Below are 72,089 nucleotides of genomic sequence, written 5' to 3' on the forward strand. Positions count from 1 at the left end.
TTGTACGGCGCAAATCGAAATTTCAATGTGTGTGCACGCAAGAATTGAAAGCTACCGCGGCCGTGATTGCAACCTCAGTATTGTCGAGGATTGACAATATTTGTAATTTCAGGGGAGGTGGTCGAAAGTCATTAGCGGCATTAAGGGGTGGATGAGAAGGAAGGGTGGAGGGGACACCTGACGTCTGCAGTGGTCCACGCTTTCCGAAAGGCGCCAAGGGGGCCGCAGTTTTACAATCCAAACGACGCAAGGTGTACTCACTCAAAGCACTCTCCAAAAAGCACCTTTATCATAGGAATCGCGATTTCACTGAAAAATACCTGCCGCCTCTAGATTTGAAACTGGTCCCTCTGGGTGGGAAGCCAGTACATTCCCCGCAGCACCATCCCTATTCCCTGTGATGCCAATGACAGGGCCATCATTAATACGAGGGTCATCCGGAAAGTAGTACCCGTTCGTGCCGCATGAAGTGCCGACGACGCGAGTAGCCGCTGGACGAGGTCAGATAGCTTCAGTGGCTTGTCTGCCTTCTCTGAGCCAAGTTGCGTGACGCTAGCATTGCCTGTGTTGTTTCTGTGATTGTTTACAATGTTTAAAAAAATTGAGAACGCCGCCAGTTGTGAAGTGAGGGCAGTGATTAAATTCCTCAATGCAAGAAACGTTCGCCCATGTGATATTCATCGCCAATTAAAGGAGGTGTATGGAGACAATGTAATGGACGAGTCGTCTGTTCGGCGGTGGTGTCGCAACTTCAACATGGGGAGGGGGAACACACACGACGATGAGCGTTCGGAGAGACCGTCTGTCATTACAGACCAACTGGTGAGCTCAGTTGACGAATTCGTGAGGAACGATCGGCGCGTCACAATTGATGACATCTGTGAGCATTTTCCCAATGTTTCTCGAACAATTGTTCATGAAATTGTTAAACACCATCTGCATTATGCAAAAATTTGTGCAAGATGGGTCCCTCGCGTATCTCAATGAGCTGGCGGCGAAGGACTATGCAGCAGGAATACAGAAACTTGTCACACGTTATGACAAATGCCTTAATTTGCTTGGAGATTATGTTGAGAAGTAGTTTAAAGTATCCTCTTTCAAATAAAATTTTTTATGTTTGTTAATATTTACTTTTGTGTCTTTATTTCACGAACGGGTACTACTTTCCGGATGACCCTCGTACATCCCCAGGATTAACCAACGACCCAAGGAGCCAAGCTGAAGATAGGATTTACCGCATTATTTCATCCCTTTGCTCAGTATATGTATACAATATACGGATGCCAGTAAGAGAAAGTACATTTCCAAATAGGTTTTGTTGGGTGACTACATACGAACCAACATACAACTTTCAATTTTGGAAAGTTTTCTAGATAATCGAAACCTAACAATTAGAAACTTGATACACTGAACACGGTTATGAAGAAGCCTAATCTACTATCACTGTATGTTTACAAGTGGGCTTGTATCAAATCGCCACTCACCAGTGGCCCGTGATTTCGACCACTTAGTCTTGTCCATAGTAGCTCGACGATATGCCCTCGCGGGTCCCATGAAATCCTGGATAGCGATGAGTCCACCCGCTTCGTCCGACTGGCTGATCCCCGCACTCAAAGCGAACTGGCGTGACCTAATGCCCGTTGGGAATTAAGGGGGGACTTTGAGGGGAAGTCAGGGGAGGCTAGGGGAGTTATTGAGTGGGAGTCTTCACGCAAGAGAGAGTGAAATCGAATTGGGATGATGGAAAAGGAGGCGGAGGGAATTGCTAGCCCATTTTAATTACGAAAGTGCGCATTTCGCGTAACTGCGCAGGGCTTTGCACTGGAGCGAACTTGAGTGACGAGTGTACATCTGCCTCCAAGGCCACCAGCCAACAGTGCAATAACGTGCCCCTCAGAAATGCGCGCGCTTCATTAAACGAGCCATCGTGTGACCATTCTTGAATCTAGACTTGGGTCTCATTATTAGTTCATGACTAAACCAATGTAAATGAATCCAATGACGATGCTAATGCCTTGCGACCAGGAAAATAATGTGCAAGTTCCAATTAAATATGCGATAATTTGCTGAAAGGAAAATTTCATCAGGAACTCGGAAAAATAAACGTGTTGGCAATTACTATTCCTCAGTAGGGAGGGTGGGTTAAATTGAGATGTCGGAGGAGAGGGGGAGGGAGGGTTGAGGCAGAGGTGAAGCAGCATTGCCAATTTCGCCTCGGATATGCGACGAGTCAACTGCGTCCGATATCCCCTATTCTCAATCCCCCTACCCTCAAGCGGGTAGGGAGGATTGAGAATTCTCCCGCAGTATCCCTACCTGCCTTAAAAGGGCGACTAAAAAGGCGGGGAGACACCCGAAAACTAACCCCCATTATGAAAGGGGTACTTCCAAAGAATATATTGTATTTACTGTCAGCGTACGGCCATAGTATCCGACCTGCGATCCATATGAGTACAGGTATGAGTACAGGTACCTGTATTTGCCGCGCCTGGAGACCCGCTAGTGAGAGAAGGGGATCCCGGAGGGTGAGCGCTCTGGTTCCCGACCCGGTTTTAGAAACCCGCTACGGACCAGGGAGTTCTATTCCTCTTCGGCCCTGGGTTTCGTGAAAACGGGTGTCATCCACTCCCAACCAATTGGCATTCGTCACGTTAATATATTTTCAAAGAAGATTGGAGGTGGGACTTCTTTTTTCCGAAATTATTTCCTCCAAGGTCCTCCAAAGTCATCACTTTAAAAACTGACCATATCCTTCGTAAGAGGTGACTAAAAAGGCGGGAATACATACCCGAAAACTAACTTGACATGCGCAATGAAGACACAAGGGAAAACTTGCCAGAAACCGATTATTCAGGGTATTGAATTGACACAAAGGTAAGTTTCTACAGAGTAAGACCTGAACCTGAAGAAACTAGAGGTGAAAAAAGAAAGACAGGTAGGTGGAGCCTCAGCTCTCGGGGATACAAAAAATGCACTTTAAATTGTGACAAATGCAGAAGTTTTGAATTCAAGAACCACACAATGAAAGAGACTTGAGTTATGTGAATCAAACTAACTGATATTTTTTTTCTAAAATATTTTTCGTTTTTTTCCCCATTTACTTTCCTTAAAAAATTTCATTTTTAATTCCATGCAAAATTATTTCATTTTTGGAACATAGAACCGTTTTTAAACTTTTTTGTAGTTTGAGCCCACCAGATCCGTTCTTGGCATGAAGTATGGAGGTCCATGGTTGTGACTCTTCTTAGTGTACAGGATGTATGCACAGTGATTATCTCTTCAAGAGTGATGCTGGCTTGATTTACCTCATCTGCTTTGGTGTGAGTTTCCAAGAAGTTAACAATGGATGAGAGCTTTGGCTCTTGGTTGCCCTCTGCTGCATTTCCTGGCTTGTCGGCTACACCCTGGGCCAAACGAAGAAACTTGAAGAGGTCTATTGCCACCTCAGAGGGGTTGAGAGACAACAATGTAATGGTGTTATGAATTTTATTCCCATGTTGAATTTGGAGATGGAAATAGATTAATGTTATAGCTAGGTTTTGCATTTGTTGTGGTTGTTATTGCTATGATATCTTTGAGAAGAAGGGGCGGCAGTTATATTACATTCCACTGCACTGTTACTGCAGTGACACTTGTTGAAATGACATGCTTCTCTCACTGGGCTCATCTGTAATGTTTTTAACAGCTGTTGTAAAAATTAACATATCACCCATGCCATCATGTGTTTATTGAGATGAAGTACAGAGTTATTTTCCAGACTGGCAAAATTGTTGCTGCGTTAAGTTAGCACTTCATCTAAACTTCCCTTCCAATGATACTCATCCATTCAAGAATGCTCAGTAAACTAATATATTTTTATGTAGAAAGAAGAAAATAAAGGTATTTTTACTAAAGTAATAATTTTTCCCATTTGATAATTACCCTGCAATTGATTTTAATCGTTTCATAATTCACTGCCCATCGTATCCTCTTTGCTTTTTGAATATTTGACTAAAAAGCATTTTGAGATAGTTTATCATGTGCTCTGCATCTTTGCGATCCACAATGACTTGGATCTGTAATTTATCCTTCGCTCCATGAGTAATTCCCAGCATAGCTGCTCTAATATTTTGGATACGCTACTAATTTTATCATAACAATGTTTTATGCATTTAGCTCTTTTACGCTGTACGCCATCCAATTCGGCAATTATTCCATTTCTGGGTGAGTTTATCAGAAGAGTATCGCAATTTATCAAAACAAGTTTTTTTCCTTCACTTCCATTTTCTAAAACCTATTCATGCGGAGCGGGATTTTCTTATTATGCTACGAGGGTTGGTATTTATATTTTGACAACCTTGACAACACTAAATACTTTAGGCGCCATCTGAAGTTTCCATCTGAAAGTAATTTTTACTTTCCTTTTAACGCAAACTGTCGTCAGAGCATTTTGTCTTTTGATCACAACTTGTGTTGTTTACAGTGACTCGAAAATTTTATCTCAGCGAAAAAATGGAGTTGACTCGTAATCACTTTTGTGTGATGATTTTTGAAGACTTTCGACGTGGATTATCAAGACAGGAGTAAATTGATCAAATTATTTCCACTTTAACGATGGAGCCCCATCCTTTGTCACTGTGAAACACTAGTATAACTGATTCCATCATGGCTAACGTTTAATCATCGACGAAAGTCGTGAAGGTCGTCCGAAATCAGTTGTTGTGCCAGAAAATATTGATTCTGCGCAAGAACTAGTTAAGGAAGATCGTCATGTGACTTATCGTGAGATTGAAGTATCATTGGGAATTAGTAAATAGAGCATCAATAAGATATTGCATGAATTATTCACAGTTTTTCGAAGCCAAATCAGATATTAAAATACAAATTACCAATATTGTGCCTGATATTAATAAGATATTTAATTAAAAAATTCAAAATCATAGAAGTTATAAAAATGCTTTATTTATTCATATGTTTATGTATTTAGAGGAAGGGTGAAATTGGTGCGCTGTATAGCAAAGTTAAATCTTTATCGGGAAGTAAGAAAGTGAGATCTATGCTAACAGTTAGAGATAAGGCATGTTAGATAATAGTTGACACAGGAAAGATCCAAGGAATATATACGATAGAAGGGATATATAGAAGAACTGTTTAGTAAAAAACTTAGACCAACAAAGTTAGACATAGAAAAAGAACATGACATAGAGGAAGATACCTTAGGTCCGGGCATACTCGACGATGAGATAGAAAGGGCATTAAGGGAGATGAAGCTAAATAAGGTCGTGAGAGTGGATAACATTCCCGCGGAACTATTGAAATGTTTAGGAAAATGTGGGAGGAAGAGGCTATATGGGCTGATCCGTAGTATTTATGAGGAGGGAATCTGGCCGGAAGACTTTGTGAGATCAGTTTTAGTTCCTATTCCGAAAAAGGTAAAGGCCACGTCATGTGAGGACTATAGGACAATTAGTTTGATATCCTACGCAGCTAAAGTTGTTCTCAGGATCATAAACAAAAAGGATACAGAGTAGGGCAAATGATTACTAATGGGATGACCAGTTTGGGTTTAGGAATGGGAGAGGTACGCGTGATGCCATTGCAGTAATGAGATTATTAATCGAGAGGAATATAGAATACAACCAGGAGGTATTTGCCTGTTTCGTAGATTTCGAAAAAGCGTTTGATAGAGTGAATTGGGAAAAACTAATGAGTATATTGCAGAAAATAGGAATAGATTGGAGGGAAAGGAGGCTAATCCGCAACCGGTACATGTCTCAGACGGCACAGGTGCGAGTGGGGAACGGGGAGTCGTAATGTTAGGAAGAGGTGTAAGGCAGGGTAGCCCATTATCACCGTTGCTGTTCAACCTGTATGCAGAGGAAATGATTAAAGAAGCATGGGAAGAACTGGAGGTAGGAATGAAAGTCGGCGGGGAATTCGTTGAATCAGTTAGGTTCGCTGATGACCAAGCTTTAGTTTGTCAGTCAGCCAAGGGGTTGCAAGCATTGCTGAGTGAATTGGAAATTCAGTGCGAAAGGTATGGGATGAAAATCAATATTAATAAAACAAAGGTTATGCGATTTTCTAGACAGAAAAAGGCTACGCTAAACATTAAAATAGGAGGGCAAAAACTAGAGCAGGTAGAACAGTTTACGTATCTCGGAAGTGTTTTGGAACAACACTGTCAAAGTAGTGGAGACGTAAGGAGAAGAATTGCGCTAAGCAAAGAGGCTTTCACAAGGAGGAGGGAGTTGACGACAGGGACGTTGAGCAAGGATATTAAGAAAAGACTGGTAAAAACATTGATATGGAGCGTAGCTATGTACGGCGCGGAAACGTGGTCATTGAAGCAGGAGGATAGACGTAGATTGGAGGCTTTTGAAATGTGGGTGTGGAGAAGAAAGGAGAAGGTGAAATGGACAGAGAAGAAAACAAATTAGGCAGTACTTGGTATGGTGGGTGAAGAGAGGGGTTTTTTGGGAGAAAACCTATGGAGGCAGGAAAAGTGGATGAAGGGGGTGTTGACCGGCAGGACCGGCAGGCGGGATGTTGAAGACTGTAATAGATGGGAGAATGTTAGGCAAACGAGGAAAGGAAAGGAACTCGATAGGGATGTTGGATGAGATGAAGGGAGGAAGAAAGTACTCAGAGATGAAGAGGGATCTGATATAGATTAGGATTCTGGATTTTTTGTTTTTTTTAGGAGTCACAAAATGTTTTATTTAGTAGCTTTGCCCATCCAAAAACCTACCTTAACCGGTAGATTACCTAATAATAATAATATTTTTATAGTTTTACGTTATTATCATAGTTTTATATTTAAAAATAATCACCAAAAATAATTTGTTTCAATTAAAACATCTTTCAAATTAAAAAAAAGCAGAATTATCCAGCCTAAAATAAAGCCAAGTTTTTGGTAAATCCTCCCAGGTTTGCTAAGTGATCCATTGAAGAAATAGTTTGGGAAACCCTGATTTAAAACATCCGCTTATTTGGTATTATCTGCAAATATTTAAGAGACTATGTTTGGACGTTTTCGCTGTAATTCCGTAAGGGGCAGCTTTTTATAATCAGAAAACCTTAGGGTCATCTTCCAGGTAAAAAAGGTGGCAGCTTGAAAATACATCTACGGACGGCTAAACAATGTTTTAACATGCAATACCTTAAATGCATTTTAGTTCTACTCGGTCATGCGGGAACAGATTTTCCAACAAAGCGTACGAGATGAGTATTAAATCCATGCATACACGTAAATTTATTTATTCCCAAGACGTTGCGGGTGGCAAGTGGTATTCTTGTTAGTTGCAACCCTATAGTTACTATTCCGTATTGCCAGTAGGAAGGGCTTGCTGAGTGCGCTGGTTCCGACCTCTTTCTCGAATTTTATTATCATAATCCAAATCACCTAAGTACAGGGTACGTTCCAAAAGCAATGCTATTTTTCAAAGAAATTTATTGGACAGATTTGCATAAACACTTAAAGGTCTTCAAAAAACTGTCCTTCGGCCTCTAAACATTTTTTCCAGTGACTCTACCATGACCGGTTCGCGCCCTGGAAGGCGTCGTCGAGGACCTCTCGTAAGGTCTTCGTCGCGGCTGATTGGATCTCTTCTATGGACGAATAACGGGTTCCTTTCAGTGCTGCCTTAATCTGAGGGAACAAAAAGAAATCTACAGGAGCGACGTCAGGACTATAGCGGGGGTGGGGCAGCGTTGGCACCTGATGCTTGGCCAGGAACTCGCGGACTCGTAGCACGTTGTGGTTATGGAGTTGGCAGGTAGTGGAGATGTACTTTCTCGTCCCGATGACCCTTTTCGGAGTCTTTCCAGCACATCCACGCAGTAGGCAGCGTTAACTGTCTGTCCTTGAGGAAAAAACGCATTATGGACCACTAATTTACTGACGGAAAAGAAAATGAGCATTATTTGCACTTTTGATTTGCTCATTCTTGCTTTTTTGGGCATGGGGGACTGGTCGGTGTGCCACTCAGAGTTTTGGCGTTTTGTTTCTGGATGGTATTAAAAAACCCAGGTTTCATCACCAGTGATGACGTTGTCCAAATAATCATGTTCATTTTCAATACGCTGCAAAAGTTCACTTGAAATTCCCGCTCGGTTGGTCTTTCGTGACACGGTCGGCTCGAAGAGATTTACAATAACGAACATCCTGCCGCTTCCACAGCTTGGAGAACACTGAGACCGGTTTCACGGCAAAACTTAGTGTCCCCCCCCCCACCTACTCCACGTTTTAATTCCACTCTGACCAATAGGAGCGGCGCGGAAAATTCAATTGCATTACTTTGTTGGAGTACGAATAATTGACGAGAATTTTGTGTGGAACCAAGCGGTCTTGCGTTTATTAAATAACTTTAATCTAGCGTTAATTCGTCTTTGGTCTGATGATTCCAATCCCAACTATGGAAGCATTTCAGTGCCGCTTTTCGTATTGCCATAACAATTTTCAACGAATCGGAATACATCAAACCTTTTCAATTACCCGAATTAGATATTTTTCCAGCGTACCCAAAACACTACACGCATATTCTATATGGGGCATCACGAGAAAATGGTAGCCACGCTTTTTAACCTTATATTCACTTCTACCAACAATGTGTCGAATGCATCCCAATTTGTTGCTTGATTTCCCGCAGGTTTCGCCTACGTGGTGTCCCAAGATACCTGTAAATCGTCAGTGAAAGGTAAACCCAGCCATTTCACCGTATCGACATACTTCCTGTCCTCGCCAAATCTTTCCACTTTCCATTTTTCCTTCCACATAGTCAATATGGAAACGCCATTGGAGACAAGTTCTGTCGTGTAATCCTTTTTCCGACGTTATCTTTTGGGAATGTTTTTAGACAAAGTGATTAACCGCATTTTATAGGCTTTATTCATTGCCTGATAATGGAACAGGTTTGTCAAAGAGTTGGATGACCCCCACCTCAGTGTCGAATACCCCTCGTATTGTAAGTAACCTTAGGGCTTCCGCGACGTCTACATGATGGATGTCCCATTCTGATTCCGGGGGTTACCGTGTTACTGTAAGCTGCTGCCGGGAATCTTATATCGGCATAACAGGAAGGTCCATTAAACGCAGGATTAAGGAGCACCAACGGGCATTACAAAGGAAATTGTTCCGACTCTAGGAAATCGCCGAATATGCGTGTTCGGGATCTGGACACATAATTGAATCCGACCGAATATATGTGCTGACAGTGGAAAAACGCTAATTTCCGACTTTAAGAGAAGTGGTAGAAATATTGAAAAATCCGAAGAATTTCAACCGCGGGGACGGCTACTCCCTGACTTCGGCGTGGATAAATTCGATCTTACCGCTAAGAAACAGCCAATCAGAGCGCTCCGGGCTAGCCAGCTTCTCCTGTAAACAGTGGCCAAATTCATTTCGACCTGAAGACGCCTCCAGGACTGGGGGCGAAACTTGTCCAACAAGTCAACCTCTCGTTTAGTGCTGACAGAGGTCGCGAAGGAGTACGACGAACTCGTCACCACGAGAGGGAACCAGCGCGGATTGGCGATCAACGGTGCTGTTCCACCGCTGCCATCGACGCCCCAGTGAGGTGCGATGCCCGCGAGTGCGACGCCACTCACACATGTGCCACTCGACCGATCTCCCCTTCCTCTTTGCCCACGACCCCCTTGAGGATCATTTAGCCGTTGAGTGTTTGATTCCTTCCTTTACTATGGATAGAAGGGCCATAGAAGCATATGACGCATAGCTATTGTTCTATAGTTCAAGAGTTGGTTTCCTCTGATTGTGGTATCAAAAATCGGTAGATTGGACCAATGTGAAGAAGATGTGAGTGAGAATTGGAAGAAAAACAGATGTCCAGTCTTCGTCTCTTTCACTTACAAATTCTCTTCTTTTGTTTTGGACCAATTTGACCAATTGTTCCCTGGGTCCACTTTTTATTTTACTTCACAGTACATTGGGAATTTCTTTGAATCTTAGTTCCCCTTTTCCCAAAACATATTAGTTCACTAACAAAGAATTTTCCGTGCACAGTGAGTACAGTATGCTTTGGATTTTAAGATAAAAACATCATGCTTAGTCTTTAAAAATGTTCCGAATATATGTCTCTTTGCCAATAAGTGTGCTAAAATATCACAAATACATACATGCAATGGGTAATCACAAACACTTAAAACATTCAGTCAATCAGTGCGATATAATAGCACCATTAATTCCCAGACATTATGTTCATCACAACTACTAACGTTTAATACATGGCACTTCCGTTATCCAAGCAACATAAATAATAAATATATAGAATAAACATTAGATATTCAAAAATTTTACATATATCTCGCCCTCCACATTAGTGCCGCAGCTTGTGTACATCTTACGAGAAATTCAGATTCCTTCAGGAGGGAGCAGGGTTCCTTAACAAACCCTGGCGTGCCCCTTCTCTTGCCGCCCCTGAAGATTGACGGAATGCGTACATTAGGACGCCTGGGAGGAGAGGAGTGGGTGGAAGGTGCTTGGTAGGGAAAAGCAAAAAGGGGTGAAGAGAGAGGGCTATCGTTCCTACTGTCTTGAGGGGCCAGGGGCCGTTGATTCCGCTCGAATTGAGTTTTTTGTCTACTTGTCAGAAACTTATTCTATTCCAGCTTCTTCCAGGAAGCTAGAGTAAATTCCAAAAGGCCTGTCATTTATTAGGAAGAATACGCTGGAGTTTGACCCTTTGAGTTAAAAAAATGTTTGTTTTACCACGCGAAACTCGTGCGAATTTGCAAATGCAATATAAATTGGTTTTTAATAAATTTAAACAGGAATTGTGATAGGTTATAGGTGCAGATTTATAAGGATATTATTATCATATGCATTGTATTGTATCGACCAAAAAAGCATATTTATCAAACCGAAATTTGGTTTGATATGTGAAGATATAGATAGTCACCTAGGACTAAGCCCAATTGCTTGTGACACTCACACATAAGGGTAATGGGTCTAGTTCCTTTCACTGAGCTGTCTATAGTTTCTCGGGAAGATCTCGGGGTACCCGAAAAATCACGTTGCTTGGTTGAAGCTGATGGTGCCCAGAGGCGTCCTCGGTAATCGAAGCCTGGTCTCCCTGTCAGTAGCTTCAGCGTTCTACCTACTAGTATACCATGTCCCTTATATTTTATTTTTCATAAAAACCATGTAAGCCAACGCTAGTGCGTGCGGTAGGGGGTGGATACACAACAGAATAATTTTACTCTAACATGACCCTACCGCGCTCGAATAATGTTATATAAGATCCCCTATCGTTCGTGGAAAAAATGAAATCCTTTATCTATCTGTTCAACACTTAATCTCTCTAATTTTACTAACATAATCTCTCTTACCATATTTCGATGGGGTAATAACATATGTTGAATATCACTGCTAAAGAGACCTCCTTCCAATGTATGCAAGGGCTTCAATCTGTAATTAAACCTTAGCTCCATTAGTGATGCCTAGCCTAGCTGCTCTAATATTTTGGATACGCCTCTAAGTTTATCATAACTACGTTTTACGAATCTAGCTCCTCTACACTACACGCCATTCAATTCGGCAATTAATCCAATTTCGTGAGGATCCCATATGCAAGTACTAGAGCATCTTCTAAATGAGGCCTAACCAACGACAGATAACATTTCTCTTTAATCTTTTCATCACATTTACCAAGTACTCTTCTAATAAATCCTAATTTTGCTTAGTTTGTCAACACATGCCCCGTATGTATTCACCCAGGAGAGATCGTGAGTGAGGGTAACGCCTAGGTATTTAATTGAATCTACAATTCCATTTCGGTGTTCCCGATGTAGTAGACATCCGGAAGGGAATTGTTCTTCTTCCAAAACTTTATGACTACGCAATTTTTTAAGCTTTACTCTAATTGCCAAGTGTCGCACTGGCGTTGTATAGCATTTAGGATCATCTGATAAAGCTGCTGTGTCTTCAAGATCACGAATATCACGGTAAGCCACTGCATCGTTGGCAAATGAACGTATCTTACTGGTGACTATGGATTAAATGTCGTTAACGTAAAGTAGGAATAAAAGAGGTCCGATGACACTTCCCTGGAGAAGACCTGAAGTAACTTCTACTGCATTTGAGCTAACTTCATCTATCAATACTCTTTGTACCCGACCATTCAATAAGTCTTTAATGCAACCCTGGATATTTTTATCTATACCATATGCTTCTAGCTTTGCGAGTAGTTTACTATGAGGTACTTTGTCGAAGACTTTCTTAAAATCTAGAAAAATCGCGTCCACTGGAACATTGCTCTCTCCCGAAATAAGAATATCATAAACAAAAAACGCGAGTGTTGTGTCTCGGTGGATCTACCTTTTCAGAAACCGTGCTGATTTTTCATTAATAACTTCTGATTATCGAGGTGCCTCACGATCGAACTAGCAACTATATGTCCCATAACCTAACAAGAAATGGATGCGAGGGAAATAGGTCTGTAATCACCCGATTCCTCCTTGAATCTGTTTTAAAATATTGGTGTAACGTTAGCCGTTTCCCAATCCTTGGGAACCTTGTGATCTACAAGCGACTTCTGAAATGTTATTTCTAGATACGGCGCAATTTCCGAAGCTAGATCCTTAAATATGCGAGCGGGCATTTCATCGGGCCCAGAGGATTTATTAGGCTTAATGTTTTTCAGCAAATGTTCCATTCCATTACATGATATTTCAATGTTGGGCATCGATTGACCGGCACGATTTGGTAAACTATCGGGGAGTATTCTGTGAAATATTAGTAAATACGCTTTGGAAGAAGGAACTTAATAAGTTAGCCTTTTCTAAACTACTGGTTAATCTTTCGCCTTTATCATTTTTGAGTGAATTAACCATTGACTCATTTCCCTGGACTTCTGTGACGTACGACAAAAATGCTTTCGGTCGTATCTCAGTACGTCGCACGTCATATCCTCAGTATTTCGGTGATTACTATCTTTCTTAAAACCAACAAATTTATTTTTTAGCACGCACTTTAAGCGATTGTAGTCCCCTTCTTTAAAGAGGTACATTTTCCTTTCAGGCTTCTTATTTTGGGCCCAATGAAGCGAAAACTTGGCAGTTACCGCCCAGTGGTCACTAATTCCATTTATAGTTTCTATATTTCAGACTTTTTCGGGAATATTCGTCGCTAACAAATCAAGAATATTACTGCCCCCGGTTGGTGAAGTGACAAGTTAATTCAATTAATTATAAATTATTGCAATCAATTACAAGTTATTACAATTAATTCAAAGTAAAAGAATTCAAAGCGATTCGTAAATATCTTTGTCTTTATCGCCCGTTTTAAAAATATATGTGCTCTAGTCAACAGATGGGACATTGAGATCTCCATCGATTATAATGTCGCGATCATTGTGTTGGGATAAAAAACCTTTGATTTGCTGGTCTAATTCTAGTATTGAATTGCCTCTGTCGACTTGCGGTCAGTAAAATACGCGAGCATAAATTCTTTTGGATTGAGGACTTTTAATTGAGCACCAAACGATTTCCAAACCATTACCCGGAACGACTTCAGCCTTGCCGACGGAAGAATTTTTAACCGCAATAAAGACATCACCCGATTCTATTTGTTCTGTCATTTCTGTAAATGGAAAAGGATTTTAGAAAAATTTCACCGTCGACAATAGCAGTGGATATCCAGCTTTCTGTAATTATATCTGTGCCTGTGATTTGAATAAGGTGATGATATCCTGCGACTTTGTTTTTTCAACTTCGGCAATTTTCTACCAATGCAGATTATGTTCCCTTGACATTACGGTTTTTTTGAATTTCAATGGGGATCGTCCTCTTATTAATTTTGAACCCCTTGCAAAATTTTCCGTTTGATGCTATCTGATTAATGTTAAATTGACTATTACTGAGCCTCATTTCATTCAAAGCTACGTAATTTGGCAAAGAAGAAGACTTTAGAGACCCACTAATTAACCTACACGCTGACCTACGCTTCAATCTAAAAAATAGCTCTGCACTGTTTGAATATCCTACCCGCTACCCAGCTGGCGACCTCAGACGTGTAGTGAACGCCAGAACGGTTCAGGGGGTTCCTAAATGTTTGGATCGCCGGGTGAAGGTCGACGAAAGACGCCTCGATAGCCCTGCAGAAAGCAGCAACCTCTGATGTATACCTTCCACTCAGCTTCAAATCATATGGTATCATCAAGTCTAATTTTTTGGAAAAAAACAGCCAAATATGGTAAATCTGTAAGTCCACACATGTCCAAAAATTATCGGAGTAATTAAAAGTTTAAGATTTAAAAATTTTAACATGAGAGAGATATCCTTGTTAGCTAAACGTGGCCTGTAATTAGATAATTAGTAATATGTCATTGTGATTATACAGTTATTAGTTTAAAAAGGAATATTTGAGAATAATGAATAAGATTAGATACTGAAGCGCCATTTATATTCGAAAGAATAATGAGTACTAACATTATTATTAGTGTCAGGATTGGTATGAGACAAGCGATTATATTTAAAAATGATACCAGATTATTTTGACCGTTCAGAAATCGTTATTGATTATTTCTCAACAGCTCCTCATACGAATAAAGTCAAAAATGTTTGAAAATAAAATGAAATACATTTCTAAGAAGCACCGTCTCATTTTCGTACTCCGGCTCGTACAATAAATGGCTTCTTCACGCCGGGGCGGTCGCCTTTCATGTGGGGAAATCAAGAGCAATGCCCGTAATTGATCAATTTCTCCAAAATATCGCAAAATGAATTGTTTTTGTTTGAGTACGAGACTATTATATGCGAATCGAGAATCCTTAATCAGGTCGATGTCCGCTTTACTACATGAGAAACAAGTTCATGTTTGGTGTAACGCCAAATAACCGGTATGCACGAAAATGAAAGTAGAGGACAGATACCAAGGCCCCGCGAAGCGATGAGTGATAATTCACAGAATAGCCCGAATGGACTTCGAGCACTCGGGAGAAAAATTATGCGAGTTCATCGGAAAAATTCAGCAATGGGAGAGCGGGTAATGATGGTGATGAGTGAGACCAGTGACACAACCACTATATTGATAACAATATCTGTTGCATAACTTATTGTAATTCAACAAAAATATAGTGGCTTTATAATTAATTTTGAATAATTTTTGGTGCGTTCAACACCTAATCTTTTAAGCCTACAACAATTATATTAACAGAAATGTCGATCCAAAGTAATGAGGTATTGTCAAGACTCACATAGGCACAACGTTATGTAGAGGATTAAGTACCAGAAGAACAAATGAAATAAAATAGGCAGGTCTAAATTGCTAGGAGGTTTTTGAATCATCTGTGGAAAGGAACGATCACTCAAGCATACACACCCTTTAAGCCGTTCTCTGGCTCGTTTCCCCACTCTGACGTCGTCGGCGTCTAGATCAGCGTGCTCAGTTAAATATTTAGACATCCCACCTACCTACTATGAGTCCCAATCTGATATTTATCAATAAAGGAATTGGACTGCAATCGTGACAGGAAATAAAAAGAGACGTTTCAGGCGTGATACGGTGGAATATCATGATTAATTAAAAATAGCAATTTTCCACAAAAATAAAGTTTAATGCGACCGGTTTCAATGTTACTACATCATCATCAGGTGACAGTTAAACCTCAGAATCCAGTATATATATAATTGAAGGCAAGTAAGGGGAGGGTGGAGGAAAAGAGGGGAAGAGGGGGGAAGGTGGAAGGCAGCATGGGTGACTAAGTGAGTGGGGGAGGAGAAAGGGTTGGGGAAGACAAGGTGCAAAGACCCTAGGAGTCCGGAGAGCGCGTCGTGGCCGAATGGAGGGGGGTGTCTCGTTGAGGGTGTCCCACGGTGCGGCGCCATGCTCTTCGGGCCGCGGAGGAAGGGAACGAGATCGGGGGTTTTTCCCCCATGGTCGTGGTCTGGGAGCAAGGTATCAATACACAAAGAAGCACTGAGTTAAAGGGTAAAGATTGGGATCACTGTATAGTTTAAAGGGGGCGCCCTAGCGAGGTTTTAGGGAAGGGTGTAGGAGGGAATGTTATCACTTGCACATGTCGAATAGGGGGGGGGTTTGGTTTGTCCCGCAGCGGTGAACCTTCCCTCATCGTCCGTGAGGAAAGAGGGTGGGGACTCGGGGTTTCCCACTTTGTTCGGGAAAGAATGGTCTACGTGTGCACAGGGGGGGAAAGGAAGGAAATATCCAATGAGTAGGGGACAAGGGATCACTGGTCGCATGTACGTCGTGGGAAGGTGATGGAGAGGAGGGGGGAGGGTGAAGATAAAAATTGGACTTCGTTGATCAGCTCCAAGTCCTTGCGATGTAAGATTTCGAGCTGTTCCATGGCATCCAGCATCCTTCCTTTTTCCAAGTTGTGAAGCACTTTGAATTCGAAATTGCAGAAATGGTTAGAATCAAGTAGATGTTTGGCAAATAAAGAGTTGGTATGACCTCTAATGTAGCCTTTCCTATGTTCCCCCATACGTGTCGAAAAACTCCTGCCTGTCTGACCAATGTAAATGGCCCCAGACTCACACCGAATTTCATATACACCACTTTTGGTGTTACAGTCTATAGGATCTTTGTTTGAGCATAGGGCTTTGTATAGAGTATAGGGGGTATAAAATGAAATGCGAAATTTATCTTTGGGAAACCTGCTAGCGATTTTGTATGACACAGAGTAATGGAACGGAAGTTTGCACCATTTGCGCTCTGAGACAGTAGTGACTGCAAGGGAGATGTTTAATTTCAGGGCCTGTTTCTTAAGTTTTTTCTTCAGTAGATTATCTATTATGCGGACATGATAACCGTTCTTAAAGGCTATGTGCTTGATCGTATTGAACTCTCGTTCGAAGTTGGATTTGGACAAGGATCCTTTAAGTAGGACGCGGTGCTCGACTTCGACGAGCTCCCGGCCTTCTTTAAACATTTTGTGCCACTCAAAAACTCTTGTGCGGCTGTTAGCATCATCCCCATAAGCCTATTTTATGAGTTCAAGGGTCTCCGACGCGGATATCCCGAGTTTAACGCAAAACTTCACAGCGTAGCGTTGCTCGACGGTGCGCTCCATGCTGGCGCGACGACACCACAAACAATCACACGTCACTAAAATCCACCTCCTGTCTCAACGCCTACCCGGAGGCAACTGAACTAAAGAGCGCCTAATTGGTGGGGGACCCCTCTACCGAGCCGACCCGTCGGACCCATCCACCGCTCTGTTGAGGCTACAGCGAACCAGTCACAATTATTATTATACGGACCCTGTAAAACCATGGGGTCCCACTGTGAGGCTTCATGGACTTCAAGTCCAATCAAATTTTTGAAACTTGATTGTTGCCGAATTGCCGTTAAAGGGGTGAAAGAAACCCAATTTTCACAAGCTACGTTAAACGTTGCTCGTGTAAAGTGGATGTAAGGAAGCTCAATATACTCTCCGCTCTTCAAACCATAGTCCTATACCTGAACTTCGAGTATTTTCAATTGCAATGAGTGAAAGAAAGCATTAAGACACTGAATTTTCTTTTCCCCACGCTCTTCATTTGGAACCAATATCGTTCCACGTTCGACCCGCGTCGTTTTTTAATTTATGTTTTACTACAGGTATTATTAATTGTTTCCTGAAGCAAGTAAACTCAATCTATTTCTTTGGAAAGAGCTTTATGCACATCTTTCTTTGGAGGGAGATTCTCTAAATGTTTGACAGTAGTCCAAGCATATGCATTCGTTGGGATATCGTAATCGCCGAAATAATACATGGTTTGTATAAAAGGTATCGGGAAAATTCTCAGAAAAATAGATTAATTTCATAAAATTGCTGCAATACCTCAAAATTCTTCAAATTTCATCCCTTGAGCGTCAATAAATATTTTTTGCCAGTGGCCTGTCCATGACCCGACGGCTCCCTGGAAGGCGGATTCCGGGAGGTTCTTAAGGATACACATACAAGCTTCTTTGGCAGCATTGGGAGATGAGGGAAGGGACCAATGGGAATCTCATTGTCGTGTCTTTTGAGGGAGGATTTCACTTTATGGGATTAGGAAATAGTCTGCTGGTGCCAAGTCGGGAGTGTAACAGGTTTGGGGAATCGTCGTGATGCCGTTGCAGAAGGTCTTCGCAGACACTCGACTCTGCTCTTGGTTGTCCGTCATCACCAAATTTTCAGTGCTAATGGTACGGACTCTGATCTTATCATTTTCAATACGATCTGCGATCATGCGTACACTTAACCGACGGTCTAAATTCAGCACTTCACGCACACGTCAGGATAAAATTGTTACCGATACATGTTATACAAACCTTATACATAGCTAAAATAAAAAATTAATGGAAGCCTTTAGGAGGAAATTTTTCCTCCCTCCCACTAAGATTTCTTAACTCCCATGCACTTTAATGTGCTTGAATAAGTCCTGTTTGGCTCTACTAACTTTTCCTTTAACACCTCTCCTCTGACGGCGCATAGGACATGCGGCCGGGTCCCATGATGGCGCCCACTGAGCCGGCCAAGCGGAGCGGGGTCGTCTTCTGCGGCATTAGCAGGCGGCGCGTGGAGTGTCTGGCGGTTTTCGTCTTCGCCTTGCCCCTCATCATCATTACCTCCAACCTGAGGAGCGACTTTTTCGCCAAGGGCCCCGCCGCCGCGCGTCTCGAAGACGATGCGCGGCCGACGACGCTGGGAGCTGAGGGAGGCAAGACTGCCGCATTCGGGGATTATCCGTCTTCCTCCATGGCCTCCACGGTAATTGCCCGTGTGGGTTCCCTCTGCAGCGGGAGACTTATATCATCGCGCATACACGAATGTAGGCCTGAGAGCAGGATTTGGTACTTAGCCAGAGTTCAAAGTCTCCACGGTCTTTCCACTTCACTAGGTCGCAGACCTTGGAGTGTGGCAGTGAAGTGTCAGCAGCCAATTTCCGACATCGGTGAAATGACCAAGATGAAGCATAGGCTAAAGATAAGAAACGATTTTACTGCGTCAAAAAATGCGAGGAAAAAAAGAAATACGCTTTTATTCATAAACCTAAGCTGGTGACTGTTGATGCTGGGTCATGAGGTCACTTTATTTTAGTATTTTATCTGATTAGCATGGACTCCCCGGCTCCCTGCATATTCCTCTAGAGTTTCACACGATGCAAACAGCTATTTCTAGAGCATGTAGCTTGGGATGTGAACATAAGTGAAATGTTAACATTATGGGTTACTCCATCTTGGATTCAAGGCATTCCATTTGCTGAAAGTATCTTTCTCCTAATGAGAACAATTTTCTGACCAACAATGATCTTTCATTTCAAAGTGGAATGGCCAACATATGGCAGAAGAGTAGAATTGCATGGAAGAAATCAGTCCAAGAAAATTTTCTTCCCTTTTAAAACTGTACATGAATCAGAAATCCAACCAAAAAAGTGATCATAGTGATATAATTTCAAATGCATATTCGTTCTTCAGTTAACCATTAGGTAGTCACATAGTATTGATCATTTTTATAGCACAATGGAATTGCTAATATGTGTTTCTATAGGCTTTAAATATATGAATAGTTTAAAGCAGCAGAATGAATTTTAAAATATTAAATTAAATGAAGTAGATAATGTGGCCTTATATCTGGCTTGTATCATAGATTTCATTGAATTCCTAAGGTTAGCGGATAAAGAGGTAATTGGAACACATTCATTCCACTTCATTAATGAAACTATGTAGAAATGACATAAATCAACATGTGAAGAATTTTAATTTTTCCTCCAGCCAGAATTATGATCAACACTTTTGCATTAAAAATGTTGCTGTAGAAGAACCCTCCATATGTCACTCCCTTTGATTTTTTTAACATTTTCCTTCAGATTCTCAATTGGGGACTTGACAAAAGCACTGTCAGAGATGCCATTTTATATACATTAAGAGGTCACGTCTACAATTTTACATGGGATTCGAGCCATCAGATATTCATGTAGGGCTACAAAAATCAGGATTTCAATCTCTGCTCTACAAATTCTTATTTTGGGCAGGTTTTGCCATTATGCAGATAGCTTGTTACTTTGAGAGGATGCGCTCCATTTCCATCTTCACCATTATCATCAATCATTGTTCCCATCAACCATGATTAAGTAATAGCAAGGAATCAATGAAAGCTAAGATGCATGTATTATTCCTTTGTAAGTGATCATATTCATACGCTTGCACTTTGCTGGCAAAAAAATAATCTCACTAATATTTAGCAAAAGAAGAAAGTCTCTCACTAAAATATAATAATCAATTAATGCTTCATTGTCAAAAATCATCCACTCTCTTCTCCAGATATGGCTTCCCAATGATATGATATCAGAGTTATTACTGGAAGAACAAAGACAAATAGTTGCTGAAGAAATGGCTGATTATATTTTCCCCACTGGTAAATACAACACATCTGCCAGGTAAGACATTAATGCTTCCATGGGTCAGCTTTCCTCATAGTCAGTGTTTGATTGACCAGGTTTAATATGTGAGGCATGGCAAAGGATATTTCTCAAACTCCAAAATCATCCAAAAAAAAACTGAAAGCCAATTGAAACAATAATGTTTCACTATGAGATTCATATGAAAAGTATAGTTATTTATTTTTCTCAATTGGAGCATTCATGTTTGTTTTCAAGTACATACCAGCCTGTGAAGTCAACATCTTACTGTTTCCCGTTGAATTTTATATTTACATGCTCAGAAAAAAATTATCTAATAAATAATAAAGAATACATTACATAGACGATTATAGAATTGGAAAAATTTTTATGTAATTTTTCCTAGGGAAGCTTCTGTGTTGGATATCTGACAACCGTTCTGAGTTTTTAATCAAGCCATAATTTTGCATCTACATATGCCTCCCTCCACTGAAAACTCACTTTATTCATCGCAGTTTTATTCGAATCAAAGAATAATTCATATAGGTTATGATGATGATTACTATTTACATGCACAGGCTCTATTCCAATTTTTTGGAGTAAATTTTTATACACAAGGCGTTGACTGAAGTTATATTGGAAAAACAGAAATATGGTTTTTAGATTTTTTCTGTGGCAATACATAGAGATCAATAGCAGAATTACAGTTATCACAAATATTTCAATCTTACAGAGGTATATCCCAGCAAAAAAACCATAGTAATCTACCGGAAATTTAATTTTATAAGTGAGAGAAGATCTCACTTTAGACTAAGGGCTTATTGTGCATGTGGACTTCATGCATGAAAATGTTAGATGGAGCAGTTCTCTTCCCTGTTCCTCCTATGGTTTCTCAAATGGACCTAATATCCAAAGAATCAAACAGCTTGGGTGATGCTGTGGGTGTCCCTGCAATCAGTGACCCAGTGCTGGACCAATTGGACTACCAAGCCACTAAGTTATCAAAATTTTCTGACACTTCATGTTCTGTCATAATTTTTACAATAAAATATTTTCAAAATTTACATTTCTTTCCTTGAACCTGGAAAATTAAAATCTAGCTGTCAGATATTTGAAAAATCAATTAATTAGTTTTATTTCATTTTTAAATCACATCTATAATCCTTGGTTGTTGCTAACTCAAAGAGAAAATAGTGGAGGGATGGAGGATACAGCTTGATTAATTCAATTTTGACAAGGTGAAGAAGAGGACCTTTTTTGTACCATCAGAAATTCATGCTTCTGATCTGCTTTCTGTTTCCCAGTACCCTGAAAGATCTCATTCCTGAGGAAGGAGGGGAGCCATTGAGGAGTGTGGTGATAACAACATGGCGTTCGGGTTCCACTTTCCTGGGTGATATCCTTAACAACCAACCAGGCAATTTCTACCACTATGAGCCCCTGCTGCCCCAGGGTGTATTTCAAGTGGGGGATGAGTCTCCTTTAGCAAACAGCTCGTTATCCTCTTTGCGTGAGCTGCTTCATTGCAACTACACAAACATGGGTATGTCCACTGCATACTTCGCCCTTAATCCCCATCCTACTTGAAGATTGATCCATGAATTCTGAAAAACGAAGGCACAACAAAATGGCAGCTCTGGATCTTGTAGTTAAATGTCTTTCCTTGTATTCAATGTGTCTTTTAACCACCAATGAGGAAACTGTGAAGTTAAAGAGAAAATGTGCTCATGGCAGAGGCAATTTCCATCATTGTCTACACTAAAATGTAGCATGCCCAACCAAGCATTTTGTAGTTGTTTGCCTTGCTTGATTGTTTTAGTTGTCTCACTCATCTGAGGTGGACTATTTGCTTGTCTAGATGAATAGCAATGCCATAAAAAAATGTGCTGTATTGCAGGTTTTGGGGGATATGACTGCCTTGTCAAAGGAGCAGCATAAAATCCATTTTCTCTTATTCTTGAGTGAGGGAGCATGGTAAATATATTACTTGCTTTAGATAGGCTGTCCATTTTTCATCTGATTAGCTATTTAATCCTTTTTTCAGCTGTACACTTCCATTCACCATATTTAGCACTTCTCCTATATCTCTTATTTTCCTTTCACTTAAATTCTGTGATGCATCAAATTTGAAGCTCTTTTTCCTTATGATGGGCTTTCGATCTTTTTTTCTTCATTGTCACAAGTAAGCACATGTGGATTAACATTTTTTTTAGCTATTAGTCAGTTTTGATTCCAATTGAAGTAAGTATGTGCTTTGTTTTTGCCATTTTTACAGATATCAATTAATACATTTAAATTAATTCAAAGAATAATCAAATAAAATCCTACATAATCTATGTATCTAAGAGCATTTTGTTGTACATGATTGAATGTGAGATTGTGCTGCTAAGCAAGTAATTCTTTTTCTCAAGTATTCATGTCATGTCTGGAATACTGTGGTAGATAGTGTGTGTTTTTGCATTTTGTTTCCAATGTGACAAAGCAGTTAAAATCTACTCTATAATCTGCTATTTTGTTCTTCCAAATTTAGAAGCCTACCTGACATATGACCGTTATTACTACTGGCATCTGAGTCACAACAGCAGACTCTGGAAAGCCTGTAAATCCCATGGGCTATGCTGGGACCCCTCATTCTTAGCACACTTCTGCAAACTCTTTCCATTTCAAAGTATGAAAGTGGTGAGATTGAAACTTAATCTCGCTTCTAGACTTTTGGAGGATGACAGGTACTTTTATATTCCTTTTTCGGTTGAAAATCTGGTTGAAATACTGTGCATGTTTGAATTATGTGAAACCATTGAGTAACCAGCTATTGAGTTCTCATGCAATGATTTCCATGAGAAGCCTATAAAAGTAGAAAAAATTACTAAAGATTTCTGAATACATATTGATGCTTGCTTGTCCTGAAAATATTTTTTTTTCTTTTTCTAATGAGCCCCTTTTTCTGTTAACATCCACACAATAGTTAAATCAAAAGATTCTTTAAAGGATGTATGGTGAAAAAATCCTCCCACATATTTATTACTTAGAAATCGCAGATACACTTTTAAATGATTAAATGCATAATTCATGAAAACTATTAAAAAAATAGCAACAGGAAATAGCGGTATTCTACTTTTAATATTGCATAGAAATGGATCAAAGTACATGACAAAAATGACAGTAAACAGTACCATGATGTTTTTGTATTTTATTATGTTTAATTTATGTTGCTTTGTTTAATATTGCATTATTATAATTTTCATATGAGAATTTTATTGAGATCTACTAGTATATTGTTTACTGGTGTAAAGTATTGATTCATAGTCATGAATTATGTTGTCATATTTGGCCTTTATAATATGCACACACATTGAATTGTTTGGCACTTCTGTGAAGCTATGGTTGCCATTTTCTCCGAGTTAAGCTTATAAACAACAAACCCTCAAAAGGAAAATAATCATCACGATTGCCACCAATCTCTTTGATGGCTTAAACACATCAATTGTTTGCATATTTTATTAGGAATTTACTTCACATCTTTTAATTTATTTTTTAATATTTCCTCACCTTTCAACTTTTCCTGAGTATCATATCTTGGGTTTCCTCAGGGCATTTATCGCTCATTATGTTGATTAAATGATTTTTTTTTCAAAAGAGCCTCGGGTTTCAAATTCATGTTCAGGCATTAATTATTATCTTTTTTTCCCAAATGTATCAGTGTTTCAGATTGTTTCAAGGCAATTTTTGTTGGCATTGAAGCCACTTTTTGGTCTTTCCTGTGGTACATCTTCAGGTTCAAAATATATGAGGGTAGTCTGAAATGTTTCTGACCTAACAAACTTTTCTTCAAATTTATTTTTCAATACAGTGTCCTTTTCAGTTTATATGCTTTTTCCAGCGATGCTCTAAGCTTCTTAACTCTTCCAAAGAGTAGTTGAAGTCTTTCTATCCAAAAAAGCATTAACATATGTGGTAGCCTACTCTTCCGATGAAAATTTCTTTCTTCCGAGTGAAACTTTAAGGTAGGAAAACAGGGAAAAGTCACTGGGGGTCACCTATGATAATTAATCAATGAATTCAAAGAGTAATTCATGAATTTAGCCATGGTGACCACCAAGTTGTGGACAGGTGTATTAACCTGATGTAAAAGCACTTCCCTCTTCTTCCAATGCAGTTGTTATTTGGCTATTTCTGCCTTCAGTTTGTCAAGTAATTGTGCGTATGTATCTCCAGTTATATTTTTACTTTTATTAAGATAATTGATGGACACAATGCTGTGAATATCCCAGAAAAAAGTCGCCATCACCTTCTTGGCTGATGGAACCATCTTTGCCTTTTTTGGAGCAGGTAAAACCTTTGCAGCCACTATTTCGACTGCTCTTTTGTCAAAGGAGTGCAGTGGTTGATCCAAGATTCAGCTTTAGTTATGAATTGATACAAATGATTTGACTCAATGAGCCAAGCTGGTAGGGCTCCGTTTAAATTGAGCTGCCATAAATTTTAATTTCAATTTCATGGTCATAAATGATTCTGCGGAGTCCCTACACACAGCATCCAACTTACCTTTGATTTCTGTAGGCATATTGTCTTTTAAAAGCATATATTTAATGACAGCTTGATACTTAATTCTTTCCATTTTCACAGAAACCATCACAGTAAATTACTCTAAAAATTCTCCAGCAACAACTGAAGGTCCAAAATGGCTAAAACTTTGGTGAGCACATTTCAACACAGGCACAAACACATTCCCAAACCTTTGTTAAAGATGTTGCCATCTTCATTATGAGGTGGAAAACATTTCAGAGAACCCTTGTATGTTTCCTTTATGCAAATAAAATTAAATATTTTATTCAAAATGTGTTCAATTAGCTAACAATTTTGCAGATTTTATTTATTGTGATTGTCATTTCAAGATGATCTTTCAAAGAAACTAAGTTCCTTCCCAACCAAATGTTTCACCATTCCAGACATTTCATGATTAGAAAATCTAGAGTGATGAACCCTCTCTCCCAATCCAGAGTATGAGTAAAAATTTACAGAAGAGATTCAGGTGCGATGCGGTGGAATTATTCCACATTGATACTAACAGAGAAAAACTCTTGCAATTTTCCACAGCGGAATACCGCTGTCTTTATGAGTACAAATTGGTTACAGCTCATGGTGATGAAAGCATGCTGACACTAAATTGTCCTTTTTTGCATCAGTGCTGACAAATTTCTGGCATTCAATAATGCTCACATATCAGCAATACCCATATGATCTGTTTATTTTAAAATTAGTAATGAGGATAGCTATTTGCAATGCTTTGGCACTAAAAAACTTAGAATGATTCAGAATTTGGAAGCTCTGTTCTTTTCCACCAGACAACTCCGACTGGCTGCCCCATGCATTGGGTGACCATTTACCTTGATTGGAGAGCGTGGCGCATGTGCTTCTATCTTCCCCATTCAAACACTTCCTCATCTTTGCAGCCTGAATATGCGTATAGTATTTCTGGTGAGAGACCCAAGGGGGACACTGCAGAGTAGGCGCCTTCAGGATTGGTGCCTTCCTTATCCAGATTGCTCAGACACCCAGCGCCATTGTTCAAACCTAGTAGATGACTATCGGGCAGCAGTTGAACTCGTGAAAGTATACCCGCACAAATTTCGGTAGGTTGTTGCCTTAAGTATCCTTAAAAATAGATCAATACATATCTACGTGATGTAGGGGAGGAACTTATGTCACCTGTAAGCAATCAAACTTACATGTAACTCTCCCCTTCCTGTCCACAAACTGTTTATCCCCAAAACAATCATCAGCCCGCCTCTCCATCCTTTTACATACTGAATTTCCCTAGCACAAACCGCTTTTGCAACCTGTGAAATCAAGCCATTTTTTCTATAGTCCTCCTGTGCGATTGCTTTACCCTTAATTGGTATGGGATCCAACAAATATTCAGCCAAATTCACCCTTAATAAATGCTACAAATTAAGCAATAAAGACTTCTTCTCATGTTTTCCTAAACCCTTCAGCAATTCTGTCAGAATATCAGTTTCATCTTAATGGATTTCAATTTCTTAAATTTCCTTTTTGCCTCAGAATGAATTAAGCCTGGAATTCAACTATCTCCATCATATCTTCTTTCTATGACTGTAGTTACTATGTATTTTAACCATATAGACCCTCCATGTATACTTTACATCTCACTTGAATCTTTGTAGGTTCAATGAGTTCTATCTTCAATATTTTGAGTGGACTCGTCCTTCTTTATAGTTCTTTCACCTTCTATTTAGTACTTCAATTTCTCCCTTCTGTTGTGAACATTTCTCCTTATCCTCACACTGCATTCACTGTTGTCCTTCTTTTGACTTATTAGTTTCCCTCCTCAGATTATAAAAGGAAATGCAAAAATATAAACAGAATTAAGCAGAAGGAAGTACTAGGAGATGAATAATAAACTATCTTTGTAATCATTTTGTCAGTAATTCATGATTTTCTTTACCAATTAACTGATCCTGTAGTTTCTTTTGGACTTTTGATATTCCATTCTTTATATGTTTTCATATTATGCTAGTATACCCATAAAATTATTTTCACTCATAATTTTTTCTTTTACTTCCTGGGCCTATTTCTTTTCATCTTGGTTCATGGTACTGACATTCTTCTACATTCTATTTCTCCACACATTTTCCTTGTTTCATCCTCTTCAGCATGATTTTTGACTTTGATGGTATTGAATTATAATTTGAATTTTTATTCACCCCTGGGAAACTATGGGAAATTAATTATGTTAGTCATAAAAATTTGTTTCTATTTATAATATAGTCCAATTCTTATTTCTCCAAATCCCTGGCAATTTTCCACCAACAAATTATTCTGGGTCTATTATGAATTTTTATCATGGCTGAAGGAAAATAGTATTAATTTTTTTATTGTGACTATATTCAACATTTTAAGGAGATTCTGGCATTTCCTATACTGCACATAAGACTCTTAGGTGTTGATTGAGGAATACGTCTTGGTATGATTGGCTAATACATCACCACTCTTTCCATGTGTATCCAAAATCACTATTATTCCAAAAAATCTCCCACATTCCTTAGATAAGCCAGTAGGTGTTAGTAAAATAATTTTCTCTGATTAAACTCATACAACTGGGAACGTGGTCAAGTTGTCAATAGATGCATCATAGTGCATTTTATCAGATATCCTAGCCCCTGTATTACCTTCTGTGGGCACAGTATTTGATAATGAATGTTCTTCGACAGGGTGGTTCGGTATGAGGATCTGTCTCTCAACCCTTTCGAGGTGACAACAGACCTCTTTGAGTTTCTTGGCTTGGCCCAGGGTGTAGGTGACAAGCCAGGAGGAACAGCAGAGGGCAGCAAGGAGCCACGGCTCTACTCATCCATTGTTAACTTCTTGGAAACTCACACCAAAGCAGATGAGGTAACTTAACTCAGTCAGCATCACTCTTGAAAAGATAATCATTGTGCATACATCCTGTACACTAAGAAATGTCACAACTATGGACCTCCATACTTCATCCCAAGGACGAATCTGGAGGACCCAGACTTTGAAAATCGATTTCTAAGAACAATATTCACTGCCAAGCAAGAAATGAATGAATTCAGATTAGGACTAAGAGAATAAGGATAATCATTGATACAAAAGAGTTTTAAAACAGTTTTATGCTCCAAAAATTAATAATTTTACATTGAATTAAAAATGAATTTTTTTGAGGAAAATTAATGGATAAAACAAAAAAATATTTTAATTAACAAATGTCAGTTAGTTTGATTCACATTACTTGAGTTGGAAATGCAATTAATTTTACATTACTTGAGTCTCTTTCGTAGTGTGGTTCTTGAATAAAAAACTTCTGCATTTGTCATGTGTTTAAGTACATTTTTTGTATCCCCAAGAGCTGAGTTTGCCTCTACCTCTCTTTATTTTTTCACCTCTAGTTTCTTCAGGTTTCTGTCTTACTGTAGAAACTTTCCTGTCAGTCAGATGAATGCTCTGAATAATTGTTTTCTGGTAATTTTTCCCTAGTGTCTTCATTACTCCTGTCTCGTCTGTCAAGGTTTTCTTTGATAAATGCTATTTCTAAGGAAGGATCTCAGGTTTTCCCGGCATATGGTATTCAAGAAGTTCTCTAAGGTTTCCAAAAACAGTTTTCCGAGCTAACACAAATTTGCCTTGGAAAAATTATTATATTTCATTCAAATAATTAAGTCATTATATGCTGCTATATGAAGGATGTTGAAAAATCATTAGGACCATCATCTTACTGGTCTGGCGCAGGAATTCCCATGAATGACCTCACCTGAAATATCATCTCCAATTTTTTAAATATTGTGCAACAAATTTATTAAAGGCTTGAAACTAGTTTCCTTACCCGAAATATTATGCCCATGGTATATGGATGGCAACAGTATAACACACTTCTACGGTTTCGGCACACATATATGAAACTAAGGTGAGGTCTTCAGCAAACAAGAGCATATAAGAATTCAATTCTCTGCCACAAGTTGAAGTCAATGATGGGGCAGGTTTATCCTATTCTTTCTAACAGTTCCAACCATTTTTATTTTCTTTATCAAAAGTTCATCTCATGGAAGCAAGTTGGTAAAGTAATTATCAGTGTTGACACTAAGGCCACTTCCATACCAAAACTCATACAGTCCCGTCACTACCCACTGTGACTGTTGCTTTTCCACCACATTGCCAACCTATCCAAGGTAATCGTAAAAATTACAACACTAAAAATTTTCTGCTTAGCATAATACCCGAAGTTTGATTCCATACTTCTTGGGTTTGTGTGGCATATATGGAGACTCTTAAAGGACACCACCCATGGAATGATAAAAGCTGCTCGTCAATGGTCCCAAATACTCATGCATTATAGTCTTTTCAACAATTGTTTTGGCAAAAATTGATAACTTCTTGAAAGGTAGCCAATTTATCTTCTCGACCAAGTGTATTTGGGATGATGGTATTGTTGAACCACATACAACTAATAATAGCATGCAGCTATCCTTTGACTTGCCGGTTATATATAAGGGTCTTGTAAAAGCATTATTTTTCTTCCATAAATATTGGACATCTTCACTGGATTCTATAAATCGCAATATGAATGATAAAATGACAATGATCACTAATACCTCAATACTGTCACATCAGTATCAAATCACACCTTTTGATGATCCATAAGTAGTTGGTTGGTGAAATGTGTTGTTGCTCATACAGGGTCCGAACAATAAGTATTGGGATTGGTTCCAAAACTCAAAATTTATTGCAGTAATCATTACAATAACTTAATAATCTTCAAAATACATTCCTCCAGCATCGATACCCTTAGTTCGGTGCGTCTGCCACTCATCAAAAGCCCACTGGAAGTCGTTTTTCATAATATTGTGGAGAGCCTTTGTCGTCGCCGCTTGAACTACCTCGATGTAGTCGAACCATTATGTTTTGAGCTCCTTTTGAGCTATCCTTTGAGGTAATAACATTATCAAGAAAATCTTCAACTTCCTGGACGCAGTCCAAAATTTCCACCTGCAACAGTTTTTGTTCCTCGCTCAAGACTTTCAGCACCAGCATCGTGCACACGTTCCTCACGCAAGATCCTCTGTTACAATGGTGTGGACGGTTCTGACTGAAAGGTCGGTCTCCTCACTGATAAGGGTGATGGTTAAACGCCCGTCAGAGGCCAAAACTTTTTTCACTTTGGCCACCTGAGCATCGGTTGGAGTGGTCGTCGGGCGTCCAACGCGGTGCTCGTCTTAGAGGAGCTCCTTGCCTTCCTTAAACATTTTGTGCCACTCAAAAACTCAGGTGCAGCTTAAGGCATCATCCCCATAAGCCTGTTTAATCAGATCAAGGGTCTACGATGCAGATTTCCTGAGTTTAACACAGAAATTCACAGCATAGCATTGTTTGACCGTGCACTCCATGCTGGTGTGACGACACCACAAACAATCACACGTCACAAAAATCCACCTCCTGTCTCAACGTATGCCCGGAGGCGACTGAACTAAAGTGCGCCTGAGTGGTGGGGGACCCCTCTACCGAGCTGACTGGTCGGACCCCCATCTAACTCTCTGTTGAAGCTACAGGGAACCAGTCACGATACTTATTGTATTATTACAGACAAAATTTTCGGATCTAGTTCTTGCAAGTTATGAAAAAATGTACCTCCGCAGCCTTCCTAACAATCTTCCTTGTAGTCCACAATCACATTTTCATCCCTTAATTATGTCTAAGATCACATCTAAGTTGGATCATATCAAAGTTGAATTTGTACCCACTTTAATTTCAACATTGTCTTTTCCTAAATTGCCTTCGTTCCTATTACTTGCAAAGACCTCACAGGAGCTTAAATTCCTAGATGGATAATTCTGTGTAAATTTCTCTTTGACTTAACAAATTTCTAGGTCCCATTTCAGAATAATTGAGGCCACAACAGTGAAAAATAATATACCACAAAGATTTTGCAGGAAAACAACAATGTGCATGGTGAAGACAGAACAAGAAAACTGATAATTAAGGCCTGTGGAATTTGTGAAAACTAAAATGTATTGCAGAGATATGAGCAATCTGAATTTGTCTGTACTTGGAATAGCTTCATCATAACAGCCATAAAAGTTACATGATGTCCAGTACAGAGCTGGGTCCCTGAAGACCCCCAGTCAGCTCTTAAGTCCGAGATTCCAAAAAATTAAAAGTAAGATATGGCAATTTGCTTTAGATTTTTAACTCCAAATATGATTCTCTTGGAATATGTGAAATATCCATTACCACAAAAACAAATGAAAGAATTATTTTTGAAAATGTATTTCTCAGGAGACCCAAGACCCATACTCTGTACGTTAAGCCAATCAATGTAGGGTGTGATCATTAAACCAGTGAAAATGAAATGAGCCACTTGCAAGTTCCGTGTTTGCAATTTGTCTCAGCCAATTTCTAGTGTTATAACATGAAATAAAATGTGGCAAATTTCAGTTGAAAACCTTGATTTAAAGACTAGACATTTCATCACGTATCATAATTATAACATGCATTTGAGTAGCGTTTCAATACAAGCCACGTATGTATTTATATGACATAAAGGAAAGTAATTTATCTGCCATCTATGACTCCTCCTCCTATCCTTCCCATTCCCTAGTCAAGATACAACAGGGTACCCTCTCAGTGGCGGATGAATAATTTGCTAATAACACTCCCTATCCCTACCATGTACTTATAGTATCTGTTTGGTCCACCAACTTATCCCCCTATAAATATAAGCAAGCAATTCTTGCGAAAAGATAAAAATTCATTTCATAAAGAATCATAATCCAGCAAGGCTTAGCGTTTGAATTGGCACAATTTTTTGCAGGATGGAACATCGAGTCCCCACAAAAATTCCAAATTGAATGCATTTCGATGGAGGGAAACATTGAAAGTTGGAGAGATAGCTACTATCCAGTCATCCTGTAAAGAAGCCATGCTCCTGTGGGGATACAAGGAGCTGATCATTGAGAGAAATTCTAGTCTAGATATGGGGGACTCTTTTATGGGACAGTCTGATTTAGACAATTTCAATCCACTGATGAAGTTGGTCCTGAAGTGAGAACAAAGTATCACTGTTTCTTCATCATACTCAAGGTGAAGTAGATTGGGCATGCAATGAACGAAAATTTTAATTTAGACTGCTGAGCTTGCTAGCTTAGACTTGATTGACAATGTAACAGCATACTTTGCAGTATAAGAGGAGGAGGACCTCAGATAGCACTTGGAAGTGTTAGGTGGATTCTAGAAGGTCCTTAAGGGTACACGAGCAAGCTTCTTTGATGGCACTTAGGGTCCCATGGTGGTATCCTTAGAGGGAGAACTTCACTTTTGGGAATAGGAAATAGTACGCTGAGGCCAAGTCTGGACCGTAAGGGGGTTGGGGAATTGTCATAATGACCTATTTCATCTGGTAGTCAGTTACCTTGGAGAATCAAGCGCTCAAGACCTTCAGGATGAGTTTATTGCAGATCTTGCATATTGCCAAATTTTCAGTGGTAATGGTATGCACTGTCATATTATCAATGTAATAAGAGAGAATAATAAAGTAATATCAATACGATCTGCGATCATGCACACACTTAACTGATGGTCTGAATTCAACACTTCATGCACACAATGCAAGTTGCTGTCAGTTCTTGATGTCGACGGCCGTCCAGCATGGGGCTCATCCTCAACGCTCTCTTGGGCTCCTTTGAGGAGCTTGTGCAACTTACACCTGCAGTTTGTGATATGCGAATCATTTCCAGCCTTTCCACATCCAATTTCATCAGTCCCACACAAAATTTGAGGGCATACTGCTCTTCAGTGGTTCGCTGCACTTTGCGCTTGCACTGAGTCATTCAACAGGGGTACGCTAAAAATATGACCTCGCCTGAACGAATGTTCGCAGGTGATTGGAGCATGTCGAAGGTCAGACCCCCCCCACCACTGAACTTGTGCGGTGCAAGCACAATGCAACATACAGTCACCTAAGGATATAATTCCTCCCAAAACTTTCTACCCATACCATGTAGTGAAGATACCAACTTTTAATAAAATCTGGGGCTTGAAAAGAAAAATATAAACAATAACTCAAAACTTCGAAGACATTTTGTGTTCTTGAGATTTATATGAATTTTATAGGATGGAGTATATAAGAAACTCCAAATGTCTTCTTCCTAATAAATGGCCTTTTGGAATTCACTCTAGCTCCCTAGAAGGAGCTGGAATGGAATAAGTTACTGACATGTGGAAAAAAATTTGAGGGGAATCAACGGCCCTAGGTCTCTCAAGACAAGAGGGAATGACAGCTCTCTTTCCCTCCACCCCTATTTACTTTCCCCTACTGAGTGTGAGGTTGGCTTGTCAGACATCGACACACTTTGCGCACAACTGGTTAGGCTCCGCGAAACCTGAAATTTGAACCAATTCCACACCCTCCTAATTTTCACGATTTTTTTCCTCAACTCAAGAGACATCTCAAGGATAATCATTACACCTCTGATGATGAGGTAAAGGCAGCTGTCAAGTCCTCGGTTCAAGAAAAGTCAGAAGATTTTTTCCGTACCGGAATAAAAAGCTTGTTACACGCGGGGAGAAATATATTAGCCTTAACGGTGAATATGTTGAAAAATAAATATACTACCTTGATCAAAAAGTTCCCGGAATAACCACCGTGTGGCGCTCCCATCGTTCCGATTTGAGTTATGTTTTTTTTGTTAAATTGGTACATCTGTTGTTGATATTCCCTTTAAATCTTAGTGTCATAACTTGACATTTGCAAAAGTTACGTAGCCAAGAGTACATCTATCTCTGTGTGTGTTGGCGATTTTTTACAATTGCAGAAATGGATTTAAATTTGCAACAACGAACTTGTATTAAATTTTGCGTAAAAAACGGATTTAGTGGCGCACGGACGTTGGAAATGTTGGAAAAGTGTTTCGGCGGCAACGATTCTCTAAAAAAAACGGTCGTTTACCAGTGGCACGAGCGGTTCAGAAGTGGTCGTGAGTCAATCGAAGATGATGAACACAGTGGCAGACCATCGACATCGAAAGTCGGTGAAAAAATTGATAAAGTAAAAGAAATGTTGGTCAATAACCGCAAATTAACCATCAGAGAAATAGCGGAGGACTTGAACATTGCCTATGGATCCGCCCAAGACATTGTGGTTAATGATTTGGGTTTCCGTCGTGTAGCAGCAAAGTTGGTGCCAAAAGACCTCAATTTCATGCAAAAAAGAGACCGTGTTGACGTCGCAAAAGACATGATTTGCGAGGCTGAATCCGATCCCACATTCATCAAAAGGATCATTACTGGAGACGAGACATGGGTTTATGAGTACGACACGCAATCCAGACATCAGGCAAGTGAATGGCGTTCACCAAATGAGCCGAGACCAAAAAACCACGTCGTTTTCAGTCAAAAAAGAAGGCAATGCTGACGGTTTTCATGGATTACAACGGTGTAGTGCATCATGAATTTTTGCCAGAAGGCCAGACAGTAAACAAAGAGTATTATTTGGGCGTTATGAGACGTTTGCGTGAAGCAATTCGCCGAAAGAGACCAGAAATGTGGGCAGAAAACTCGTGGATTTTGCACCATGATAACGCACCGTCCCACAGTGCTATCATTATTCGTAATTTTTTGACGAAAAATGCAACAAATACCATCCAACAGCCACCGAATTCACCTGATTTGGCTCCCTGTGACTTCTTTCTGTTCAATCGAGTTAAAAAACCATTACGGGGAACGCGTTTTAGCAGCCGAGAGGAAGTAATGGAAAAATCGCAGGAAGCACTGATGGACATACCGAAAACCGAATATAAAAAATGTTTCGAGGATTGGATCAAGCGCTGGCATAAGTGTGTTGCAGTCGATGGGGATTACTTTGAAGGGGACAATGTAGATTTAGATGAATAAACTTGTATTTTTAATTTTCTGAATAAATTCCGGGAAATTTTTGATCAAGGTAGTATGATTTTGAAACTTAAGAATTGTGCGTTAATGTACTATTTGCGTGATCTTGCTATTTGTTTTTGTTCGCTCTCTACATGCATGTGTGCATTACTTTCCAGCCTACTCTTATAATTTAAAAATTAAAGATGTTTATGTTTAATGAAATTAAGAATACAAAGTAACTTTCCACTGTCCTTTATTAGCGTAGCGTAGTGGAAAGTTACTTTGTATTCTTAATTTCATTAAAATGAATTTCCACAAGGTTGAGCCAGGAACAGTTGAATATGTTTATGTTTAATAATATAAAAAAAAGTTAAGGAAAACTTTGTTTTGGAAAAGCCAACAGTATCAGGCTTAACTTTGTGGAATTCTTTCATGGTGAGGGTGAAAGAAAGAGAAAAAAACAACTTTGCACTTCCACACACTTTTAATATAACACGACCATGGTTTTGATGCTGCACATCACCATCATGTACAATACAACAAAATTTTTTTTCAACTTATATAGCCAGGAGCCGGGTAGGGGAAGTTAGGGAGAGGGGCTTCAGTCCAGTAATTTTGAGGTGGTCAACGATATCCTTTACCTCTCGCGTTCCCCTCCCCTTAAATTCTTGAATACTTTCCCACACCATCCCCTCCCCCACCAAGGCAGTGACAGTCACCGACCCTCCGTTAATGAGGGTCAACCGTTGCAAACAACACCTCCCTTTGTACCGTCTGCATCCAATAGTTCTCCCTCACCTTCCCTTCACCCACCAATGATTGCTACAGTACCACCCCTCTCCTTAACTTCCCCTACCAGGCTCCTGGCTATATAAGTTGAAAAAAAATTTTGTTGTATTGTACCTGATGATGATATGCGCAGCATCGAAACCATGGTCGTGTTATATTAAAAGTGTGTGGAAGTGCAAAGTTGTTTTTTTCTCTTTCTTTCACCCGCACCATGAAAGAATTCCACAAAGTTAAGCCTGATACTGCTGGCTTTTCCAAAACAAAGTTTTCACTAACTTTTTTTTATATTATTAAACATAAACATATTCAATTGTTCCTGGCTCAACCTTGTGGAAATTCATTTTAATGAAATTAAGAATACAAAGTAACTTTCCACTGTCCTTTGCAGTGCAAAATTGTTTTTTCTCTTTCTTTCACCCTCACTTTGTTTTGGAACCTATTTTTTGCAAAATGCAGAACCTAATCATTTAGACGAGATGTAGTTTCCGAGGTTTTTAAGGGATGAATATTAAGAATGGAAAAAATAAAATTAACAGACCAAGTGAAGTTCTTAGCATGATATGGAGATTGCATTCTGGGAAAAATTTCAGGAGGTCAAAAGAAACAGGGTGCAGAGCATTTTGGTCGGCGTCTGAATGTTGGAGACAGTGATAGGATAAGAGAACATAAGAAGATTGAGGTAGGGGGAGGAAAGGAAGGGAAGTAACATGCATTCGGGATTGGGAAAGGGTCAATTGTAGTAGAGGGAGGGAGGTTATGTCACGCTGGGCAAGGTTTAAACATTCAAAGGCCGTCAGTCTTGTCTGTCCATCTACATCCACCTTAAAGTGGCTACCACTGTAATGAGAATAAACTTACCATAAGAGACACCTACTACTTAATCACTTTTATTTTCCTAAGGGAGTTTATTTTTCACGTCATGAAATCCATTATAAAAAATTTGAACAATAAATATTACTGAATTCACATAGCAAACACACTAACAACTGTTTCTTTAACACAAATATCATTAATAATTTAGAGCTATATACAGATATGCACTTAAATTTGTACAATGCATATCAAGAAATTTTATCTTAAAAGTGGTGTAAATTTATAAATCCAGCTACAAAGCAGCCAAGACAAGTGTCACACCCAAGGACAGAGCCAGGACAATGTATCCAGTCATGTAGAGATCTTTAATCTTGAAGCCAAGTCCATAATCCCATGCCTGAAACCAGAAGGTACTTCGTTTTAAAGGCAACGGTGATAGCTTTGAATGACAATACTAGGCATATTCAAAAAGTAAGAGCCAATTGGTAATAAAAAATATTTAATCATTAGAAAAAGAAGTTAGCCACCAGGGAACTGAGCCAAGTTGGACAACAGCAGTCCTGAGTTCCTCACTGTCTTCAAACGGTTGTTTCAAGAGCAAGAAGATAAACAGTCACTCAGTGCAAGGTCAGAATTGTAAGTTCGGATCCAAAATTGCTCATCAACTCCAGATTCTTTGCTCTTTATGTTTGGTGGTAAACATTTTCAGTACTCACCCTGCATAGACTTGTAATATCTGGGCTTAGCCACAATTATGGCATAAATAGCAGTATGTCCAAACAAGAGGAAATTCTTCCATTTTCATGGACACTGTCACATGCATTCACAAACACGCAAGTGACTATTGAATTGAAACATCTTCAGTGGCTTCGGAAACGATCACTAGATGATGCTTCATGCATACAACTTTATTCTGACCTGCCAATATTCAAATATAAGAAAACGTCCCTTCCTTTCTGTATATGCCTCAGATGTTCCAAACATATAAATATAGATCACACAATAGATCACACAATAGAGCACTCAAATGTGTGATTTTTCACAAAACACCGAAATACATTCACACAGCCACTCCCAAAAGTACACTGATCTCCTCCACTTTGTCTCCTATCTCTTCCCCCTCCAATGCTGCCCTCTCACCAGTCCCTCCTCCTCTCGTCATCCCATCCCATTCTCTAACCCCTTGCCCCTCCCACAATCTCCCTCCCATGCAATCTCTCCTTATTCTATGGGACAAAGTTTCGAGTCACATAATGTACCAATTGCATAATGTAAAGTCTCATTGGCAATAGTGCAGGACCCTAAAAAATCGTAATTTTTGGGCTTTGAACATATTAATTTTGATTCTAATTTTTAACCTGAGAATTAATTTTTCAAAAAATGTAGGATTAAGGAAAACTAACATTTTAAAATATTACTCTAATTAATCCATTTCTTTTCATCTTTGCAAAACACATTAAATTATAATTTTTCAATGAAATGCCAAAATACATCCCTACATTGCATCAAAACCTGCAGAAGAATCAACCTTGGTCCACAGCGGCACAAAATAATTTTTTTGTACATGCATGTAAATATTACATTGCCAACCCTGACGACAAAATGGAGGATGCAGCCAACTCTAGTTGATGATAACTCTCTTTAGCTAGCTAATAAATATTTTAAGCTAACTAATTCTACACACACTTTAGAAATTAAATCAATGACAAACTTACCAAATGGCGTATTCCATTACAGTAATGATACGCCAGTGGAAACGCGATTCCAACTTTACAAATATATAAAAATGCTGAGTTGAGGTGACAGCTAGCCAGCCAATCAACATAATGGGGTATATTATTGGGCAGTAGCAGCGTTCCTAAAAAGAAAACAAAATGTTTTTTAAGTCAACATGACTCAGTCACACTATAAGCTGAGCAGAAGATGGCACTTGTGTCACTACAGTGGTTCTCAACTGATGTCTTATGGGGTCTTTGTCATGGCTTAAGTGAACACCGAGACAAAGTGTAAAGGTGAGATTAAGAGGCTTAAGCATAAGAGATTGTCTCAAAACCCATTGCCATAAATCTATGGTTTTTAGTTTTTTTAAGCATAACTCATGTTATTGATGAGTGCTATGAATGTTAATGTTCTATGGGCCCCTATTTTTTCTGACAAACTACCAACTCTTGGGATGTATGCAGAATTATCTACATTGCTGGATAAAGGGGCAAATGATACATGGAGAGTATTATGGGTTGTTATTGCACCAGATGAGCAAAGAGATAGAGAAAAAACATCCTCATTTGGCATAGAAAAAACTTTTTCTACATCAAAACAATGCACAGGTGCACACCTGCACAGTTTCAATGGTAGAAATTAAGAAACTAGATTGAAGGTTGACGTAAGTTGACCAAGTTAAAGGAACACCAAAGACACCTACGGCTGGGGCAGTTGGAGAAATCAGTCATCGCCAAACACAGCATCGGGATGGATCACTCCATTAACTTCAACGGGACAAAGTTACTTGCCCATGCCAGTGGTTACTGTGACCAAATAATCAAAGATTTGATTGAAATAAGAATGGCATGACGTAATTTCAACAGGGACTCCGGGTATTCCATCAGCAATGCATGGCAACCAGTGCTAATGAGGGTTGGAAAAGAATGGAACAGACCACAATGTCCCAGCGACCAATCAGGAGGCTACTCCTCTATGGACCAATCACAAGTCACCTGACCCAATAGCTCAAGTATATAAGACAGCTGAATGCAGAGTGGCAGTCATCTTCCCAGAGGACAATGCACAAGTCGAGCATCCAAACGTCAGCCAATACTGAACCCCTGACCTGGTGGATAACCTGAGAAAACTTCATCAAGCAAATATGCTGGGAGAGCACCAGATCTCACTTCAAGTAGCTGAAGTCCAAATTAATACAAAACCCAACGTATTCACCAGATCTCGCCAGCAGGGATTTTTTTCATTCCAAACTTGAAAATATGGCTCAGGGGAAAACGATTTACGGCAAACGAGGAGGTAATCATCCACCTTATCTTCTCTAGTGACAAAAAATCATGAGCCTATCATGGAACAGCAATAAAGTAAATGAAATTCTGCTTGGAGAAGTCTGTGAAAGCTCCATTTGATCAAGGGCTAGTGGAAAGTATAGCATAATATCAGATATTCATTCATTTCCCTCCTGATTTTTAAATCTTTAAATGATCTTAAACAGTACGTTCTTAAACAGAATAAAATCACATTATGTAATAATGGATAGAAAATATCTAGTCTGTAGATCTGGATAATTTAATGACTAAGTAACTTTGAGAAATTTGCTTGTGCAGCAATATATTTGTGATAAAAATTGAATTTATACATTTTAGCTGTATAGTATGCTAAAGGAAAACTATTTATCATTGCAGCATTTCCATACAACACACCCCGATTTTTCTGGTCAGAAATTAAGAAAAATACTTGGATCGGACAGACAAGTTCAAACTATTCTGATTTTTACACTTATTCATCAATTTATTTCAACATTTATTCATCATTGTATCCTGGAAACTCATCATCTCAGGGCCAAAATACCTTTCAGCTGTCTAGTTTCCATGCACTGAAGCAGAAGTCAAGTTTTAACACAATACTTCAGACAATCTTTTCTTTTAAGATCCCATGAGAATATTATAATTTTAACTTTTTATGTGTTATGCTTAGTTTCTGTTATTATTTTGATATTATCAACATTTGTATTAAAAGCAACCATTTTCTATGCCTATAAAAACCCTCTTACTAATTATGGTTGACTGCCTGTAGACTAATGCTTACCAGGAGAGATATGCATGAATGCATGCATATATGCATGCATATATGCAAATGCATGAATTTAATAGCAAAGAGGCAACATCCCCGTTAGCCAAACGCGTATGAAGTTTCACGGCAGCACCAAATGTGAGAGGTAACTAAATTTGCTACAGTGTATACATTTACCATTTATGAGGGAATTTTTCAGGAAGCACTTTCAACAAACTATTAAAACTGTTTCGCAGTTATAATTGTGTACCCGGCCCATAAGATGCAGCTTGATATTAGAGCACATTTTGGAGTAAAAAAAATTGCATCTCATGGGACAAGAAATATGGTAATTATAAAATCACATTCAACATACATAAATTAAGTAAATTTCATTATAAAGTTTTTTTTAACTAGTAACTTGAAAAAATTATAATTAGGAATTTTCTAGGTTTAACTTGAAAGAGCGGAAAACAAAATTGCCTAATTAGAAAATTCAGGGAAAGACAGTCAGCTCACTCTAAAATTTGGTGTGCATATGGAAACATCCTGAGATGATTTTTGCGAGTGCAAAAAGAATAATCAGGATAGAGTAGGGGACCACAGTCATCATGCACTATCAAAGAACTCTACCATCAGACAAAATACACTCCATATGAAGAAAACGTAAAGCAAATTTAAAGTTTTGGTGAGAAATTAATGCCCTACCTGTAGTGATTCTCATCAATTTGTTTACATACACTAAGAATAAATATAGTAAAAAGTCTACCCAAAACACTCGCATCTCTCTTTATGTTTCTGGCCAGGAAATGTGTGGAGAACCACAGTCAATTTCAAGAGGATCGAGCTGCTCTGTAATTTATCAAAATGAGGATGAACTTGCTCACATACCTATACCAATTCCATATGCCATTGTGGACAAAATTATTCCAGTGGTCCGATGAGTTAATGACAGCAGAGACGTTAACTGAGGCTTGTAGATAGTCAAATGCGGGGACATAGGTCTACCTATTCTTTCATTCCTCTCGATAAAGGTCTCATCTGTTTTCTTAATATCCTTGGCTGCAGTCACTTTCATTGTTACTAAATTTGATCTGGAATTGAACATCATCAAACATTATAGAAGTTGAATGACCAATAGGAAAATTATAAAGAATGTAAATCTAAGAGAGTAGTAGATTTGGCATCTCACGATGGTACATCAAAGAATAAATACCAAACGAATCGTTATAAGAACACAATGTTTCACAAATTCATAATTATATATTTGAAAGTAGTTCCTTGCATTCCGAATGCATATGTCAAAATGGATGTCATTTATAGACAGATTTATTCCAAACAAATTTCTAGAGTTCAGTATTGAAATTAAATAAATATATCTGGAAAAATATAATGGACATCAACTATGCAAAATTATTAATTAAATTGCATTGATAAAATATGAATTGTATAGTTCGACATAGTTCTTAAAGGGAAATTTTTGTAAAACCAACATCGCCACTACTTTTTCACTCAACAGTTTTTCTTGCATTAAAAGAACAATAAGAGCATTTAACATTCTCCTACCCTCAAATTTATGGCTTTTAATACACAAACTGAGGACCACCAATTTAAACAAACTGTTGCCATATTGAAAATATAGCCTAGAAGAGTGGCAAAGTGAAGGTATCTATGTAGTTACACTGTGAAGAATTAATGGTAACGTATTTCATGTAAATTCATTAACTGAGCTCATCACTTTCCCTTTAAACACAAGCAAAAAATGAGGGCATAAGTTCCAATTTAATAAAGTACCTCCCTGCCTGATGCTGGAGGTTACTTACATTACTTTTTTGCATTTGCTTTCTTAGTAGGGCCTCTGTTTTCCTGATTTATATAAATGATTCTGACTCAAAAACAATGGCAAACATGAAATTATTTGACCAAAATAGTTTTTTGACAATGTTGGACAGTCATTCAGATGTATATTGAATGAGGAAAAATGCAAACAAAAAACAGGTTATTCAATTTTTAGAAAGAGAAAAGATAAGTTAAATACCAAAATAGGATTTCTTGTCTTCAGTGTAACTTCATGGAATTTGCATTACATATTGACTTTGTAAATGTGGTTTTGGAGAAGGATAGAGAGATCGAAATGGACTAATGGATATTCAAGATGTTCTAAATACTATATAGTTTGGTAAAATTTATCCACAACTCACAGTATCTCTTTCAGGGATGCCTTTGCACATGCTCCAAATTTTTCAAGACACAAAAAGAGAACTCATAATTCTTGAAGGAAAATCTACTTGCTCACCCTTATTTTATATACTATAAGGAGCTTTTATATACATAAATATATGCATAGTCCAGAAATGAGCGTTGACCTACCATGGACTATCTTAATTATACTATATAGATCGCAGCAACCCTTGCATATTTTAATTATTTTACATGTATCTACATACAATAATATTTCTTTTACTTCAATCAATAATCATGTCTGACAGGATAAATAAATATTAATAATATGTAACTTTGATTTGAAATTTCAGTGCAAAACTTGCAAGGTTGCACATTTGAGTCCCTCAATTTTGAGCCAAGAGCTTTTGCCAATAAAGCTCATGAGGCATCCTTCTATACAGTGAATTTCTAGAGGCATAAAAGGAACATGATGGTATGATGAATTACTGTACATCAAATGTAATAAATAATCAGTGTTATGAACATCACACATTATAGTCCATGAGGCTACAGCCAATGTGCACACAAAAACATGATTTATTCAAGAACAGTGGGAAATGTAGCTAAGTACTCTATTGGAGTCATTTGCTGAAGGGTGGAAATCATCCTCGAGCAAAATTCCTACTTGGATCCCAGGCAAGCAGAGTGATTTTTACACTGCGAGCTATCTATTTTTGGGCGCACATCACCGATGTCTCAGTTAAAGTAACTTTAATCGACAACTCTTACAGGTCTTTGATTTGATGAATGCTTATAATCTTGTAAATATTACTCAATAAATATACTTACTGGGTACAATAAATACTTCGGCAGATGGATTGCATTGGATTCATCCTAGGGCTTAACATCCTGTAAAAATTTATTCATTTTAATTTAAATAATGAAATAAAATCAATTCTTACAAAAATAAAATTTTTTAATTAGTATGTCTTTTTAATTATAAATTTTTTAACATTTTTTTCGGGAAGTGGAAGTTAAGGCGTGTTCATTATCATCACACAATTTCTGAATGGCTAACTCAACTGCAGCAGTAAACTAACAAAGAGGATAACAATTGAAAGAAATGGGGCACAGAATGTTGGGATCGTTTTGAGAACAGGAGAGTAGGAGGTTTCACTCAAGAATCAATAGATGAGAAAGATTGGTTTAAGTGAGATTGATAGCACATACCAAGGCGTCAATGAAAAACTGAATGCTAATAAATAGGTTTTGGACAGTATTCCATTGAGACCGCAATCGAGGATTTTCAATGGAAAGAATTAACTACGAGACTACTTTGTCAACTAATCAGTGTCGGATCTTTTGAGTATCCATAAAAAATATTAGTGTCCTAGTTACCCTAACAATACAGTATTATTATAACACTACTAAATACCCGAATCTATAAACCCATTCTATTTCAAAAGAAATTAACACTTTACTTTTTTTTTACTTATTACCCTACCACTCAGAAAAGTTGTTAAGTATTGAAACCCTATAAATAAAACAAACAATGCCATAGCCTTCTAGGAACAAAATCTTTACACCTCATGTCATTATTTGCATAACTACACTTCATCATTCTTCAGATCCACATTTGCCTCCTACTGCCATTAACGCCGTCTAAAATGCCCAATTCTTTCAGTCCTCTTTCAAAATCATAATAAATTCTACCTTATAACAGCTTTCAACAAAACATTCCCAATCAATCGCTTTCGGATCCACACACTTTTCCTGCACTCAAATTCCCAACGTTCACTGTTAACCATTTATTCGTTCAGCATTCCTTTTCGCCTATTATAAGTGTGAACAAATATGAACTCAGAAAAGTGAGGAATTGGTTAGTTGTACGCTATCTTTATTTTTTCAAAGATTAATACAACATGAAATGCCATAATGCTGCATATGTTAGGAAAACTCATCATCCGACTATGTACTTCGACATAGTAACTGGCAAAATACTCTGGGCATTACTTGGGCCAACATCAACTATATAAAATCAAAGTCTTGACATTTAACAAACTATTGTTATAATTCCAATACATAAACGTATTTACCTTATCGTTAAAAAAGCCATGACTTTACGAATACTACGACTCTTCTTCCCCAAAGAACTAGGGCAACAGACAAACTTCCCCTACAGGCTCAAAATAGCTGACGACACCTGGTGAGAACAGAAAGAACTGCAGACCCTGAAAGCTTGAGCATCGAATTTAAAAATACACTTCGTAAGCACTATGAGAAAAAGGTGGAATTTCAAGTAGAGTTTGTGTATGTACAATTGTTGTTGTGTTAGTTCCTCATTTTTATCACTTCCCAGTCAGAGCTGCTATATAAACTGTTTAAAAAATTATATCGGGCACGTATGTCTAATTAAAATAAATGATTTAATTTAGACACCTGGTCTCCAGAAGGATTGAATAATATCTAGTCATTATATATTCAGTAGTGCTAGGCCAACCTTACCAGAATACTTCTGATGAAGAGCGCATTATTCTCATCACTATAATAATATTATTATCATTGATGAACCTTCTGCCTAACCAGGTGTTCGGGCTCAATCTCACCAGTGGAATGGATGGGTGAGTATATGACTTCTTGGAGTCGTGTTTATGGTAACAAATGGCATTACTCGCACATTAGATTCTTGTGCAAGGAGTAACTATATTGTCCTTCTTTCATGTTAGAAGCAGTGATCCGAAATTCCACATCGTACCAGAAATGTTACCTCCATATGGCAACCTCAAATATGAATAGGCAAAAAATTCTTCTGAAAATATTTTTAAATAAAATACCTCAGAATCGATTTATGATACAATTCACTCTTAGGCACTACTTAGCATTAGTATTTTAAATAAAATAATTAAATGAAATTGCATGTTACTTAATGCTGGCATTTTGGTGTATTGCCATTATAGGTACTCTCAGATGGTTCATGAGTAAGTCTATTTTTCAATTTTGGTAGTTATTCAGCGTTAGCTAAGTAGACTAATCATACAATAGGAATGATTTCTTAAAACCAAACACCAGTATCTTTGCTATGTTTGTAGCAAATGGACAAAAGGAACAGCAGGGAAAAGAAGACTAAGAGCAACAGAAATATGATATTAATAAAAAAGTGGGAAATGTATGTAGAGGTACTTTGAAGATAAGAGAGAGTGGTGTGCTAATAGCAAACAACCCTGAGGATTAAATTTAACTGAAGACAGCAGTACAGGTAGGTGGACTGGTTCCTTTAGCCAAGAAGGGAATGACTTTAAAGACAGAAATCTTTCTGGTTGAGTTTGTTTATTAAGGCTCAATAACATGACACCCATAAATAAAATTACAGCAAAATGAAACCAGTAGCTTTAGTATTTTGGAATTTTTTTCTCAAAAATGATTCTTTAACCATTAACATCCACAAATAATTGTGTCAAAGAGTTTTCTTAATGTGAGCTCGTAAAATATTTGGTAAAAAAATTTAATTCCACTGAATTTAGTTGAAAAGAACATTCTGATGGAATATATATACATATATATATATATATATATATATATATATATATATATATATATATATATATATATATATATATATACTCATATATACAGAAACATATATAAGGAAAAGGTGTTTGAATGTATATATATATATATATATATATATATATATATATATACATACATACATACATATGAAAGAATTTACGAGCTTTAATATATTACACAAACATTCAATGCCATTGTGAAAACCTCTGCAGCCAGTTTGAGAAAATAGATAAAATTTTTGGGAGCACCTGTCAAACACAATTAAAGAGTCCGCAATGGGTTTTCATCTGTAAAGAAGGGAATATGACAAGAAACAGGAGTTGGAGAACAATTTGCAAGTGAAGGGATTGGAAGGGAATAAGAAAGAACTATTATGGTCAATCATTTCACCTATTGTTACCCCTTGAAATAGTCAAGGCTCTGAATGCCATTCTTCCCTGAATGCTAGATTTTCAGGTTCCTAATACGACAGTCCACCATTATGCTCTTGGGAATGATAATGGAGGTGGCCCTCCCCGGACTACAACCTTGACGTGGTGGAAGGGCTTGTGCGTTCCGATGACCCCTAGAGCTGTGCTGGCGGGAGTAATAATTATTGCTCCTGGTAGGGTCACCCATGCCAGATAGGTCGAAGGTTAGGAGCCAGACGAAAGGTAGTCCACACAGCGTCTGTTCCTCAGTGAGGCGGCTGCAATGGCGTCTGACTCCAGTGGGGCGGCCAGTAAGTGATTGTGACCCGTTAAAAACACTATTGAGGAAGGCAACGGGAAACCACCTCAATTATCATTCCCAAGAAAAAAATATGATGGACAATAGAGATATTTTGAGTCCTGGCAACCACGGGGCTCGGCCCAATCGGCCGTGTGTCGTGCCCGGCAGCGGGGGAGGCAAGGCTTCCGCGGTCGTCATCCCACGAAACCCTTGCAAGGGAAAACCAGAAGCAGCAGGACAGAAGACGCAGGAGAAGAAGACCACATTAATTAGAATAGGAACGTGGAATGTTAGGACAATGATGAGGACAGGGAAATTGGAGAATGTTAAGCGAGAGATGGAAAGGGGAAATATAGATATTTTAGGTCTATGCGAGGTGAGATGGAAAGATAGCGGGGATTACTGGAGTGATAAGTATAGAATAATATACAGCGGCGGGGACGAGAGCCAACGAGGGGTTGCCATTGTATTAAATGAAGAGGTAGGGAGAAGCGTAGTCAACATAGAGCAGGTAACGTATAGAATACTACTAGTGGAGATAAAAGCAGAACCGACGAACTTAGTTATTATTCAGGTATACATGCCACCGAGCAACCATAAGGAAGAAGAGGTCGATAGGATATACAATCAGTTAGAGGACATGATCGCGTGTGTTCCTGCAGGGAAACATTTGATAGTGATGGGGGATTGGAATGCGAAGGAAGAGATGGTGATGAGGTGGAGGACTACGGTTTAGGCACGAGGAATGACCGCGGGGAGAAAGCAGTTGAGTTCCGCAGAAGACAGGGGTTAGTCATCACCAACACTTGGTTTAGACACCACAAAAGACGTAGGTATACATGGAAAATGCCAGGTGACTCAGGAAGATATCAGCTAGATTATATCCTGGTTAGACACAGGTTTAGGAACAGTGTGATAAATTCCCACAGCTTCGCGGATGCGGACTCAGACCACAATTTAATTGTTATGAAATGTAGCGTGCGTTTCAAAAAGATAAGGCAGGGGCGGCGAGTTAGAAAATGGAATGTAGAAGCATTAAATGGGTGGAAAAGGAAGGAATACAAACAGGCCGTAGAGAAAATCATGGAGGATGGTAAAGAGCTAAGTACTATCGAAGAAAAATGGGAAATGATCAAGAAAGGGTTGTCTAAAGCCGCAAAAGACACTATTGGAACCGTTAACGCTAAAAGGACTAGGAAACCATGGATAACGGATGAGATGATTACAAAGATGGATGAGCGGCGAAAATGGAAGAATATAAATACAAAATTAGGCAAAATGAAGTACAAAGAATTGAACAATAAATTGAGGCGGTCGACAAATAAAGCAAAAGAAACATGGTGGAAGACGCAGTGCGAGGATATGGAAAGTCTGCAGAGGAAGGGTGAAATCGGTGCGCTGTACAGCAAAGTTAAATCGTTATCGGGAAGTAAGAAAGGAAGAGCTATGCTAACAGTTAGAGATAAGACGGGTAAGGTAATAGTTGACGCAGGAAAGATCCAAGAGAGATGGAAGGAGTATATAGAAGAACTGTATGGTAAAGAACTCAGACCAACAAAGTTAGACATTGAAAAAGAAAATGACGTAGAGGAGGACAGCTTAGGTCCAGGCATACTAGACCATGAGATAGAAAGGGCATTAAGGGAGATGAAACTAAATAAGGCCGTGGGGGTAGATAACATTCCCGTGGAACTTTTAAAATGCTTAGGAAAATGTGGGAGGAAGAGGCTATATGGGCTGATCCGTAGTATTTATGAGGAGGGAATCTGGCCGGAAGACTTTGTGAGATCAGTTTTAGTTCCTAAAGGAATTCGTAAAATCAGTTAGGTTCGCTTATCACCAAGCTTTAATTTGTCAGTGTACCAAGGGGTTGCAAGCATTGCTAACTGAATTGATAATTCAATCCGACAGTTATGGGATGAGAATTAATATTAATAAAACAAAGGTTATGCGATTTTCTAGAAAGAAAAAGGCCAAGCTTAACATTAAAATAGGAGGGCAAAAACTAGAGCAGGTAGAGCAGTTTAAGTATCTCGGTAGTGTTTTGGACCAACACGGTCAAAGTAGTAGGGACGTAAGGAGAAGAATTGCGCTAGGCAAAGAGGCTTTCACAAGGAGGAGGGAGTTGATGACAGGGACTTTGAGTAAGGAGGTTAAGAAAAGACTCGTAAAAACTTTGATATGGAGCGTAGCTATGTACGGTGCGGAAACGTGGTCATTGAAGCAGGAGGATAGACGTAGTTTGGAGGCTTTTGAAATGTGGGTGTGGAGAAGAATGGAGAAGGTGAAATGGACAGAGAAGAAAACAAATGAGGAAGTACTTGGTATGGTGGGAGAAGAGAGGGGTTTGTTGGGAGAAATCCTGTGGAGGCAGGAAAAGTGGATGAAGGGGGTATTGACCGGCAGTGGGATGTTGAAGACTGTGATAGAGGGTAGAATGTTGGGCAAAAGAGGAAAGGGAAGGAACAGGATAGGGATGTTGGACGGGATGAAGGGAGAAAGAAAGTACTCAGAGATGAAGAGGGACCTGATATAGAGTAGGATGATGGAATTGTGTTTTGTTAGGAGCAATACAATATTTGTTTGGTAGTTGTGTCCATCCAAAAACCTACCTTAACCGGTAGATTACCTTAAAAAAAATGGAGGTGGTTTCCCCTTGCCTTCCTCAATAATGTTTTTAACGTGACACCATCACTTACTGGCCACCCCACTGGGGTCAGATGCCTTTGCAGCTGCCTCACTGAGGAACAGATGCTGTGTGGACTACCTTTCGTCTGCGTGGACTAACTAACCGTCAACATATCTGGCATGGGTGACCCTACCAGGAGCAATTATCATTACTCCTGCCAGCACAGCTCTAGGGGTCATTGGAACGCACAAGGTCTCCCGCCATGTCCAGATTCAATGCTATAGATATGAGATGAGAATTAATAAAACAAACATTATGCAATTTTCTAGAAAGGAAAAGGCTAAGCTAAACGTTATAATAAGAAGGCGAAAACTAGAGCAAGTAGAACAGTTTACGTACCTCGGAAGTGTTTTGGACCAACATGGTCAAAGTAGTGGGGACGTAAGGAGAAGAATTGCTCTAGGCAAAGAGGCTTTCACATGATGGAGGGAGTTGATGACATGGATGTTGAGTAAGGGTATTAAGAAAAGGCTCGTAAAAACTTTGATATGGAGCGTAGCTATGTACGGCGCGGAAACGTGGTCATTGAAGCAGGAGGATAGACGTAGATTGGAGGCTTTTGAAATGTGGGTGTGGAGAAAAATGGAGAAGGTAAAATGGACAGAAAGGTAAACAAATGAGGAAGTACTACGTATGATGCGTGAGGAGAGGGGATTGTTCGGAGAAATCTCTTGGGAAAGTCTTTTCCATTTGTCAGTATATCAAGCATCCCTTGGACTACCTTGTGTATCTCCATGAGTGATTTGGTTTTCAAGAAGAGAGGGATGGCCTTGCCACCTTGGGTGCTGTCAGGTAATGTGGAGCTTATGGGAAACTGTTGCATCATACACTGAGAAGCATCACCCTAATATGGCGGTGGCTATATGTGCTAAAAACTAATTTAATGATGATGCTGTTTTGCAATATCACAAAATTGTGAAGTATCAGCATAAAAAATTGCCTCTTGACAGCTTTACAATGCAACTATTTCAGTGTGTGAAAATCATTCTACTTAACCTGGATTCAAACCCGGACCCCTCAATGGAGGATGCCTCGATAGCTTAACTGGCTAAAGCACTTGGCTGGACATCGAGGGATTCAGGTTCGAATCCCAGTCAAGGCGAATGATTTTTACTCTCCGAAATTGTTGAATTGTAAGGCACTCTTAGTGGATGACTCTATAAAAAAGTTACTGTTCTGGAATCTTCCGCAGTTTCTTGTATTTTGTTTAGACAGTTTTCCAGTAAAAAATAGTTAGGAATTTATCATAAATAGTAAACTAATTGTTTTGTTTCAAACTTGGCAAAAAAGCAACGGAGACATTTGAAATGATTCAGCAAGCCTTTTTTAATGAAGCTGTGAGTCGAAGCCAGTGTTTTGAGTGGTACAGTCGTTTTAAATCTGGAAGAACTTCGACAGATGAAGATTCGCGAACGGGGCGACCTTCCATTTCGACAGACCCCAACGATGTCAAATTGGTGAACGATTTGGTGCGGGTAAATCGCCGTTTAACTGTTATGGAGATGGCCGAGGAAGTGAACATTAATTTTGGATCCTGTCAGACAATTTTGACAGACATTTAGGGCATGACGCGCGTCGCATCAATATTCGTCCCGTGGATGCTGAGTGATGAACATAGACAAAAGCGTGTGGAAATTTGTCAGGAACTCCTGGATCGAGCCAATGCCGACCCAGAGTTTCTTAAAACTATCGTAACCAGCGAGGAAACCTGGGTTTACGGTTATGATGTTGAGACAAAGGCCCAGTCTTCTCAGTAGAAAGGTCCTCATTTTCCTCGACCAAAGAAAGCTCGCATGTCCCGGTCCAATGTTAAGGTTGTGCTGGTGTGTTTCTTCGATTGGCAAGGGCTGATTCATTACGAATACGTCCCTCAAGCTCAAACTGTCAACAATGATTTCTACTTAAAGGTTATGGAGAGGCTGAGGGTCGCAGTGAGCCGAAAGAGGCCGGACATGTGGGGAAATAATGCATAGCGTTTGCACCACGATAACGCGCCGGCTAACACCTCGCTGATCGTGACAGAGTTTTTCGTCCGAACCGGAACTTATGTGATCCCGCAGCCACCCTTCTCTCCAGACGTGGCTCCATCAGACCCTTTTTTATATTTCCAAATTTAAAATCAACCTTGAAAGGGCGCCGATTCGACTCTATTGCGGACATTAAAACTAATTGTATGGCGGACCTGAATAGGATCCCTAAGGCGGCTTACCAGGCAGGGTAAGACGGAGCTGGAAGAAACGTTGGCAAAGGTGTGTCGTCAGCCAAGGCATGTACTTTGAGGGCGCCATGTTCGATTAAGCTGTATCCGTTGAAATAAATAAGTTATAAAATCAGTCCTGTCTTTTTTTGATCACATCTTGTATATTGTCCACATTAAACCCACCAGCAAGCAACAATGCATGCCTCCACTACATCAGCTACCATCCATCGCACAATAAGCGCACTCTCCAAACGCGCCCACCCAATCTGTAACAATCCAAACACCTTCGACACATTCCTTACATACGAGTACACTTACATAAAACCATCCTCCAGCACAGTTACTCTAAGTCCCTTCTCAATAAAAACAATCCTCAAAAACGTTCACGTGCCTAAACCTTTCAAAGCCTCTCCCCTTCCTGAACCCAAACTGATCATCCCCTAAGCTATAATTTGCCCTGCTCTCCATCCTCTTCTTGATGATTCTGAGAACCACTATTGCTGCGTGCAAAATCAAACTTATTGCCCCGTAGTCCTCGCATGTCTTAACCTGTTTTGGAATGGAAACTAAAACTGATCTGATGAAATATTGCGGCAAAATTCCTCCCTCATTAATGTTACAGTTTAGTCCATAAAAATGTATCCTCCCATGTTCTTCTAGGCGTTTTATAGTTCTGCGAAAATTTTGTCTAACCCAATGGCTTTATTTGATTTCAATTACCTTAATGCCCTTTCTATCTCACCGTTGAGTAAGCCTGTATCTAAGCCAACCTCATCTACGTCATATTCTCTCTCTATGTCTTATCTTGCTGGTCCAATGCTTTTATCATACAGTAATTCTATGCGTCCATCATTCAAATGAAATTAATCGTTTATTCAGCGTTACCATCATCATAAATTCCCTTATTAATGATTGGAAGAAAGCACATTTAACACCAGCTTTCGGAGGGGGTAAAGTACGAATTGGAAATTAAAGACTTGTAAGGTTGACTTCAGTTGTCTGCAATTATTAGAGAAGATAATTGCTGATTGCCGCTGGGATTTGTGGGAGACCGACAGTTGGTCGTTCAATCGCCAACACGGCTTGAGGAAAAGGCACTCGTACAAAACACAATTATTAGGTTTCTGCCCAGAAATCGCCGATTCTACATATAACTGCGGGAATAAAAGTGGATACAATAATAGAAGAATGATCAAAAGCTTTTGACAAAGTTGAGAATGGTCGCCTTATGCTTAAGGTGGACCAATTACCATTACACAGAGATGAAAGAGAGATCTCATAGATCAAAAACATCCCAAAGGATTGAGCACAAACGTTCAAATTAGGAGAAATGTATCATAAAGAAAATCCTTGGACTGCTTTTGTTATTAATCTACATGACTGTTCTCCCGGATAAAATTAATTCTCAAATTAGACTTTTTGCGGATGACTGCATTATCAGCATGAAATCTGAGGGGAGTTAAAGCCTTCAAAGTGATTTAATAAAATGGCGGATTGGGTAATAAATGGGGGAATATAAGCAAATGCATAACATTAAAATCAGTAAAAATTTGAGTGTAACCAACAGGGACTACAAATCACTTGGTTCTAAAGATATAGGTGTTTATTTAACCTAGGATTTAGGGTGAGGTCTTTCAGAACATTAATGCTGGTGATTAGAAATTAGTGGTGTAATAATTAAAGGACCAGTAAGACCAATCTTATAGTTCATGCCACTAGTAAGGTACCAGCCTGAAGAAGGTGAAGGGAAAGCACAGGAGAAATGAAGTGTGACAGAAATGTTGAAACTACGATCTGGGAACGTTTACAAATGGGAGGAAAATAAGCAGACTCAGTGAAATGTTCCAAATGCTTAAATGGAAAAGAGTTTGGGAGAAACTAAATAAGGAGGTGGAACGACCAAATATCATCGGGAGATATGACCACCAAAGCAAAGTGAAATGCAAGGCACAGAGGAAATCATATTAAAACTCTTGCAATTCTACACATAAAAATCGTTGGTTGGAACGGCCTACCTGCAGGACTATTCGAGTCCTTTCAGAAAAATGTGATTTTTTTTAACAACAGGTACAAAAAATATTTCTAAGAGTAATGCATGGATTTAAATTGAGTGTGATACTACGAGAAAAACTGCCAACTTGTAACAAATTAATTAATAGTCTTAATTTAAACGTAGAGTGAAATTTATATATAATGGAATTTAACGTAAGAAAACACATAATTGCTCTTTTGAAAGGGTAGGCACAGATATACGAGTAAAATTAATTTCTTTCATATTCAAACGCGTCATTTTTCTTACTATATTTACGATTAATTGGAGAAACTGTAGAGAGAAAGATTTACATAATGATTTTTTATTTTGTAGAGCAAGACATCTAAACTGAAAAATGTCATTTTGTGAGGAGAAAATATGAAAATACCTGTACTCTATAAAAGCATTCTTTCAATCGGAGAGTTTTGCGAAGTTTCTCGCAATATTTCTTTTATTGTTTTAAAAACTGATTTTCATGGTGTAAATAAGGCAGAATAAAAACTAAAACTAGTATTTTGACGGGAGAACGCACGTAAATACTAAAAAAATGAATTTGTTTCTTCGAGAGAATATTCGTTCTTTCAGCGTGTTTCTAAAAGTAACGATGTGTTTCTAATTTACGTATGTCGCATCAGAAAAACCGCAGAATGAAATGTTTCCAAGTGGAAATTAGTATTTTTAAATATAAAAATAATTCCGAGGAAATGGTTCTTTTTTAAGGAGAAATATAAAATGTTCGTATAAATGTTTTTACCGTAATTAGGTGGAAAATTTCCATTGAAAAAATGAAATGAAATAACCAATCAAAAATCAGTCGAAGAATAATCGTGGAATTACGATTTCATTTTATCTGTACGACGAAAATACACGCAAAAACATTTGTTTCATCCATAGAGTGGTAGTTTTTCAACCTATTTTACGATAATTACACTATGTTGGAGATATTTGACACTAATACTGCGAAGAAATAAGATCAATGAAGAATCTACCTCGCTCGGAAAATAAAAAATATCTATATTCGACTGCCGCGAATTCCAAAACCAAAACCGGTTATCGAGTTACCAATCAGCAATTTTTGAATTTGTAAATTCCATGTTTAAAATGAGCACGCATAATGTTTTCAAATAAAAGGCCATACACGCCATTCAATAGTCTAAATCATTCTCCCTTGTTTTTTTATCTTTGTCCTTTTTCCCCCGCCTTTTTTTCTAGCTTGTTTTAAATACCTCATCTAGCAACTCCCCCAGATCAATGAATTCCACAGGCAGCACAACTTCTTGTGCATATACCAAACATTACTTGGCCTTCGTTTAAAATATCAAATATTTACGCGAGGAAACTTGTCAATTTATCGTTCTATAATAATATTTTCGTACTGAGGCGAACGAATGGCTCATATTAATAGGCTCCACATACAAAATTCGTTATCTTTCCGTGATTTCTCCGTTAACGAGAAATATTGGTTAGCTTATCGGAATATTTTAGTGCAAAACAATTTGTTTGTTCATTTAATTTGAATCGAATCAATGTTTTGAGTTTGAATCAATTTATTTGTTTTTTTTTCAATCAACTCACGTAGTATTTAAGGACCAGGAACACATTTTATACGCCAAATTATTTTTTATATTGAAAGAATTATTTCTTCTTGCGGCATCATCATGTGAAACAGCTAACCTACTGATTACTGAAATAAGTAATGCTGTAAGTGCGAGACCGTTTCTGCCATATATAAAAATACTATGGAATATATGTACAGTCTTTTCCCTATGTCGGAGCAAATATATATATATATATATATATATATATATATATATATATATATATATATATATATATATATATATATGTGTGTGTGTGTGTGTGTGTGTGTGTGTGTGTGTATATATATGTGTGTGTGTATATATATATATATATATATATATATATATATATATATATATATATATATATATATATACATATACATATACATATACATTATTTCTATTTCTTTCGATGAAGACGGAGCTGAATTCCGTCGAAATGATCAAGAAATAACGTGCAAGTGATCTTTTTGTGTTCTTATATTGTTTGGTGCTGCCCAAGTTTTTTTATTCAACACTTCCGTGTTACTTTGACGAAATCATCTAAAAATATAAATATATCCATAAACACAGTAATCAACCCGAAGGTCGGTTTAGTAGGTGATGGTAGAGATCACCCAGTACTAAGCCCTATACGGCATGTGAAAATTCACACATCAGGGTAGGGGGGCCAGTTCCTTTCCCTGTGCCGATTATGGTTTCCCAGGAAGACCTGGTACCCGAAAAATCACTTTAGCTTGGGTGGAGCTCCAGGTGCCCAGAGTGCCTTGCCCGAGAATCGATCACGGGACCCTCGCAGTCCAACCCCCAACCCACTGGACTACCGCGACCCACATATATATGACGATTTGCATATATTACATAAATTAATACTGGAGACCTAATTTTATAACGTCCACGGTTCCATTTACTCGGATCGGCCTGCCACCCACCCACCCACACTCACGGTCCCGCCGTTACGCCCCCCACCCCCTTTACCCGTGCGCGTCGAGCCTACCCCTCTCCCTCCGGCTCACGGACTGAGGATTCTTCTCAGCCATTGTTCGGCGGAAGAGGGGGAGAGTGGGGAGTGAGGCAGCCCTACCCCCATCCCATTGTTGGAGTGTGTGGGTGCTTTTGGGGCGGGAGGCAGCAGTGCTCCCTCGTCGGAGGCGGGCGATACAACCCGAGGGAAGAGAGACGAGTGCCATAGCCGACGAAGCCATCGCTCCCGCCGCCGACGCCACGGACGTCGCCTCGACGGAACAGCAGGTGGGCCACCATCCCCTCGAACGCGGGTGGAGGGGGACAGCAAATTCGTATTGCTCTCTGACTTACCCCCACGTGCGCCTCTCCCGTGGACGTCAATGATCTGCATGCCCGGGAGTTTTGTGTGCACTGATAGATTCTAAAGACACACACCGAATCAACGATCTAGTGGCATTGGGTGGGGGTGTGTGGGTCACCACCCAGTGGGGTCACTAGTGATTTATTGGCAGTCGAGAGAATCCTACTCCCGAGTGGCTCAAACTGCCGTACGCGTTACGTCTCCTAATCTCGCGAAAGGAGTTCTCATTTTGACCCAATCGCCCAGATCGCCTTTGTTGACCTCTCACTGTCCTATCACCTACCACTGCAATGTAGGACTAACATTTTTTTCTCTTCGCGTTGGAGTTAAGCTCGTGTGATTTCATTAATCTAATGATTGATTTCGTGTACGTAGCTTTAATCTCCGCGCTTTCAGTGATTCCCAAACGAGGATATCCAATAGTAGCGCGACACGCTTTCTATTTGTGTCATTGTTGGCGCGAACTCCCTGGGGAGCGTCACATTACTTCGAGAGGGCGGGTGCATTATATTATTTTGGTGCTTCCGTGAGAGAATCCCGCCATTTGCTCAAACTCAAGATCGGAAAGTGAAATAGCGACGAAATAGTGAGGAGACAAGCTCCTCGTTTCTCGTTTCTTGGAAGCCACACGTCGACCACTCAAAGAGCAGGAGAAATATCGCATTCTAGAAACGAATAATACGTGGAGGGAGAAGAAAGAATTAATCTCTTTTTTGGGAAACTGATGTTATGAAGGGGGGCGCGGAAATACTCAAATGCGGCGGGGGCTAGACTCCTAGAGGGCTAGGCCTCAGGAGAAACATAAGGGTATCGTTTTAGGCCATACTCTTTGGGACAGGGGGCTCCGGAATGTGAAAAGTCACCGCAATCGCGAGTGGAATAGTGAGCATATTATTATTTTATGAGGACCACTGCAAACCCTAGTGTGAGAGTGAGACATTTTGGTCTACATATGACTGCACGTCCCTTTGCTCACTTCCCACAGCCCCTTCTCCCCGCAGATAACGACCTCGGGCAATCATCCAATCCGTTGATTTCACGACCGCAGTACCGTCTTATATCGTGCATTTTAAATTGCTACCGTCACAAGGCTAACATTATTTGTGAAAATGAGTGGAGTAAGGCTTATAGAGGCCCTGCTCCTTTTTTATTTGTGTAGCTGTTTCAGTTGACAATATCTCACGGAATAATACGAGTATGTCCCTACGATTTTCCCTTTCGCCTGTCTGAAGAAGCAGGAGCTGTGCATTCGTATTATTTTACTAATCATTAGTACTTCAACGGAAGTTCAAATAAAAAAAAATGAAGTATCTATGAAGAACTTACGATTATTTTAAAGCGTAAAACGTGTCATATTTTATACGACTCTTTTGGATAGCGATACATTGGTGACTTAATACTCTATGAAGACCGGAAGTGTGTCATTTCCACTCCAGTATCTGAATCAATGTATGGTGACCTATGTGACCTCTATTGAAAAATTATACAGTGAGCATATCTACATCATATCTAATATAGATATTATTTTTCGTTTTCGAGCAGCATAATTCGGCCCAAACAATACCAAAACCTTCGTCTGCCAGTCGGACAATGGAGAGGAAAAATCTTAGAAAGAGATACGTACATACACTCCCAACTGGAGATATTCTCAAATATCCTAAGTAACTCCACGGAAAAATGCAGCATTTCAAATAGATATCCATGGAATTTGCGATTTTTCCATGGATTTCCTTGAAAGTTCGAGTACATTTTCAGTAGGGCTGACCAACTGATGAACTTCAGGATTCGGTAATTCTGTTTTAAACTCGATGCTACCACAATATTCGACCCACAAAGAGATCTGTCCTGAACGCCCCTTCGTCGTCAGTGTCTGCAAATTTATGGATTTTGAAATGTGATTCTATGGTACTCATGCCAAGAGAGACTACTAGTCATGGAACCTTCAGGTTTTCGCTGTGCCGACGCTTCTAAGGCCAACTCTACCGTCGTTCACAGGGCGTTGTTAGCCTCAGAACCGTCTGCACAGCGAAATACTTCACGCTTGGTGAAAACCCCAGGAGGACTTCAATTCATACTATACTTGTAGTAGTGTGGAATCATTTTCCATTATTAATATTTTGTGTGTTTGCCCTGCTGCATATCCTCATAGTGTATTCACCCAAATCATTTAGACGGCTCTGATGTTAAACGTACCAGAGTCACATCACTTTCCCTTTGCTTAATATTGAATTTCGTAGGGAAAAATGGATAAATCAGAGAGTTTACCCTCGTACTAAGATATAAGGCAGGCGTGTGAAATTCAAATCTTCAGGGTGGAGGACCCAGTTTCCTCCCTCGGGCCGTTTTAGATTTTCCATAAATACTGTTACCCAGAAATTAATACAACTTCAATTTCTTTGTTCCTTTTGTGAAATTAGAGCTGTCTCTCCAGCGAAGCCCCGAACATTTGGAATAGGGTAGCCGTGTGCCGCATTCCGGATAAAAACTATGGTGTATTACAGGTTTATTTTATTTTGGTTAAATTCTTACAGTCGTATCCATGACAACCATAATAACTTGCATAGAACTCCAAATAAACAAAATTGCGCATTTAAGGAACGTTATTTTCCCTACACACGTAACATGCCCGTACTTAAGTAATTAATTGAAATTACTAAAGCAAGTACATCACCTTAATTTTCTCTCTATCATAACATCTCTTCTTTTTTTAACCATATTTTTCACTCTTTTCAATAAGATAATGCACTCATTTGGGTGTTCGCCTAATCCCCCCACTATTTGCCTGCTACGGTGTTTGAATAAAATGCATGCCTTTATCGCTGACCCGCCACGGAATCAGTCTCTATCTTCGATGAAAATGTCACGCGTCTTCCCTGTCATTCGAATGCTTCGATCCGTGTAAGTTTGCGTACCTCAGTGCCGTAAAACTGTGAAAGTAATTGGTGGAGACATTTATTACGGGATTAGTAGTTATATCCTGTTCACTGAACAGGATATAACTACACAAAACTATATTTATCCAAACGTCAGTAGATTCTACCTTTTTCATTTCACGTCACCTACCCCTCTTAATGTGGTATTAACACGTCTCACCGTTTCCAGCGGGCAGATGATAACTGCTGTTGTCCCCCACCCCTCCCTGATCTCTTCCCTCGGATGTGCTCTGATGTCTACGCTTCCGTCTTCAGCTTGCGTATTCGTCTCTTTGTCACCTTCTCATCCCACCTTCTCGAAGTAAATTTGAGGTCATTTACGCCGTTAGGGATGGATGAGAAAGGAGGGAGGGTGGAGAGAAACCCGGTGTTGGCATTTAGTCTACTCTCAATGAAAGTCGCCTAGGGTTCCGCAGTTTAACTTCCCATCCGACGGAAAGGGGTAGCATTCACTCAAAGTGCTCTCCACAAAGTACCTCAAGTAGGGATCGGGATACCACTGAAAAATATCTGCCGTCTCCAGGAGTCGAACCCGGACCCTCTGGGTGGGATATCAGGAGATTATCCACCGCACCATCCCGATTCCCACCCTGCCTTCTCTTTTAGTGTTACCATCACTAGAGAAATCAACCTGGAATGTCGGTTTGATTCGTTGTAAGTGTGGCGCTTAAGACTTAATACTGGCAAGCCCCCATAAATTGTGTAAAATTCACCCATTATTTCACACAGGATTTGGATAAGGAATTCCTTATTCCCTGAACCACCTGCGGTTTCATAGGATATTCCGTTAGACCCGAAAGAATGCCCTAAGAATGCCACGGTGTGCCCAATCCATTTGGTTCTGCTCATCCTCATCCAGATGCATACCGTATTTTTTCTCATCTCTTCTGTATGTCTCGTTATGCTTCGTGTAAACCCTACGCATGAATATTTGCACGTCAACTCTCCTTTTCTGTAAAATTAACTCCTTTGAAACCTAATTTGCACATCTATGCACCTCCGATTTTCTACCTAAGTTATCATGATTACCAGGCCAATGATTAATCCGAAGTTGGTTTGGTGCTTGATGAGATTTAGAGCTCACCTCATGCTTAAGCCATTGAGGCGGCCGGCGGGTGAAATCCATACGAGAGAGGGCAGATTCCCAGCGGCGTCCTCCACCCACCCCCATGTGAAATGGTCTAAGTGAGAAAGGAAGATACATATTGTAAGGAATAAGTCGTACGGAACAAATACGATAAGGAACAAATTGTAAGGAACAGATTGGGCGAATGGTCCGTGGATCTAGCGCCGTCAGCCGGATTCTTCAGCCTCTCCATACACTAGGATACCACGACGTCGCTCGGTCAAAACCAGGAACCTTCTAATGATAGAGAGATGTAGCAGTGTTTTAGGCGTTACTGGGATAATGGGACGGATTATAATTTAAGAAGCGGTGGTTTTCTGGGAGGCACTCTTTACCATATTTTGAGCTGTTGTGTTCGGTGAGTTTAATGTTCTCTTTTATTTATGCGGAAAGTAATAGTTCTTGATAGACTTTCTCCCAATAATACTTTTATCTGTTTCCGTAACGCATGAGACAATTCTCTTAAACAAAACCTATAATGTTTTGGTGGCAGTTGTGTTTATGACAACAATACCAACTTTGACAGCCTCCAGTTAAACACTAAGTCCAAGATGGCACGTTTCAGGGACACCGTAGTCCTGAAAAAAGGTTTTATTTTTTTAAAGAAGACGTCGAAATTAACTTAGTATAGGATTGTAGCGAATATTATTGTCAAACGAAAGAAAGTAAACATCGACTATAGCAATTTTAATGATTTAAATACATTTTTAAAAAGGTATCAAAGATAAAATAATTTCACCACAGCCCGGGTTTCAGCGCATCGTCATCAGCGACGCACATCATCATTTGGAGTGGTATAACTGAAATGAGACACCCTTATTAAGGTGGAAGGAAGGAAGAAGGGATCAAGAGGAGAAGGGTCAATTATAGCAGGAGGGGAGAAAGAAGGTCAGAATGATGGATGTATTCCGCCATAGTTAAAAGGATGTGGGAATGTGTAGGCAATAAACAATCATTGATGTTTACATTCCACCTATGATACCTTTGCAAAAGTTTGTTTAAATTATTAAGCTGTGATTTTAATTCCAAAAAGTTGCGAAATAATTTGTTTCAGTTGAACGATATCGAAACTTTATAAAAGCGTTACCACAATACTTGATTGTAATCGGCTTGATTATCGATTGCAATTGCAACATGGAGAGGAAGTGTGTTTGTCTACCCACGAATGAGTATGTGTCTCATTTGTCACTCATTTGGTGAGTTCGAAAATTACGATGATCAACTTCGTGAATTTTATTTAGTGTGTAGGTATTGTGTAAAGCTTTTCCAAATTCTATGAAAAAGCGTTTGGCAGTACGGATGATCATGAAATGAATGGAGTGTATGAAATCGTGTGACTATATTATAGGTTAAGTTATATCTCTCCATTTCACTTATTTCACGAAAACTCCTTCCCTGCATTAAACACATTTCGATATTCGATCCAACACAGGAGCGTGCCTAAGGAGGTTCTGCTTCATCAGCTGTCGCAGGCAATCTGATCATGAAGTATAAGGGGATGACTAAAACTTTATTTTCGAGTATTTAAACTAATGTGTTCTAACATAATCTTAGTTATTTTAATGGATTTTTAGACGTAAAGTAATTATTTGCTTCGGAGTTCTCTTTCCCTTAACTCCAATTTACGATCCCGTTTAACGACTCTTTCGGTCCGGCGCCCAGCGTTCACCGAACACATTTCGGCGAAGGGTTAAGCCATGCACTCGTAATCTTGGTGCCTCTAGCTCACCCGACAACCCTAAGTTTTGCGCAACGCTTACTGTTCGTTCAGTTTTTTATTGAACGTATCGGAAGGCCTTCTCTTTTTTAAGCTTCATTTAGTTAATTATTTCTGTGCCGAATATCAAATGCTGAAGCCATATTCAACATGAGGTCCAACCAACGGGAACTAGCACATGCGTATCTCTCACGTTGAGGGTTGAGGCTGTTGGCTTTCCCCACTAGCATTCGATGCACTTCAGTGACGACGCCACGGAAATAGCCCGTCATTTCTCACGGGCCCAGACTCCCAAGGAAAATCGCTCCATAAATTACTTCATATCCCTCGCCCTATTTTGACTGATCAGCTGGGTAAAATGAATTATTTTACCCAGCTGGAAAAGCGAATAATTTTTACACTTTGAAATTGTTGAATTAAAAATGATTTCCTTTTGTTTTCTTGAGTGGTGGATGGAGATGGTGTCCAGTTTTGACGAATTTCACTCCCTCTCGGAGAGACTGGTAGGCTCAAGTGTCTGACTGCTGCCACATCGAATGGTTCACAGGCAGACGTATTTAGGCGACAGGGGAGACGAAACGGAAAGTGGGAAGGAAAATTTGACGTGGGACTAGTATTTCCGGAAAAGTTTCCGAATATAAGGCATTTTCACGTCCCATTCGAAGAATGGAGCGACTTTACAACTGGGATTTTAATGAAAACCTAGTCTTAATTGAAGACCTGGACCCGCAACATTGAAATGCAAGCGCACACGGCCCACCCGATATGAGCCAATGAGAGTCAATCCGACTCACTTCTCAGACCAAAAATATGTCACCGCTCACGTGGGCAAAGATCATCTTGTTAGCTCACTCACCCAGGGGAGATTTCAAAAAGTGATCTTTGCGGTGAACAGCGATCAAGATAGGGAATAAGTCATATTCATCGAGGACTGGATATTATCGAATATCATGGCTGAAACGTGATACTGAGAAAGAATATTCTTATAGATCGGAGAGCACTTTCTTTTCGGAAGGGCCATGTTAGTATAATGACTGTTAATTAATCGTAGAACTGTAGAGGCAAGCTCACTTCACGATACAATTGGAAGCCATGCAAGACACGAGATGCAGCACCTCCGAAGGCTGACCTCCTAATGTCAATGTTATTGCAATGAGCGACCACTCAATATCTCTCCCATTTCCAAATCTATGCCTGATTTATTACGTAAGGTATTGTACTTATTGTATGTACCTCGCATTGTACTTATTTCGCCAGGGGAAGTAGTATCAAACTTATCATTATACTTTGTAACATACCTCCCAACATATCTATGTATTTTAATGAGGGAGATAAATTTGATAATAAAATTGATTTCCCATACCTTTACATCATCCTCGACACTGAAAGACAGAGTTATATTTTGCATGATATTACCGCTCCAATATTACGGCCGAGTAATGGAAGGAATGTGTAGTGCGAGACAGTGAAATTCATTCCGTCACTCGACTAGAAAGCAATTAATTCCCAGGAATCGAAAGAGTAAATTGGATTTGAAAATTGAGATAATTATGTCACAATTATCTTTCTACTGTATTACAAGCTCGCCTAAACCGAGTCACCGTCCATTTCGCACGAAGATGGGAACTTGCCATCCCCGAGCACGGCCTTGTGCAACCGACACAAATGCTTCGAGAAGAAGAATCCAAGTTCTTTGATTATCCAACGGACGGAGAATGAGTTTCCTCGGCCACCTTTCAACTGCGTTCTCTCGGAATGCAAGCCATCGTCGTCAGCCAGCCAGCGCCCATACAAATCAACGTGGGCAATATGTAGAGGATGGTATCTAATATTTTAAAGGTCCGATTTAATTTAATTCCTAGGTAGCGCAAATTGGATGCATTTTTATTATGGTCACGTTCAGGTTGATATTTTTTGCTCAAAATAAAATATTGTAAGGTGTAAGGTGCCTTTGCGTCGAGAAGCCCAAAAAAAAACGATAGGATGAATGAGCCTTGAAATAATTCGCCGTCTCTCATAGAAAGGTTAAAGCTTTGATGACTCTCGTGAAAACATATCTTACGACCTTTCCTGGTACGGGCGGATGATCACGGGACATGCATCATCGTAAACACTTCCGTGGTCACCTGTCATCGCCTTTTACCAACCTCAAATTACCTAACTAGTGCTGCATTATTCATTGAAACGACTTGAACACTGTATAATTCCTTTTCTTAAATATCTCGAGTGATTCCACGATTCAAACGCAAATGAGCGAATGACGAAAACTAATAACGTATGGTGCAACTGATTATCAAAACGTTAAATGAAATACATGTATGGTTGAGTTAAATGAAGCAAACCCAAAATTATCGCTTCAGGCCACTACGTATCTCATTTCAATTAGTCTCGGAATGGCTCACATTGCCTTTCTCCACTTTTGCTTTCATCCTGAATGGAAACCAAAACAAGGAACACCTCTTTGATTGGGGTTTGGTTTTACTCATCAAGTGAAACCGCATCCCTCGCTGTTTCACCTCACTCGAATTAGATCTCTGATAGTGGTAATTCTCTTTGAAAGTTGTTCGGCTTATAAGCGTGTCCACCACTGAGGCAATGGGAAAAAATGCTCGCCAAACCGCGATGATGCATCGGGATCGTCAACTCGTGAAAGGAGATCCTTCGGAAAGCGAACTTGTCGCGTGTCAAACTCAAATAGCGAATAAACTTTTGAGGTGAACCCCGAAAATATCAATGGGCACTGGGAGCAGTATCATCTTTGTTTTGCTAGCCGGGAGTCTACGAAAAATAACACGCATCAGTTCAAGAAAACTCCAATGTTTACACACATTGACAGAATATGCGTACATTCTCTGGTGGATTCTCCGTTAACCTCCTCACAAAACCAACACAAGAAAAATTTCAACGATAAAAAACCAATTCCAACTCGTAACACCAACACAATTTAAAAACAACACGATGACTTTCCACATTCGCAGAACATAATGATAATAAAAGTTAAAAGTGAAAATCATCTTCACAGACACCTTGCACAACCTGAAGTAAATTAACCATTGTAAATACCATAAACGTCAACTCTACATAACCCTAATAACATATAGTAGACTCTTCGACTACAAGAACATTGATAATACTGAACTGCAGGACTCTCCATTGATGATTTTGTGTATCCACATCACACTATCCACCACACACGTTTTCAGTTGATCTGTACTTGCATGAAGTCTAGGCATAAACCAGAGACTATCGAGATTCTGCTCGGACATAGGAGCCTCCTTCGTCGACCTGAGACCAACCCTCCGATCTTGCAGGACTCCCCTTAACCGATCTGGGGTCCATTACACGGCAGAAGCGGCGAGTAAGGTAGCGGATAGGATACTCGACCACTGTAGGCCTTTTTTAGGATAGAGGGCAGGTCACTTAGTGGGTCAGTAACATCTGGGGATAGCGCGTATATTATTAATAAAAATATAAAAGTCACCGACAAAACTGGCATTGATTTAGAAAGACATGTGACACGCACTTCCCCACAAAGGCGTCCTAAATTACAGTCAGGCACAAATAAGGACGTTATTCAACATCAAAATAATTTAACTATACTTGTTATAAATTGCAGAAGCCTCAAGAACAAATCAGCGGATCTAGAACACATAATCCAAACTCATTCCGCTGATATAGTATTAGGCACAGAGAGTTGGCTGTGCAATGACATAAATGACCAAGAAATTTTCCCAATAGATTTCAAAGTTTACCGACACGATAGAGATACAAGACCCGGAGGAGGGGTTTTCGTGGCAGTTAAAAGTCATTTTGAAAGCAGGCAAGTTTCATTTGAAAATAATAACATAGAAAGTGTTTGGTGCACCTTAATACGGACCAATCAACCCAACATAAATTTATGCTCTTTCTACAGACCTCCAGACTCAGATTTGAAAACACTTCACACCCTCAACGATCAAATTTACAATTTTACACGTAAATATAATAACAGCATAAACATAATCGGTGGCGACTTTAATCTCCCTGGTATAGATTGGGACAACAATATCGTTAAATCTGGGACCCGCGATCGCGAATCTTGCAATTCCATGATAAAATTGGTTCAAAGAAACTCCCTCCATCAAGCAGTACGCATGCCCACCCGTGGAAAGAACATATTGGATCTATTTCTTACAAACACGCCTGAACGTATTATTAGTGTATCAACTGATGAGGGCTTGAGTGACCATAAAGCAATTAATGTCCACCTGGACATAGAAATAAAAAAGATCATTAAACGAAAAAGAAAAATTTATAATTACCATAAGGCAGACTTTGAATCTTTTGCCAATCAATTAAACTCTTCACTACCCGAGTTCAAAACCCGCTTAAGTCATGTCAACGTGGAAGAAACTTGGACAGAATTTGTCAATATCATGCAAAAAGGAATCGTAGATTTCATACCTATAAAATACGTTAAAGCAAATCGCGACCCCAGGTGGTACAATAAAGACGTTAGAAAAGCCCTTCGAAAGCAGAGAATGCTACACTCTAGGGTAAAGAGGGCAGGCGTGAACACATCATCCCCTGAGAATAAACAATTATGGGACACATATAGATCCTCTAAAATTGAAACCAAAACACAATTACGTAGCGCTTTACTGGAATTTAAACGCAAAGTACTTTGCGAGCACTTGGACACTGACCCCAAAGCTTTCTGGTCATATGTTAGGGAAGTAAATGGGAGTAAACAAACCGTGGCTTGCTTAAGGGATTGTAGCAATATAATTCATACAGACAGTGAGGGTAAAGCTAACATCTTAAATTCATTCTTCCAAAGCGTTTTCTCGAATGATGTTGCCACCGCATATCTCCAAGAAACAATACATACTCCACCCATGGAAAAAATAACAGTGGACCAACAAGGAATTCTAAAATTGCTTAACGAGATTAAACCCAACAAATCCCCGGGTCCCGAAAATATACCAGCTAGGGTGATAAAACATTTAGCTCCAAACATTGCCCCGTACCTTGAATTTATATTTAACAAATCCCTCACAGAGTGCAAAGTACCTGAGATTTGGAAAACCGCGCAAATAACGCCTATTTTTAAAAGTGGTGACAGGGAGGATCCCAGTAATTACAGACCTATATCTCTCACTTCTATCTGTTGCAAAGTCTTAGAGCATATAATTGTCAGTTCAATAATGAGACACCTTGACAATATTAACTTTTTAAGTGACAATCAACACGGATTCAGGAAAACCCGCTCCTGCGAGACCCAATTAGGATTATTTACACATGATTTACTTTTATCGGGTGAGAGAGGTAGGCAAGTGGATGCCATCTTCTTAGATTTTCAAAAGGCATTTGATAAGGTCCCACATGGTAAACTCATTCATAAATTAAAGGTCGCGGGTATAAACAAGGGCGCCATAAGTTGGGTTAAAGATTTTCTTTCAGAGCAGGAACAGAGGGTAGTCCTTGATGGCGCTAGTTCCGACAGCGTTCGAGTCACGTCGGGGGTACCTCAGGGAAGTGTGATCGGGCCGTTGCTTTTCTTGATTTTTGTTAACGATTTGAACCGCGAAGTGAAAAGTAAAATTAGGATGTTCGCGGATGACACGGTGATCTATCGGGAGATATCTGGGGATGAGGATCGTTTTATTCTAGCGCAGGATTTAGATTGCATTACTAAATGGTGTTCTAACTGGGGATTGACTCTAAATTATAATAAATGTTCAGTGGTAAATTTCTTTAAAAGATCAACGGGATTTGTTTACAAATTAGCTGGAGGTGACCTGGCAGTAGTTGATACGGTAAAATACCTAGGTGTCACATTCACAAAAGACTTAACTTGGGGGACTCACATACGTAAAGTCTGCGGTCAAGCATATAAAAAATTGGGATTCATTAGACGCATTGTCGGCAAAAGTGACTCGAAGGTCAAGGAACGTTGTTACCACGCTCTTGTAAGGCCTCATTTAGAATACGCATGCAGCGTGTGGGATCCGAGTGAAAAAGGTCTCATTCGGGAAATTGAGAAGGTTCAACGCCGGGCAGCCCGTTTTGTAAAAAATACCTACGATAAAACGCAAAGCGTCACCGAAATGCTCATGGATTTGGGGTGGGAATCATTGGCTGAGAGACGATTCAATGCAAGATTGAAATTATTAAATAAATTTAGATCCGCATGTTTCAGCACCGAGGTCTCGCAAATTATTCGTACTCCTACATACATTAGTCGCTTGGATCATGCATATAAAATTCGGGAAATAGATGCCAGAACTAGCCGACTCAAGGACTCCTTCTTCCCACGGACAATACGGGATAGCAACTGCAGGGTTATAGATAGCAAAAATTCCACTTGCCACCCTCAGCGTCCAAAAAATAATTAGTTGTATTTAAATGCATGCTCTTCCACTAACCTTATGTGTTTTGCTGTAATAACCCACTCTTTCCGAATGACCTCATTCGTGTTCTGTTCATCTGTTTTTAAGTTTCCCTTTCAATCCCTCGTCCCTCTCCGCGGGGGGAAATTCCTGCTACCTGCAACGTTGGGTCGCATTCCCTGCCTTTTAAAGACTCTCTGGGGGTAGAGTGTTTCGTGGTGCATTTTCATGTGGTAGTGATATTTCAATTTCTTGCTTGTTGTGTCCTGGCTTCCGTGTTGTAGGATGTCTTTCGTGCTGCATCATGGGGTGCAGTTTTTTAGTTGTTTTGCGGTATATGTGTTTGCATGAGTATTGGATGAAGGGATTTTTGCATGAGTGTGTGCGCTGCTGTGGGTGTTATTTTCCGTGTTGTTTTTTTGCATGTGGTATTTTTCCTTTTTACGGTTGGTGACCTAACACCCCCCGCCACACGCCCTTGCGGCGGCTTGCGGGGTATTATGTAGATGTAGATGTAGAAGTGAAACATCGGAGTTTTTAGTTAATGTATCAGTTTTCAATTCATTCGCGGAATTCGGAGTGTCAATAACTAGTTGTTACTATGGCCTAGAATTGCTTCTACTATGTAATCTTAAGGGTTTAACAATAAGGGTGAGACGGACTCGTCGGGAGGGGGGAGACTTCCACTCCCTGATCCCCCTCTCCTCCGGGGAGAGGAGCGCCGGGTATAGTTGAGCCGAGAAAGGCGCGGCACAGCGGCCTCGCAACGACGGGGGAGGCGACAGAAAGCCACCCGCGCCTCTAGAAGTGAGTACCCATTCTAAGGTCCATCGTGCTCCCCAGTTGCTCTGGCGGTTGGAGGATGGATCCAAGGGGGGTCAAAGGGGACTTGCAAAGGGCTTGGCGTGATTCGATCCCCTCCACAGCAGTTTCTCGATTCCGATACACTCTTCATCACTGGAGACGTCCCCATCGAGTCACTTCCGACCGACTTCACCGCCATCTCCTCGCTACAATTGCCGCACCGGATAATGCCCGGAAAACAGCGACGACGTTCATGACCTCATATACTCCAATTGTAGCCTTTACATTAAATAGCACCCTGAAAACTACCGATGGGGTGCGTGGCAGGGGGTGATTACACACCAGACTAATTTTGACTCAAAACCCATTTTCCCCTACCGCGGTCGGACAATGTTATCATGATCCCCTATCGTTCGTGAAAAAAATGACATCTTAAACCTTAATCTCTCTAAATTTATTAACATGATCTCTCCTACGGTAGTACGATGGGGGTAATAATACATTTTCAACATCACTGCTAAAGAGACCTCCTTCCAATTTGTGCAAGAGATGCAATCTCTTATACAACTTTCGCTCCGTGAGTGATTCCCAACCTTGCTCCTCTAATAATTGTGATACGCTACTAAGTTTATCATAACAATGTTTTACAAATATAGCGCCTCAACGCTTCACGCGATCCAATTCCGCAATCAATCCAACTTCGCGAGGATCCCATATACTAGCAGTATATTCTAAATGGGGCCCAACTAACGACAGATAACATTTCTCATTAACCTTTTCATCATATTTACCAAGTGCACTCCCAAGTGCATAAGTCCTAATTTTTCGTTAGCTCGTCCACATATTCCCCGTCCGTGTTTCACCCAGGAAAAGTCGTGAGTGAGGGTAACGCCGAAGCATTTAGTCGAGTCTAAAGATCCCATTTCGGTGTACCCTATGCAGTAGGCGTTCGGGAGGGAATTGCTCTTCTTCCAAAACATTATGACTACGCACTTTTTTAAGTTCAATTCTAATTGCCAAGTGTCGCACCAGCGTTGTATAGTATTGAAGTCATCTGAAAAAGCTTCTGTGTCCTCAGGATCATGGATATTACGGTTAACTACTGTATGGTCGGAAAATAAACGTATCTTACTAGTGACTACGGATTCAATTTCATTAACTTAAAGTAGGAATAAAAGAAGTCCGATAACACTCACCTGCTCGTAGCTTTGAGAGTTGTTTATTATGAAGTACTTTGCCGAAACTTTATAGAAATTTATGAAAACTTTCGTAATCCGTGCTGCTTTCCATCAAATTTTCATCAATATCGACCATATGGTATTCTGTATTAATAAAAGTTAGTTACATTCCGGCCTTATGTTCACATTATTAAAAGGAGCAGAAAAATTTAACTATTAATTGTTAAAATAACGAAATTATAATTTTTTATCCTAATAATGAAACCAAAAGAAAATCTAGTTTTCAAAGAAGATAAAATAAAGTTACTCGCTGTTTTTAGTAGATATGTATTAAAAGAGTTTACGAATTGTTTTCAAAAATTACATTTATTTAAGCTAATTTCGTAGTAAAAAAATAAGCTTCAATGAGTATGGTTTTGCAAAATGGACATTTTGTCTTCCTTGAGTATTCCGATTCAACTGCCCCTGCGCTAGCCGCCCTCTCGAAAGCCAACCCCCTTCTGAGCGACCCTTTGTTGTCCTCCCTCGCCATGACGGCGGAATACTCTCGAAATCGTGTCGCATGCACTCGTCGGGGAAAGGAAGAATGCACTTCGTTAAATGCATTCACGGCGCAGTGCAGCCATCATTACCTGTGTGTTAACTTGCGGGCGAATGGGAGACTCATTTTTGCAGTCTTCTGGCCTACTTGCTTAGTTTCCTATGCAAGAGAGGCTTTTCTGGGTTTATTTCCCTATTTTATTTCTCTCCGAGTGCAAAATGAATTCAGTCTCCGGAACGTACTGCGGTAATTGAAGCGAAGGAAATAATTTCACAGGCGATAATTGCTTCGCCTCATCCGTACACAGTTCGTTAAACCTGAGGTATGCAAAAAAGCGCTTCCGTGACGAAACGTGCTGTTGCTAGGAGCGCCCGACCCGCACCACGGCCGACAACCACCAGGATCGGATGGAGCCCAAGCGACGCGTGGATGAGACGCTCGCGTTGGATCCGTCCGCAGACGGTTTGGTTATCGCACTCCTACCTAAGCCACCGCATTCACGATCTACTTTTTTTTACTTTTTAACATGACTTACCTTCCTATTTCACTTGCGTCTTTAATTTATTCCAAGGTGGCATCATTAGTAATGTGGTCGCAGGGTTAGCAAGTGGTGCTAGATGTCTCTTGTTGTCCCACTAATAACCACCATTGCTCGTTATCCTGACGGGGTATCGGGCAGAATCAAACACCGAAATGAAATATTACTGTTAAAAAAAACATGTATGATAAACTAAATAAATTTATTTAAGATGTCATCAAGTGTCCAGAAGAAGGATAGAGTCCTAAAGACTAAGACAATAGTGCTAGGAATAAGAGTAAGGTTAAGTGGACTGGAAGGAAAACAAATGAGGAAGTGTTGGGTGTGGTGGGGGAGGAGAGGGAATTGCAGGGAGAAATCATAAGGATGCAGGAAAGATAAACGCAAAGTATATTGAACGGCAATGAGATCCTGAGGACTATGATAGAGGGGAGAATGTTTGGTAAACAAGGAAGGGGCAGGAATAGGATAGGAATGTTGGGCGGAATGAAGAGAGGAAGGAAGT

The 72,089-nt window shown here is 39.5% G+C and overlaps 2 protein-coding genes across 2 annotated transcripts; one reads left to right on the forward strand and one right to left on the reverse strand.

The window, feature by feature from the left end:
* The first annotated feature begins 18,443 nt into the window (after positions 1 to 18,443).
* Positions 18,444 to 31,909, forward strand: LOC139700192 (carbohydrate sulfotransferase 5-like). Its single transcript, XM_071598777.1, has 7 exons — positions 18,444 to 18,698; positions 20,252 to 20,367; positions 21,633 to 21,871; positions 22,859 to 23,054; positions 25,782 to 25,961; positions 27,561 to 27,741; positions 31,676 to 31,909. Exons 1-7 carry the CDS (start codon positions 18,444 to 18,446, stop codon positions 31,907 to 31,909), a joined length of 1,401 nt encoding a protein of 466 aa, XP_071454878.1.
* A 4,482-nt stretch (positions 31,910 to 36,391) lies between these two features.
* Positions 36,392 to 44,467, reverse strand: LOC139697979 (succinate dehydrogenase cytochrome b556 subunit-like). The gene is made up of 5 exons (XM_071596835.1): positions 44,361 to 44,467; positions 43,114 to 43,173; positions 40,993 to 41,195; positions 38,049 to 38,191; positions 36,392 to 36,730 (listed from the first exon to the last, which is right to left on the reverse strand). The coding sequence occupies exons 1-5, from the start codon at positions 44,378 to 44,380 to the stop codon at positions 36,626 to 36,628; spliced, it is 531 nt and encodes a 176-aa protein (XP_071452936.1). The 5' UTR covers positions 44,381 to 44,467; the 3' UTR covers positions 36,392 to 36,625.
* Between the last annotated feature and the right edge of the window lie 27,622 nt (positions 44,468 to 72,089).

The sequence above is a fragment of the Hetaerina americana genome, unplaced genomic scaffold, assembly GCF_022747635.1.
Source record: "Hetaerina americana unplaced genomic scaffold, ioHetAmer1.1.p SCAF_10, whole genome shotgun sequence".
NCBI classification, from domain to species: Eukaryota; Metazoa; Arthropoda; class Insecta; order Odonata; family Calopterygidae; genus Hetaerina; species Hetaerina americana.

Excerpts from the sequence above, each read along its gene's own strand:
- LOC139700192 (XM_071598777.1), top strand. The coding sequence starts at position 18,444 with ATGGCGCCCACTGAGCCGGCCAAGCGGAGCGGGGTCGTCTTCTGCGGC. Across the intron at positions 25,962-27,560 it reads GTATACCCGCACAAATTTCG|GGTGGTTCGGTATGAGGATC; the intron begins GTAGGTTGTTGC and ends GTTCTTCGACAG. Across the intron at positions 27,742-31,675 it reads CTCACACCAAAGCAGATGAG|GATGGAACATCGAGTCCCCA; the intron begins GTAACTTAACTC and ends AATTTTTTGCAG.
- LOC139697979 (XM_071596835.1), bottom strand. The coding sequence starts at position 44,380 with ATGGCTTTTTTAACGATAAG. Across the intron at positions 41,196-43,113 it reads CGAAGTATTTATTGTACCCA|ATCAAATTTAGTAACAATGA; the intron begins GTAAGTATATTT and ends GTTCAATTCCAG. Across the intron at positions 38,192-40,992 it reads GGCATATGGAATTGGTATAG|GAACGCTGCTACTGCCCAAT; the intron begins GTATGTGAGCAA and ends TTTTCTTTTTAG.